Source organism: Electrona antarctica, assembly GCF_951216825.1.
Source record: "Electrona antarctica genome assembly, chromosome: 1".
NCBI classification, from domain to species: Eukaryota; Metazoa; Chordata; class Actinopteri; order Myctophiformes; family Myctophidae; genus Electrona; species Electrona antarctica.
This window is the reverse complement of record NC_136806.1, coordinates 31,818,681-31,890,769: the sequence shown is the minus strand read 5'-3', so window position 1 is coordinate 31,890,769 and position 72,089 is coordinate 31,818,681. Positions and strand designations below refer to the sequence as shown.

Genomic DNA, 72,089 nt, shown 5'->3' with positions numbered 1-72,089 from the left:
AGAGATCCAGTATACGTCATTTTACACTTGGTTGCATGCTGAAAATAGCAGATCTACAAGCTCACAACGCGTAGCAGCGTGAGTGTAAAATCAGCCATTACAACGCCATCAAGGCCCGCCAAAAGTTTAGTCGACTAGATCAACTGTAGATTTAGTCGACTAAAATCTTGTGATATTTAGTCGACTAAAACTAGACTAAAACTAAAACATTCCAAGTGACTAAGACTAAAACTAAATGAAAACTATTCAAGAGACTATGACTAAAACTAAAATCAAAATTTGCTGCCAAAAAATCAACACTGATTGGTTAGACATAGCATACTAACAGTCCAACAGGCATTAGTCCGACAACACCATGGCTCCCGACATGCGTGGCAGGTTAAAACTAACGCGTGGCAGGTTCAAACTAGCCAGTGGCTTCTCTGAGGTTAGGTTTAGGGTTGGGTTTTGGGTAGGGTGTCGGAATAATGCCTGTCGACGTTCTACGTCGGGCCAAACACATGCACCCTCCTTGAGCAAGACACTGGACATTTAGCTGCTCACTCCGGGATATCAGTTGAGAAATGTTTCTAAAAAGAAAAAAGAAAAACAGGAAACATTTGTTAGATTTACTTGTCAACAACACCATAAACATACAGCAGATCTATTTTTTTTCTTTCTCTCGAACAAAGATAAGAGGCCGCCTGTCACTGAGCGGTGATGGTCGCTGAGTGCGGCACCCAACCCGCATTCAGAAACCACAGACTCACTCATTGTGTTCAAGTGACCCTCGAAATGGCCGCTATTCAACACAGCATGACCTTCCACTGCTCTGAAATGTGTATCAGGCTTGACCCCAGGGGACCGAGAATTCACCTCAAATCCCATCTCTCTCCAGCCATCAGCACTGGCCCTATTCCAGGTCAGTACCTTTGGCTTATAATGAACGCACGCATGCATGCACACAGACACACACACACACACACACACACACACACACACACACACACACACACACACACACACACACACACACACACACACACACACACACACACAAACTTGTCTGTCCAATGACATTTTTCCTTTCTCACACTTTCACATTTTCTGTCTTTTGGTCTTTCTTATATTTGCCCCCACCGATGAACTCTGACCGAGTCCCACCCCCCCTCCCCCCCATACACACACACACACACACACACACACACACACACACAGAGCGGCCAAGCAGGCAGGGTTCCAATCTCATTAGCAGGCATGGCAAGGAGCCATGCAGGGAAGAGTGGGTCGATGGTGGGCCAAGAGCTGAGAGACTAGGTGGCCAACTGGCCATAGAGTCTGACTCTGCTTCACAGATGAAGAACTTCTCTCTTGATAAGACAATGTTAGGGCACATTATATATAATTAATACTTCGAGAGGGCAACAGATCAGATGGGCCTATGATTTATACCTGGCTGGATAAAGCCGATTTAGGCTCAAAATGCATCGCAACGCTGTCTTTGTGCGTGACACCGGCGTGCATGTAGAGCTCCTTTCAATTCACAGACAGTGACAGTCACAAAGTGCTTCACAGGTTTAAGAAACACAAAAGCATAATAATAATTATTATTATCCTGTCGAGTGCCTACTTGCGCGTTGCACACAAGTAGTCCATACATGGCCCAGAGATAGAATGCCATTAAATGGGCGTCCGTAGATGAATGCATGTCAAACTGGGGGTCCTTGAAATGAAATGGGTTGAGAATTACTGCTGAAGCCGTAAGAATCTTCTCTTATGGGGAGTCCCTGGCATATCTCCTTAAATGGGGGGTCCGCGGGGCTAATAAGTGTCAATTTGGGGGTCCTTGACATGAAAAAGTTTGGGAACCACTGTCCTACTCTGGCCGGGGCATATGCCCCATCTGGACGTTCCAATGTACAATTAACGTCACACTTGTTATTTCTCAGAATTCTGTGTGAGATTATGTTCAGGCGATATAACACTCCCAGTATTTGTGCAGGTGGAGCGGGCGGTGGAAGGAATTTAGCGTGTACACCAAGTGAGTGACACCAATATCCAAGCCGTACTGACGTTCACGTGAGTGTTGAAAGCTTTGAAGCTTTTCAAGAGTGTAAAATGGAATAATCCCACCAAAACCGTTTATTCGAATAAAGGCTATACTCACTGTCCGTCATGCCAACCATATCTCTCTCAACGGCCACGCATTTGCATTGGCATGTGCTGGGGAACAAAAAAGGTTCCTCAGCCATTTTCTAGCCCACATTATCCATTTACAGGACCCTCCTGTTTTTGCATTGGAAATGGGATAATTCCTGCTTCGTCTCCCTGGATAAAGTTATATCCACACAGTTGCAGGACTGTTCCATATTCAACAGCTACTTTGCAGTTTGCAGATACCGTTCTTAACAAATGGAAAAGTTATGGAATCTCTGGAGAGGAGATGGGGAGAAGGGGAAGGCTGAGCCACTGCCAAAACTGGCAGATGATGGATTGCTTTAATGTTAGACTCGAGGATGTATAGCTTTTTGCTTCCATGGCGGCCGTAGGAGGATTATGTCCTGTTGAATTCATTACAGAGTCTCGTATGAGAATCACTCACACAGCCCACCAGTAGCAAGACCCCGACGACAGATTAACATATAAATAGAACTAGCCTATTACATGGAAGATCCTGCCCCTCATTCCCTGTCTGCTTATTCCCAATGATGTCCATTCAGCAAGGTGATGAATCGGAGATAGCCAGGTGAATGGATATATGTCAAGCTTCTGTATTTTGATGCAGGCAAATGACCTGCTCCAAAAGTGTGTGTTCTCCGAGTCCAACCCCTAGATAAAGGATAGAGGGAGGACCGGAGCGACAGCCCCACCCCCTACTATTCATTGTAATAGAAGTTGCTCAGTGGCGTTTTGAAGCACCCGGAATACTGCCGGAAGTACCATTATAACTCAATGGCTCGAGTGAGTAGAAGAGCAGCCCGGACCTCAAATTTGAGGTCCGGGATTACGCACGTTACGCACATGACAATTTACAATTTAGGCATTTAGCAGACGCTAAGCAATAACAAAAAGCATGGCATACATCACATATATAAAAAGTAGTTATCATGAAACATGCGTAAGCTAAGAACGTAACAGTGGAGTATCTATGTAAACTATACATACTATACTATATTATATATTATACATGTGTACTATAAAGTGCTATGACTACATAAAATGCAATTCTAGTGCTGTCTACGTAACATGCTATAAGTCTGTTTAAAATACTATCTAAGTCTACATAAAATAAAATAAATTAAAATGGACAGACGTCACTGAACGTCTGTCCACCTCCATGAACCTGCTGCAGTTCTACTCTTAGCCAGTAGGTAGTGGCAGCTTCAACGTTGGATAGCCTTACTGGGGGCTTGCGTCCAACCCTATAGCCCAAAGTATCCCAAACAGATTGAATTGGTATACGGTATACACGTTTGTGTAGTTTTTTCATTTATTTTCTTAATTATGGCTTCTGGTTACCTTAAAATTCAGGGAACAATGCCCTGTGGACAATCTTACCAAGTTACAGCGTCCAAGTGCCTCCAAGCTTTACTTGGAAGGAATAAAACAAAGTATCCCATATAGTCCTAATTAACGTACTACATAACTTTCCCTTATATCAAACAGCTTGAGGATCAAACCCTCGACAAAGTTTACACAAAGAAGCAGCTGGTAGTGTTTGTTTTATATTATTGTAAATTCAAGTCTGGCATTTCTCAATATGTATAAATAATACGCGAGCAAACAAGCATACAACACCATGCAGGTCTATGTGATGAAATCAAAGCAACCCTAATTACAGAGCGTTGCTTCCACAGCAGCCTCTGTAACATCACAAACTAACTGTTTGCACACACTCCTAACTGGTCCTCGGCAGTGGTGTAAAGTAACTAAGTACATTTACTTTATTAAGTAGGCTAATGTACTTAAAGCTGCTATAATCAATAATAGGCTATGTCAAAATTTTAATGAACCATTTTTTTTTTTTTTTTAGACATCCGGCAATGGGTAAAACGTTCCCAAAAATAATTTAGTCTCTGTGACACATCTAGGGGCCGCAATCTGTATTCAAAGATTTTCCTAGAAGCTTTGTCATTGGTCGATTTGCCTGTCTACTTCCTGATTGGTTAGTCATTTCGACCAATGACAAAGCTTCTAGGAACATCTTTGAATGCAGATTGTGGCCCCTAGATGTGTCACTAGAGAGGTGCACGTGCATGGGGGCCACTACGGCGGTACGGCGGTGCCCGTTGGGCACTGGCCTACTTGGAATGATGCAAGTTGGAAATGGAAGCCCCACCCAGATATTATGTCTGTGTTCCTTTTAAGCCCGACGTCAGAATGATGTCAGATCTCTTTGTGTCCCTTTACTCCTATAGAGTTCTGTGTCAGCCACTCAGCCATGCCCAAATATGGAGTGTTGGGATGTCAGAACAGGCCAGCTTGTGGAGTTCTGTGTCAGGCATGCCCAAATATGGAGTGTTGTGAGGTCAGAATAGGCCAGCTCCATATATGGACACTGGGCAGGGGCTCGGTCCAGAGCCCGGGCAGAGGCCTTTTTGGGGCGGTTCTGGACAACCGACCGACTCGACACCAGGCACTGCGGTGGTGTGGAACGCGAATTTGAAGTCGGTATAAAATGGTGTATTTATATAAATGGTAAATGGTGTATTTATATAGCGCCTTTATCCAAGGCGCTTTACAGAGATTGTGCATTACATTCACCCATTCACACACACATTCATACACCGATGGCAGCGGAAACCATGCAAGGCACCAACTAGCACATCGGGAGCAATTAGGGGTTCAGACGTACAGAGACTTGGTGCATTTATAGATGATAACTTGTGAAACAGGCCATTCTTCATAATGAGTATTTTACTTTTGGCAATTGATGCCTAATAATTGCCTATACTTTTGTACTTTTATTCAAGTACATTTTGATTACCAGACATTTAGTTTTAACAGAGTGTTTCTACATCCATTGCGCTATTACTGATACTTTATACTTTAAAACATGTGAGTACTTTTCCCCCACTGGTTTAAACCCCATGTGTTCGGTCTCTTCTTCAGAGCGTACAGTGCAATAAACACAACCAAGACATCCCAAGAAATGGCTGCATAATTGTATGTTATGCTTAGATGGTCTTTGCTATTTTAATCTGTGCCTTTGTAAAAGGATACAATGTTTGATGGCTCTACAGCAAATAGTCAAGTAATCCACCGCGGGGGTGGATTACTACATAAAACGCAGTGGCACGTACATTTTATGAATATCCCACACTTTCGTCAAATATAGAGTTTGCCCAAAAGGCTGAAAACATTTGAAGATTCATGCTGTAAACATAAAGAGTCTGTGGTAATTATATAGGTTCTTGGTCCACTGTGTGTGTGGACGCTATTGTTCTGTTTCCATGTTCTTCTCTCCAGCATGTGGTATTTTATTGTTTGGATGTGTGTGCTGTTGTAAACAGCAAACATAGATTCACACTTTACACTATAGTCTATACATGCCAGCCCATAGAGCCCCATTGTGAACCTGAACATGTTGAGTACACTAAGGTTTTATGTTAGAAATGTTGAGTATGGGTCCCCAGCATGTTGAAACTGCCGGATGCTAACTTGCATATGTTCATAATTTTCATAATTGGCATAATATGTGACCATACCATTAACAACCTATAGAAGGCAAAACAAATAAAAAATGTCATCATGCTTTATAGCATGTGATGTGTCAAACTAGGTGGTTTTCATGATGCTGAATCCATTCCAAGCATTAGTTTTGCACAAAAACGTGTCACAGCACATTTGGGCAAGTGACTATATAAGTTTTGGCCAGGTCATTATAGTCAAGGGCTCCATTTTCGTTCGAGCATTCTATTTGGGGATTTAGCAGTATAGTGGAGAAGGGGTGTTCCCCCACTGAAGTTGGTATTTTGGTTACCTAAATCCCTAAAACACCTCCATTACCCGTTACATTATGCATAGGTGTGGTTTGGGCGTTACAATAATTAAACCAATCACTGTGCCACATTCCATTGCCTTTAAGAGATCCCTTATCCGTTGCCCGTTATGCCCAGTGCTATTGCTTCATAGCCTTACGGTTTCCCATAGAAGAGTGATGTGTTGCTTGCCTTGAAGTCTCACTTGTGCAACCCCCCCCCCCCCCCCACGGGTAACGGCGGTGGCGAAAATGGAGCCCTAGATGTGTTAATGTTGTATGGTGTGTGTGTGTGTGTGTGTGTGTGTGTGTGCGTGCGTGCGTGCGTGCGTGCGTGCGTGCGTGCGTGTTAGCAAAAAAATAGCCTGCTTACTAATGCATAGAGTTATAAAGGATATAGTGAGGGCCGGGAGCGACAGCCCCTCCCCCTTCTATTCATTTCAATAGAAGTTGCTCAGTGGCGTTTTGAAGCACCCGGAAGACTGCCGGAACTACCATTATAACTCAACGGCTCGAGTGAGTGGAAGTTGAGAGAGCGGACCTCAAATTTGAGGTCCGTGTTGATGCACATGACGTCACTGAACGTCCGCCCACCTCCATGAACGTGCTGCAGTTCCACTTTTGGCCAGTAGGTAGTGGCAGCTTCAACGTTGGCCAGCCGTTGGTATTAATGGCATGTTCAAAATAAGGACGCCATGTTGAAAGTGTTTAATTAATTTAACACTCTGGATTTGACTGGGTGGAGAGGCTAGCAGTGGCGTATCTACAATAAGGCGAGGCCAGGCGGCCGCCTAGCCAAATCCATTTGAAAACACGACAGAGAAAAAAGAGAGGACAAACACCTGTCCTGAGAACTAGTGGGCAGCAGATTGGCCGTTGTGCGTAGAGCGCGATCCTTAATCACCCATTGGAATGCAAATGAATGCCGTTCAGCCTTTGTAGCCTATATACTCGTCTGGCAGGTATAATATACCTGCCAGACGAGTATATAGGCTCATTATGTCTTTGAAAACCTTTAGTGCTTCTGAATGGGGGGGGGGACGACGACGACAGACATCTTTCCCAAAATGTGATTCCTGGAAACGCTACTGGGCTACCGGTGAATACTGTCCATGGATTATGCTTGTGTGCAGTCTTAAGAGAACCGCATTATGCCAACAAAATATCCATTCTTTGACTTCTCTTGGTCTGTGTGTGGTTTAGGCCAGGGCTTAGGTGGAAATGAAAGTGTGTAATTTCCAAGTCCATTAAGGCAATGTGTTGTCAATCAATCGCAGGGTCTCTCCACTTCAGAAAGAAGACAGATCCTATTATGTTGCTTATAATAGTACACTACACGCTCAATAACGAACACACGGCCAGTAAAGCAACTCGCTGTGTTTCTGATGTTCAAAATAAGGTTTATGTGGGTAAAACCTCGTCGGATTAAATGGATTACATCAATAGAATGGCTTAACGTTAATGACTTTTACAACATTTACCATTGGACACTCTTTTGTATGCAGTTCAATAATAAAGATCCGGCTGAGCAATCAAAATGAGAGCAACTTGGCAGTGGCCTTTAATCTCCAGAATGCTAATAACCTTTTTTTTTTACTTTCTTCAGTATTTACAATTTTCAATACTTTCTACCACACTACATCTCAGAGGAAAGGAAAATATTGTACTTTTACTCACTAATTAAATTATATGAAGTACTGTATATCTACATGGCAGTATTACCGCGTAGATAGATGCTTTATTTGCCCTGCACAAAAAAAAGAAGATATATGGAGATATTGCATTGGTATTTGGAAAGAAAAAAAAGGGTTCTCATTTTCTAGCCCACATTATCGACGAAATGCAGCTTCATCATGCTGTAATTAGAAATGGATCACACTCTCCTCTTCAAACACCAAGCTGATACAGACACTTAACTAGGATTTGATTCTAGGCCAGGCCAACATACACAAGATCTTCTGTAAGCGTCTTAATTGTTATGCCATTTATGGCTATGTATAGACCTGAAATGTGCTAGTCTTAACAGCTTGTTAGATTCTACCATTTGGGCAGAAACCTTGTATCTCCAATTTCCATATATATTTTTCATAAATGAATGCCCTACTTCAATATAGAAGAGTGAGTCGTGAGAATAACACGATACAACACGTTGTGAGCTTGCAGATCGGACATTTGATATATATTGTTTAAATTAATAATACAAACTGAACGGTTTCGGACATACTGTACAAGGTTTCCACCCGACAGCAACGGCTTTCAACAAATATCATCATCAATAAAGACCCTGAGCTTTACAAACGCCAGCATGAAAACACAGCAACAGCTACTTCTTGCCCTCCAATCCCAGTGTTTAATCATTTCTAAGCCGATCAATAACCTCTCGGCGGCTGCTCAAACACTGCACTGCAATGGTTTCCTTATTTCCAACCCCTGTCACACACACACACACACACACACACACACACACACACACACACACACACACACACACACACACACACACACACACATTTCGATTTCTTTATTTGAATCCACAAATTACAATTAATTTTACAAGGAAACAAATATAACGGGGTTGACAGTTCATGTTCACTTAAGGATACACATGGCACCTCCTCCTCAACACAGACAAACTGCCTATAACAGCCGAAACAGAACAGTATTTGGCAAGTTGTTTGGCTTTGCTTTTTGTCATGCCAGCTATTCTTAGGCCACTCATGGTCAGTTTATGCACATGGCCAAGGCTTCCGAATATCAGTATGGCAAATCTACAGCGATACCCCAGGTTTGTTATACTTCCAAGTAATGGTTGATACTTAGAATATTTATCTTGGAATGCCTGGTCCATGTACAAATCAAAGACACAGCCCACCTCCAGAATCAGGACCTCCTTGTGACTGGTGTCAACAAAGACAACATCAGGTGTATTTGGGAAGCAAATACATCGCATGCACAGCTAAACCAATCTGGTAACACTCTTGAATGTTTATACATTGCTGCACTAGATGGCACATACTTTCGAACTGCATCAGACACTAGGTCAACAATCCGGTCGTGGTGAGCAATATACACACACACACACACACACACACACACACACACACACACACACACACACACACACACACACACATTCATTCATTCACCATCCCCATCAGGTCAACAGTGTCCACTGCTGTCCCTTAAGCAGCCAGGAGCTGTAGCATTTTTGAAGCATATCGCCCTTCTGAAAAGAAATGGTTGTGATGCTTAGAAGTATATTTTGGACATTCGAAACAGAATTGGAACCATGCTCTCAACTCTCCAATTGCATGCAGTTATTAGTTTGTAGTTTGGAATAATGAGAGCCTCAGAGCACCTGCTGCGCTGCTTGATTTGATGCCGTATCCAACATGGCAGCCATCTAAACAAACGCACAATGTCATGTACACCTAAATACATTGCTCTCAAGAATGTTTTTGAAAACATTTGAAGCGACAAATTGACGATGCAGTAACTGAAATGTATTCTATTTGATCAACACTTCCTTTTTGGATAATTGTAATGTTTTAAGTTCTTTAAGGCCAGGTCAAATCACAACATTAAAATAGAAATCACATGTCAAATTAAACCGATTGGTTCGATTGAACCGTCTCCTTTCAAGATCTAACACGAGGAACAGAAAGGGTGACATCAAAGGGTCATATCAAAATAGGACAGGGCGTTGCGACGTGACACCCAATTCCACGTGACAGCCCTATAGACACGCCTGCGTCTTGCCATGTGAATGCAAGAAAAAAAATTCAATTTGTCCCATTTCCACCCCGCTGGTCCTTGTTGGAACGTTCCGCATTGATTGTTCAGGAGACATGCAATCTGCAAGGCAATTCCACCCATTTAACCTGTCTCTGTGCATTAGTGTCACATAATATCGGGTCCATCATCATGGTTCATAGACGTTGCACAATATCACACAGCGGCCTTGCCAGTAACCGCTTCTATTTTTGTTGAAGCATTTAGCCTGGCTAGATCAGCATCCGAGACATGACGGTGAGCACATGCCATTGTACGTAATTTATGGAGGTATAGCAGCAGTGCTATTTTAATCAAGCTGTAAATCTGTGCAAGTTGCAACCAGTGAATGTGTGAAGGAGTGAATCCATATATAATGGGGTGTGATGTTGTACTAGTCTGAAGCAGGAACATCGCACTCCACTTAGCGTTGCGCTAGATAAGAATGCCAGCTGATTGCTATCTTTTGTTCAGTATTTCCTTACATCGTTCAAATCAAATCACGTTTATTTATAAAGCACATTTAAAAACAATTTTCATTGTACCAAAGTGCTGTACAGACATTTCATCAACACGACAGATAGTGGGAGCACAGCAAAAACAAAGAAAACACAATTATAAACAGACTAAGGTTATCATGAAAATAAAAATGATAATACTCATATACTGGTTTATACTTCGTTGTGGGCCGTATGTCAATCCATCTCAGAAACAATATGTATCTGCACTGCAGAGCAAGATTGTTTGGGATTTATTTTAAGGCTCCTAGAAGTATATTTTGCGAACGTGATTGGATTTGGCCAAAAAACAACAACAGAAAAGCCATAAAAATGCTAATTGAAAAGCTGTGATGGCAGGAGTGCTCAGGTGCAGTCAAACAGGGGTGTGTAGACACAGACACACCACAGTTAATGGCGCCCTGTGATCAATTGTGGCCACAGCTGAGGGGCGGGGAGGGGACCATACATATTTCATGACAGTGTTTGGATGGGACTGGCCCGGGGAGTATAGGTCCCCTCCCCGGCTGTTTCATCTCCTCCCCTCCCCTCTCCTCTCCTCCCCTCCCCCACTACAGGACCTCAAACCAACTCCTTCTCTCTCTCTCTCTCTCGCCCTGGCCGCCCAGATGAAAAAGAGGCTTGACTTGTTCGCACTCTGCATCAATTAGCTCCCGCTAGCAAGGCAGGTTGACACGGCAGGGGGCAACTTAGCACCCCCCCCCCCTCTCTCTCTCTGTGCGAGGGGTGTTGATCGAGGCCTTGTTCCTGTTAGTCTCTGTGTCTGCGAGCAGTATACGGTGTGCGTATGCTGTGGGTGTACATACATTAGTGATGATATAGGCCCGTGGCGATGTGGAGAAGATCAAGGGGAAAAACCTGCTGTGTGTAGTGTGTTGTATGCTATGCAGGGCTGATTAAAGAGCTGCGGAGGACAGACAATTAAACTATATTCTTTGCATTCATTTGTCCTCTCTGAACAGAACAGAACCGAACAGAATCGCAGTAGGCCTATGCCTGGCAGATAAGAGATAACAGTTAACGTATAGTGTTTAAATAATGATTTCTCCTCTCACAGTCTGCCAGCGTTGTCTCACAGTTATATAGTATTCAGTCTGCCTGGGAAGCACCCGGCCTGTACGTCTGCTGTGATTGTTTGAGATTCTATGGAAGAGGTCAGTCTATTCATCATGGGACATTTTGGACCACAGACACATGATTCCTCTTTTAGACAAACATAAACATTGCTGAAGCATCTATCTATCTATCTATCTATCTATCTATCTATCTATAGTTTTTTTTGTTTGTTTTTTCAACCCCCATTCACACATATAAGCTGACTAAAATCATTGTGGAATTCATTTTGGTTGAAGTGTGCTTGGGTCCGGCAATTATGGTGGGGGGTTGGGGAGCCACATGGCTGGCAGTCGATTACTAATGCTTTGTAGTTGGGATCCTCCCAATCCCTTTGGCTTTGAATCACACGCTTGAAAGAAAGAACCTCCTTTATTGTCATTTGTTGAATATGTTTTGGTATGTTTTCTTAATTGTACTTTATTGTTTATGGCAGCAGAGTGATGAAATAAAAGCATATACTTAGCACACAAAACCTTTATAGGAAAGGCAACATTGCTCTACGGTAGGCCTTTATATCTGAGAGTCAAATAGAATGAAAGAATATAATGAAATTACTGCTATTGGGATTTCACATGATTAAGGGTTAAGAGTTTTATGTAAATTACTAAATTGCACATTTTAGTGTAAAGTAATATGGTAAACAATGGCATACTTAATACCACAGGAATGCACAGGCAAACCATCCCAAATAAACATAATCGGCCCTATTTCAACAGCCTGATGACTACAGGGTACGTGGTCAGCCTATTCTCTCATCACACGCTGGGACGGTTACACCCTTCTGATGCAGCATTCTGGCCACATCGATGAGGATTTATTGCCAATATTGAACTGCAAAACAACTGATTGCTATGCCATAAATCACAACGAAACTCACCACAACATTCCATGAGCCGAATGTCACAAACTCCACAGATAAGTGACTAACCTTTGAAATATACGGTATGTTAATATAGCGCTACCTTATAATCAATCAAAAGGGGGAACCCATCTGCAAAAGCAATCTTCTAGCAAGTCTTCCACGTCCCTTTCACAGCAATGCAATAGATGTGATGGGTGATCTGGTGCCATAGTGCGCAAACTACATGACTACCCTTTTATTTCTGTCTTTTCACTATCAAATCAAAAACATTGTGTACAGTACACATCATACAGTAATACATCATACATATTTCAAGCTTTCAACATACCTTGCCTGTATGTTACACACTTCAATGAATGACATAATAATAATCTTTATTGTCCCGAAGGATATTTGTCTTCACAGTCTGTTCAAACACCCACATCAAAAACAACACATAGCACATAACACCAGTAAGACGCCTGAGGACGAGAAGTGACCTCGAGGTCGCGTGTACGCATCCACCTTGTTGACGGCAGACTGCTGGGCGAGCGCTGGCGCTTTGGCATGGGGGGTCAGATCAACATGGAATGAATTCTGTACTGGCTATATAAGGAGCATGTCTTGAGTGTACAGGGTTTGATGAGGTCAGATCAACATATGGGATGTCAGAACAGGTCAGCTCCATACAGTATATGGAGATCTAAGGGTGGTAGCGGGGACATTCTCTTGAGTTTACAGGGTTTGATGAGGGCCCAGGTAGGGCCGGGCCTTAATTTCGGGCCTGTTGAGAACTCTAGTTTTCGCCGGCTGCCAGGTGCGGCTGCACTAATAACTTTGGGGCAGGCCCGTCTAGAGTTTGAAATTTGAATGGACAGGTATATGTCAAAAGGGCGACATCGAAGAGGAAGGATGGATGGGGAAGGATCAACATATGGAATGTCAGAACAGGTTCTGAAATATATCCATATAGATCTAAGGGTTTGAGGTTTGAGGTCAGATGTAGAGTTGCTGGCCAATAGTGATGACATCAGGGATCTCCATATATGGGCTTAACTGCGACAGCAGGTCACATTTACTATGACATCAGGGTCTCCACATCTCCATCTCCACATCCCTGATGATGTCACGAGACCTGGGCACCACACACTAACTGACGGGAAAGTCTCGATTCCATAGTTAACTGCGACCTTCGGTCGCAACCAAGACAAAACAAAAACATGATGCCCCTGGCCTACTGTATACAGAACCATCCTATCGGCGGGGCAGTTTGTTTAATGCCGTGATGGCTGAGGGGACAAAACTCCTACTAAAACTGATGTTTTTCCATGGAAATAAGGTTATGTATCTTTGTCCAGATGGCATGAGGTTAAAAAAAGCGATAGATGATGATCAGTGTCATTTGATATTGAAAGTGCTAGCCGTGTGATGGCCTTATTGTTCATTTCAGAAAGTGTGGGAAGCAATACGGACCGTAATACTGAAAAGTTTCTGTTAGGCATGGACAGTATGGTGTAGAGACAATTTGTTGCCTCTAAATAAAGTAAGTCTCAGAGCTCTAGAAACTAGTGTGCGGATGTTCTTTCTCTTCCAGTATGGTGTAGAAGGTTGAATAATGCTGAGTCTATCAGCGTGGTTTGATTTGTTCATTTTACTAGATGTTCTGCAACAAGAATTTAACACAAACAATGCATTAAGACACGTTTCTGTTCAGCCTGCATCATCATTCACAATACAGGATGTAATGGCTTCCTCGTGGACTGACAGAATCCTGTATCCTGGGAAGCATTCCTTTTCGAGTTTATGATCCCGTCAGGAGAGTAACTTACGTCATGTTGTAGTCACTGATTTGTAGTCATCAGGCAGGAAATCACAAAGCGGAATCAGAAAAGGAGACCTACCCAAAATACAGAACGATATCGTAATTTTAGGGCCTACCCAATAAAAACCTGACCTGATTGAAGAAGCTTGCTTCACTCGTTTCACAAACTACTTCCATCTGGGATCACTGTAGCCCAATCGCTGAAGAAGGCCGTCCCTTTTTCTCAAGCTACTTGACAGGTGATTGGAAGATCCCGCTCGTAGCTGCCGCTGATTGGTCGGGTCGGTTCATCGTAAGTCCCTGATCGAGCCCAGATGGTGGCTGTGTTGTGAACTTGTGAATCAATACGGCCCCATCTGGCCGAGTCAGGTTAATAAAAGTCTTGATGCGGTGTATAAATCCGACAATTTTCTTCAAGTACGTCTTGGAATAGTTTGTTTGGTCTATCCATACTCGTAGCGACTGGCGAGAGCCAGAAACCACAAACGGGAATGAGAGGTTTTTTTTTTTTTTTACCATCCAGTCCAGACCGGATCACACAGCGATTTAGAAACACAGACCTTTCCTCCGAGGTGGAAAGCCTGGCGACGCAAGGTTACAGAATCCTGTAGCGCTCGCTGGAGTGTAATGCCCCCTTGTGGTGCTGTGGAGCTACTATATAGCTCGCATGTGATGTCTTTAGGGAACACAGTGGCTATTTTAGTAGAAAAGACAACATTACATAGAATATGACAAAATGAAATAGACTTATGCATGAACTTTTTGCTTTTTAACTATATAACTTGTAGTCCCATGAACTCTACTATGAACTTGATTAGGAATTCATTATAATGGAATAAACAACACAAAATATATGGGGTGGCTTAGGCTTATACAGTACATAAACATTTCAGTGCACATTAAGTGGAAACACATTTCCTTTTAACATATGATATCAAAAGTAGATATTGGCTATTTAGTGAACCCCATTCATCACCAGTGGCTGTCCCAAAGCTAGTGTTGAAAATGAGTCATCATCTTTCATTACAGAAGCCGTGAATTATCTTTCCATCTGTCATTCTTTTCATCCTCATAATGTCATGCATGCTCATCCTTTTTTATGCCAGTTGTGGAGTTATTCAGCTGTTTTAATCACAGCACCCCCCAAGGTTCCTGCGTGCGCCAGGCATCGACCTTTATTCAGAAACAGCCCACAATGATTACGTAGGATACTCTAATACGTGGTGGGGACATTTTCTGACAAAAGGTTACTGGGACACTGGGGCATTTTGGCAGCACTTGGCCTACAGAAGGAGCTTCTTCATTATTGTTGGGAGGAAATGGTCCCGATGTATTCCTTGGCTTGGACTCATCCCAAGGACACATGCTTTCAACATGGTACATGGACGTCTATTCAGAATCAATAATCTGCGTTATGTAACAAACATTTCCTGACCATTGTGTTGTTATCTAGTTAAGTATGCCTCAGGTCAGGAGGAAATTCACTTAGGGACAAATTATTTCAAAATGACAGATTGCAATGCATGAATGTTATTGAAAGTATTGATAGCACGAGGGGGAAATACATTTGTATGCTATGTTGATGAATTGAATACGTAGGATCACAATGGAATCAAGTCCGGGCCAGGACTATTTTGTATTATGCTTTTAGCTTTAATGTCTTACTGTACCACGTGCTGTTTACATTACTGACTAATATTCAGTAAAAAGTAAAAAAGGAAATATGCATACAATGCAATAATACACCACAAATAGTATTTGAGCACAAGATAGCTCAAAGTATAATGGTTTAATTGAGGTACAGATATTTTACTATATTTGAATTACAAAGATCTGCAGAAGGGAGCAGTGTGGGTTTTGTCACATAAGACATGGTCATAATCTGCTTTGTTTGCATGCATTTGTGTGATAAAATAGTGGCTTTGAGAGCAGTTTCACTGTGAAATATGAAGTCAATGGGGAGGGTATTTTGTATGATCTGACCAATATTTGTTACTGTATATCATGGGTATTAAGGTAATTAAACAACCCAAACCTCTACCAAAGTGTACAGTAGCCTATGAGTGGGTTTTAAAAGAAAGCTAATCTAGCAACAGTGTTCTGTACAATTTGGAGTGTTTTTTAGCTTACATCTTCTTTAATCACCATTGCAATACCTCAAGCCATGGAGAAACAACATATATGATGATTTGGGTGTCAATACAATCTCAAAATTGATCTGATCCTGGATATATTCCTGAGATGATAAAAACAAGTTTTTTTAATGTGTCTCTCAAAGTTTAGGCTGGGGTCAAATAAGACTTCAAAGTTTTTGGCAACAGACCTGATATTGGTGGACAAAGGAGTGCTTTATTATGGTTGATGAATTATAGTGTTGAGTTGACATACCCCCCCCCCCACACACACACACACACACACTTATAGAAACCTACATTTTTGATTTGATATAAACTTCATAGTGATGTTTGGAATACTGTATGTACTGGCATCTAGATCATGTCACAATCTTTCAGTTTCAACAGCATTGTGAGAAAACACATGGCATTAATTCAAAAGACTTCTCGACTCAAATTCATTAAGATAATTAACAACTTCAAATAATTGTTTGATGAGGTCCTTTGGGACAAATTAGATGCTGAATCTGCATCTAAAGCTTTCTCCAAACAAGTCAAGCGCTTTTAACAAATCTTTCCCAGTGATTTCAGAAATGTAACGGGTCCATTTGGTTCCTTCTGGTTCCTTCTCAGTTAAATTAACATTGACTTTACAATATAAATTGGGCTCCCAGAGATAGAAATGTTATTAAATGGGGGTCCGTACTCTGTAGACTAATGCATGTCAAACTGGGGGGGTCCTTGAAATTAAATAGGTTGAGAATCACTGCCAGTCGTAAAGATCTTCACTTTGGGGGTCCCTGGCATATCTTTTGACCAATTAGTGTCAATTTGGGGGTCCTCGACATGAAAAGGTTTGGGAACCACTGATGTATGATGACGGCAATAGTAACTGTGCTGCTACCGACTACAGACACTCCCCAGGGTTAATCAGTGTTTTGTGAGCTTGTAGATCGGTTATTTTCAAAAGATTATTTTATACATGCAATAACTTGCATAATGAGTACTTTTACTGTTGGTACTGTAAGTATATTTTGATGCCAATGCTTTTGTATTTTACTCAAGGTAAAGTTTGATTACTGGACGTTCACTTGTAACTTGTAGTGTTTCTACATTGCAGTATTGATACTTTAAATGTGATGCGAGTAGTTTTCCCACCACTGCATATGTAGATCCCAGTCGGCCAATTTTCTTTTACTAAAAAAAGACTGACAATTACCCGAGAATTACAATAATGCATGCATCACATATTTCCCCATAAAATATGCGATTTAATTTCAGTGCGAGTCTGAGAGACCTTTTAAATGCATAGTTCTCAATCTAGAAATTCCTCGGCTCAAAATGACATCATACATGGCAGACCAACATTGTTACATTTCAATCTAGGGCTCAGATGAACCGAGTGAACCGGGGAAGAGAGGGGGAGTTGAGCGTATTGGCACCATCCTCCGTTCCACTTCAATTTGATCCAAGAGCTGTGATGCATGCAGTGTCCCGGTTTGGCCATCTACCATCAAACGGCCAAGCAGCAGAGGAAAGACTGAGCGCAGCCTGCAGTTATGTAGACCTAACAAAGGATTCGGGTGGTGGGGGGACTCCCTGTTGGAAAAATGGGATGACTGCCTCTGGATTCAAGCCAAAAGTCTGTCCACTAGGCTACAGTATTTGATGTGAATTGACCTCTGCTTGGTCTTAAAAGAGAAATAAATGATTGCTGTCAATTTAGATCTGAGAGGGAGCTGACTAACATTCTCTACTAGCACTCACAAAAGACACCAACAAAAAAAGACAAACATGCAAGCTTATCTAAGCACTGTCACTACACTTGTATACTGTAGAATCCACCTCTAAATCCAATGTCCCCAGTGCACGAATAAAGCAGCAAAAGACTTGAGCATTTTCCAGCGGTAAAGCAAATATGTTTATTAAGCACTTTAATATACATCAGAAAATTCCACTTCATATAATACAGGAATTATTTGAACTGAACGTTTAATGTACAAGTTAAGCTATTTACAATCCAATTTGTTGACAAGTGAAACGTGACAAGACAAAAACACAAGCAAAACAAACTGCACCAAGACAGCTATGATCATTTCCAACACGTCGTCTAGAATCCAATCAAAACCTTCAGACGAACCTTAAAGCCAATCGTCGCTGTGCGGGTGGAAACCTCAAATGGCCAAAAACGGTTACTTTTCAGGATTCAAATTCAATAATAGTAAAGATCTGCAAGCTCAAAACGTGTCGCATCGTGGCACATTTTGAGCTTGTAGAATTTGTTGTGGGACACAGTAGTACGACGAAGCAGGGCATTCATTTGCCGGGGGACGACGACATAAAAGGTTGAAATATGGAGATAAGAGGTTTGTCCCCGGACAGCAACGCCATACACACCGAGCTGCTGTTGCACTGAGGGAGCTAAGAGCTTTGACAAGGGCTTTAAGTGTTTGTGCATGCCATTGCTTTCCGTCTCCCCTCCACTCGCTCCCTGCAGAAAATAGCCCACTGTTAACATTAAGAAAAGCCTGCAAAAATATGACACAGCCTGTAAATGCTAACGCAGCTCCACACAGTTCATGAGAAACAGATGTTTCTGATGTTCTAGCGAGCGTCATATAGTCAAGCCCCGCCCCCCACCACATACACAGTTCTTAAGCGAGGTTTACTGTAGGTTCCATTGAACTGCCATATGCAGTCAGCTACCCAGAAATGGGGAGGGGGGTGGGGGCAGTGGGATACAACTTTGGCTCGACTCGACAAGGACACATTTTAAGACAATGCTTTCAAATGACGATATTGAAGCCTTCAACGCCTCAGTTATACTTGGTTGTGGTGCCGGTGTCGTGCTCAATGAATGGCAGATCTACAAGCTCCCAATGTGTCACGAATGTCACACGTTGTGAGCTTGTATATCTGCTATTTACGGCATGCAACACTGATGTGCCAACCAAGTACAAATCAGGTTTAAGTTGTCTCAATGGCTGAGACCGGCGGAAAATAAAACATACTGCCCACATGACACTAATAAGGGAAACAAAGGTTTGAATTTTGTTTCTTGCATTGTTTGTGATAGGTTAATATGTAACTGACAGCAAATACATTTTGTTTAATCACTGCGCTCATTTGAAAAGACTGCATTTAGCACCAAACTCCATTGCAGACAGCACACGATGGGTTATTTAAATATATATATTAAAACAGAAATAATAATAAAACACGCACACAAAATAAAAAATAAAAAAACAGCTGGAAAAGAAATCCCATAGGGACAAAATGAAATCACGGGTTTATAACATTTTCAATGTACTGCCCCCTCACTCATATATCTGCAATAACACACAATGCACATAGTGATAACAAAAATTAAGAATCCATAAGAATAACTGCAGGCAACCTTTGAACACAGCACCATGGTAGAGCGTACAACACAAAGTAGCAAAAAAAAAAAAAGTGGCTTCTTTTCCAAAAAAATAAATATGCTTGTATGTAATTGTATACAGTATATACGTAGCCTATATACTGTTGTGCACACACACACACACACACACACACACACACACACACACACACACACACACACACACACACACACACACACACACACACACACACACACACACACACACACACACACACACACACACACACACACACACACACACCAGTAAATTGCCATAGCTACTAACATATTACACACAACATTATGTTTAGCACACTGATCAAGGTTAGACACAGATAATTTGGAGTCTCTAGAAAGGCAGAGTATCATCAATGCAACGCATGTTTACATAACGGTGCGTATAGCACGGTGTCAGTCACCTTCTTGACGTCTTCTGGTCTTTAATGCGACAATGTACCTAGTGGTGCATTGCTGTCAGTGTGGACACACAAAAACGACTGCAAAACAAAACAAACAGCACATGTAATATTTTAAAAAAAATAGCAAAATAAAAAAAAACAAGCATTGGTTTCTTTTGAATAAAACAAAGGGTGGGGAATGGGGGGGGGGGGGGGGAGTGGTATGGAGCAAACGGTACAAATGCATGTCTGTTTTTTGTTTTTCTCTCTCTTTACAAAGTGCATACACTGTTTCATTAAATATCAATACATTAAATTAAAAATGATAGTGTGCATGAGAAGGCTGTAACAGATGTAGGCACATCAAAGTATCAGTTCCTTTTAAGCCTTATTATGCAGCAATTGACAATCTTCCCTAGGGTTTGTTTTGTTTTTCTATCTGAGGTGTCCCACCGGCGTGTGGAAAAAGAAGTTATTTCTTTTACTATGCAGATGAAAATAGTCACTTTGGCACATTCCCTCCAATGTCTGCATGACGAATGGCATTCAAGACGTCTGAAATGGTATAGGAATGGTTTAGATTAATGCTTGGTTGAAAAACTGTTCTCTTGGCCAGATTGAGGCATTCCTCCAAATGCATCCATCATGCGCAAGTCTGGTGATATCCAATAGATGACAGCTCTCTCTTGACTAAGTCGAATCCCTTAGCTCTGCATATTTATCAGTGTAAATGAACAGAAAGGCGAAAGAATCGCTTTATGTTGTCGCGCCGATCACAACATGGCTGTCGAGACGAATACTGAGTGTAGGATGCATTTCAATGAGAGCATAATAGTTTGAAAGTCTATGCATCATTACCGGCTATAATGGAGTCTCTTTTTTGTAGTTAAACCCAGCGTCTGATCCTTCAATCTGCAATTTAAGGGCTTGTTTAAGGCTTAGTTCCGTCTCCCCGATGGGATAGTTCTCGAGAACGTCCTGGTGGCCTCGGTTCTGGACGGCCCGAGGCACAGAGACCCTTCCCAGGAACACCTGATTGCCCAGGTGGTAATTGGGGTTGGTCATGATACCGTTCCTCTTCTTCTCGGCGCAGCTCTGCTGCTGGATGAAGAGCTCGTGGCCCGGCCCCCCCTCCTGCTGGGTGGCCGAACCGCCGATCACGATTTTACAGTGAGGATCCTTCGCTGCGATGTTCGCGACCGCCTTGTTGAGGGCGATCCTCTTGTCGAACTGGGTCATTTCGTACTCCAACACTTGACCCTGGCTCGATCCGCTGTTGTTCTTGAGCCTTTTCTTGTCTCCCGACGACGTCCCGTTGCCGACCTTGCTTCCCTTCGTGGACTTGAGACTGGGCTTTAACTGGGTCCAGTCAAAGTCGCTAGAGGGAGACGCCGGCGGCAGCTGGCCGACGGACTTGGTGGTGGAGGAGGGCGACACGATGGACTGCCTGCTGCGGCTGCGTGGAAGAGAGTGCTGCTGGATCTGCTCCGTGAAGGTCATGCCGTGGAAGCTGTCTATGGGCACGGTCTGTGCCGTGGCCGTGGACGAGGTGGTCCGCAGCGACGAGTTCTTTGAGCTTTTGAGGGAAGTGTTGGAGAGGGAGGATTTGTGTCGGTCCACCGTAGAGTCGGGGGACTCCGACGGGGAGCTGAAAGCGTGGACTGGTCCGTTGGGCTGGCCACCGCGTCCGGACGACTGCAAGTCTCCGGCTCCCGTGCTGCCGGAGCTGTTCGATTTGATGGTCAGAGACTGCATTTTGCCCGTCACGGACAGTGGCGTTTTCTCCTCCAGGGTGTGAACAGGGGACGGGTTACAGCCATTCAGAGTCGAGGCCCCGTATTTCTCGAGGAGTTTTATGATCGTAGAGTGTCCACCTTTCGCCGCCACTCGCATCGCGGTGCGCCCAAACTGGTCGGCGTGGTTGGGGTCGGCGCCTTGCTCCAGGAGCAACTGGACGACGTCGATGTGACCCTCCTGAGCTGCTATGCCCAGTGCCGTCGCACCCTGGTTGCACGTGTGGTCCACGCGCGTGCCGTTGTCTATCAAGAACTGGACGACTTTCGTGTGGCCTTGCCAGGCGGCGGACTGGAGAGCCGAGCGCTTCTCATTGTCACAGGAGTTGACATCGGCGTGGTAGTTTATCAGCAGTCGGACCATTTCGACGTGCCCCTGCCAGCAGGACACGTGAAGGGCCGTCCTGCCCTCTGTGTCGCTGGCCTCCACGTTCGCCCCGTTTTCCAGGAAGTACTCCGCCATTGCCAGCTGGTTTTCAAGTGCCAATATGTAGAGCGTCGGTCGCCCGTCCGCGTCTTTGTGGTCTATGTCAGCCCCGTGACTTAGTAACAGTTCCACAATGTCCCGGTGGCCTTCCAACGCGGCCACCCGGATGGCATTCCTCCCGTCGTATCCCCTCTGGTCGATGCAAGACTTGTTCTCCAGGAGAATGTGAACGCAGTCGTAATGTCCCTCCTGCGCCGACAAGATCACAGGTATCCTGCCGTCGTTGTCCACCTCGGAGCAGCGAGCTCCTTGCTCAAGGAGGGCGTCGCACACCTGCCGGTGGCCCTCGAACGAGGCCATGTGCAGCGGCGTCCAGCCTGCGTCGTCCCTGTGGTTCTCGTCCAGGCCCCTGTCCAGCAGGGTGCGCACCACCTCCACGTTGCCCTGGGCCGAGGCGATGCTCAGCACGGTCCTCCCCTCGCTGTCGATGCTGTCGACGGCGGCGCCCCAGAAGAGCAGCGTGTTGACCACCGAGGCGTGGCCCATGGAGGCGGCCGCCAGGAGAGGCGTGCGGCCGTTGTTGTCCGTGTGGTCCACGTCGGCGCCGCCCTCCAGCAGCAGGTCCACCACGTCCACGTGGCCCTCGTAGCCGGCCACCAGCAGCGGCGTCATGCAGTCCTTGTCGCAGTGGTCCACCTCGGCACCGCGGTCGATCAGGAGGCTCACCACCGACGCGTGGCCCTTGCTGGCCGGCACGCAGAGGGCGGCGACCGACAGGGCTGTGCGCCCGTCCACGTCCTCGTGGTTGACCTCGGCGCCGTGGTCCAGGAGGTGCTCCACGATCTCCCGGTGGCCCATGTAGGCCGCCGCGATGAGCGCCGTCCGCCCCTCGTTGTCCGCCTTGTTGACCTCAGCACCGTGCTGCAGCAGGTTCAGCACAATGTCCTCGTGGCCGCCCCACGCCGCCGCCCGCAGGGCCGTGCGGCTGTCTGCGTCGGCGCAGTCCACCTTGCCGCCGGCGTAGAGCAGCGCCGACACCACCTCCGAGTGTCCGCCCCACGCCGCCGAGCGCAGGGCCGTCCAGCCGTCGTGGTCTGTGTGGTTTATGTCGGCCTCGCAGCCGATGAGGCAGTTGACCACCTTGGTGTGGCCCTGCCTCGCCGCAAGAGTGAGCGCCGTCTGTCCGTGGTTGTCCTCAAGCTCCATGTTTGCCCCCCTCGAGATGAGCAGGTTTACCACGTCGAGGTTTCCACTGTAGGCAGCGTTGGCCAACAGGGTTCTCCCATTAGAGTCGCACTGGTTAACGGAGGCCCCGTTATCGAGTAATGTCCGAATGGAGTCCTCCCTCTCCAACGCCTGCTGTACGATACAAGACGCGTGGTCGTCCTCATTGTTCACGTGAGCGCCAGCTTTGACCAGAAGCTGAAGCACCTCCTGCTCTTTTGGTATAGAGGTGCTTAGAGAGTCCTTGGCCGGGGTTCCGTTCCATACCATCCAAAGAGCTAGATTAAACGGCTCAATCTGCAAATTGGAGTTGACAAGATGCAGGGCAAATTCCTGCACTTCCAGCGGTTTGAGCTGCTTGGCCCGGCAAGTGTAACTCATCGCCAGCATCCTGTGGCCCTCCGCCCTGTTGCATAGGTACTTCTGCGTGCAGTGCTTGACGTCCAGCAGCCACTCCGCGAAGCTGTAGTGAAAGAGGATCTTTGTGCTTCCGAGGCCGTCCACCAACAGCTTGGAGAGGATGTCCATCTTCTTCTGAAACTCCTCCACGGTGAGCGCCATGTTCCGGGTCCAGACAGCGTGGTAGAGCTCCTTGACGCCGAGCGGCCGGCAGGCGGCCAGCATCACGTTGAGGATGGGCTGCACCTTGGCGAACTGCTTGCGGACAAACAGCCGCTGGCAGAGCCACAGGTAGAGGCCATTGAGCGTGCCGGGGATGTCACGGATCTCGCGCAGCATGATGAAGCTCTCCACCACGCCGTCCAGCACACGCTCCAGGTAGAGGAAGCAGCCGCTGCTCTTAATGTGCAGCTGGTTGAGCATCTCGGCCGTCTCCTTGGTGAGGTGCTGCCGCAGTGCCTCCTCCTGGTCCAGCCGGTGCAGGATGTACTGCTGCACGTCCTTGACGATGTAGGCCTTGCGCAGGTCGTCCAGGCTGATCTTGCGGAAACCTGGGGGGGAAAAGAGCGAAGAGAAAAAGGTGTTAGGGGCTGGGGTTACATTATAGGTCCGTCGCGATTGCACATTCGAGTTGACGATTAAGTGTCACGCTAATAATGATGCGATTGACGATTTAATTGTGTTTTTGGCATTGGAACTTGACAAACAAAATTGGACATTTTGGAGTAAAGAATACATTTCCGTTTGCCTGGTTATTAAAAAATGCACAGGGTAGATATGACGAATAACTGGAATATACAATAATTTTTATACTTGAATTTTTTTTTGGAAATAGCTGGTCTACAAGCTTACAATGCAATGTTGTAGATCTGCTATTTCAGCTTCTTTTTATTTGCGAACATTTTTCAACATAATCATTAAGGAGAGACAGTTGTTCCCTCTACAACGCCTTAGAATGGGAATAATACTGTAACCAATTTAGACCTGAGAACTGATTCTACAAATGTCTTCTAAATCATGACAGTTTTCAGAAAAAAACACGTTTCTATATCAGTGGTTCTTAAACTATTTCATGTCAAGGACCCCCGAAATGCATTTGCATTTGGCCGCCGACCCCCATCTGAAAATATGTTCAGGGACCCCCCAGAAGCAAAGATTTGAGTTGAAAATGTTCTGTGAAAGAGTATGTATTCAAAGATTTGCACACATTTTTACGATTTTTCTAAATTGGCAGATCTACAAGCTCGTAGCGCGGCACTCGGTGCTGTGTGATCTTGAACCAATCAAAACGTTGCGTCCCTCCAGGCTATGGTACGTAGCTCCGCATGCACGCACATGCAGATCTGTCTGTAAACAAAGTCACAGAGAGACGGGCAGCAAAGCTCATGGATTATTCTACCCTATAATGTTTTCAGATACATATTTTAGCCTGCTGCTGAAGCTGCTGAGTAATACACTGTCTGGATGTCATCTTGAATGGGATTAAAAATGGAGGATTTCTGTAATCAAAACCACCTGTGTTTGGAGGACGACACAGCAATGGGAATCAAAGGTGAATTTAATCAAGATTCATTTATATTCATGTGAGCCTCTACACGTCATCACGCAGCACGTTTTCGTTCAAAGGAAGTAATTCATATTTTCTCTTTATGATATAAAAGTACACACAAATGTAAAATTTCTATTTTTTTGGCATCCATTGTTAGAAGTATGCCCATATGATGACCACGGATATGGTCTAAAAGTGTGAAAAACGTATTTTTTATTTCACTAGGTCTTTAACCCATTTTGAGCGGGAACCCCTTTTGGTGTTATACATTGTTATAATTTAGCTATTGAAAAATAGCAGATCTACAAGCTCATAGCGTGCCACTCGTAGGTCTGCTATTTTTGAAAAATCGTTAAAATGTGCCTCAAATCTTTCCGAAAATTGTCATGATTTAGAAAACATTTTTTTTATATTTCGACGTCAGGCCTGAATGGGTTAATCCATTGAGACCTGGAACGCATCCATGTCACGTTAGCGTTTAACCACATTAACCATTAACCCATTTTGGGCGGGAACCCCTTTTGGTGTTTTAAACATTGTTATAATTTAGCTATTGAAAAATAGCAGATCTACAAGCTCATAGCGCGCCACTCGGTGGCGCGCTATGAGCTTGTAGATCTGCTATTTTTGAAAAATCGTTAAAATGTGCCTCAAATCTTTCCGAAAATTGTCATGATTTAGAAAACTTTTTTTTTTATATTTCGACGTCAGGCCTGAATGGGTTACGGAACACAGGCAGCGCTGCAGAGCGCACCAATCAAGCCGAAGTGGGAACAGGGGAGCCATGACTTCCATGCTTGTAAGCACATCAATGGCCTGTAAAAAGATCTCTCAAATGCCTCACTCGTTATGAGACTACTTGCTCCCAGCGTAGACCTTTATAAATATTGTTTGGTGTGTGTGTGTTGGGGGGGGGGGGGGGGGGGGGATAGTAATACCTCCATGGGTCTTAAATCGTTAATGTTGGATTCCTCTCCCAGGCAGAGGAGAAATGGCCATCTTAATGGCCTCTTTTCCACTAATAGGCAGAGAAAGGGGCCTTTCTCCATGCTGACACAATTTGCTCATGGTTTGCATGGGCTGTGTGGACCCCAGGGCACGGGGAGTGTTTTTGCATACTTTTACTTCAAGTTCCCATGGCTCTCAGGCTCAGGAAAGATTAAAAAAAACGAGGAGGAAGTCCATGCAAGACTCCCGTGATGTTATTGACATATTTCTCAATGGCTAACAGGTGTCCAGCTGTGGGAAAATTTGTCGTTACCGTGCTTTCTTATCTCATCTTATCTCATCTCACACTTTAACCTGTGAAGACCTGAGGCCGAAATCCTGACAGTTTTCTATAAAACTTATATCAATTTTGCTTAAAGTTTTCATGTCAAGGACCCCTAAAGATGATATGTATTTGGCCGCCGACCCCCATCTCAAAATATTTTGTTCCATGGACCCCCAGAAGCAAAGATTGGAGTTAAAAATTATTTGGATTTGAATGATGAAGGATTTGAATGGGTTAAAACCTGTTTTCCAGGAAAGAATAATTATGGTCTGTGTTCACATCGCCAAAGCCTAAAAGTAGTCGACATGCATTCGACATCAAGACACCCCTTGGACTCAACCGTTGGCAGTGAAACGTACTGTGGGCACATCAAGACACCCCTTGGACTCAACCGTTGGAAGTGAAACGTACTGTGGGCACATCAAGACACCCCTTGGACTCAACCGTTGGCAGTGAAACGTACTGTGGGCACATCAAGACACCCCTTGGACTCAACCGTTGGCAGTGAAACGTACTGTGGGCACATCAAGACACCCCTTGGACTCAACCGTTGGCAGTGAAACGTACTGTGGGCACATCAAGACACCCTTTGGACTCAACCGTTGGCAGTGAAACGTACTGTGGGCACATCAAGACACCCTTTGGACTCAACCGTTGGCAGTGAAACGTACTGTGGGCACATCAAGACACCCCTTGGACTCAACCGTTGGCAGTGAAACGTACTGTGGGCACATCAAGACACCCCTTGGACTCAACCGTTGGCAGTGAAACGTACTGTGGGCACATCAAGACACCCCTTGGACTCAACCGTTGGCAGTGAAACGTACTGTGGGCACATCAAGACACCCCTTGGACTCAACCGTTGGCAGTGAAACGTACTGTGGGCACATCAAGACACCCCTTGGACTCAACCGTTGGCAGTGAAACGTACTGTGGGCACATCAAGACACCCCTTGGACTCAACCGTTGGCAGTGAAACGTACTGTGGGCACATCAAGACACCCCTTGGACTCAACCGTTGGCAGTGAAACGTACTGTGGGCACATGAATCACAGCATAAAAACATCCATCTTTGAGAGAAACCTTAACCCATTTAGACCTGAGGACGTGTCTGTGTCACCTTATAGCTTTTAACCACTTTAACCATCATTTCAAACTTCATCTGTTGGAAAATAGCAAAAGTGTCTGCAAATCTTTGAATATATACTCTTTCACAGTGAATGTTTTTAACTCAAATATTTGCTTCTGGGACAATATTTGCTTCTGTAACATATTTTGAGATGGGGTCCACGGCCAATTACATATAATTCTGGGGGTCCTTGACATGAAATAGTTTGAGAACCACTGATATAGAAACATTGGTTTTTCCAGAAGACATTTTGTAGAATCAGTTCTCAGGTCTAAATGGATTATGATTGCATGAATTATATAACACCGTTTGGCTCCGCAGACTATGAATCACACATCGTCACTATGCCTTAAGGCGCAGTTCTCTCCGTTCAACTTATATTGTGTCGGTAAAAGAAAAAAGAAGGCGGCTGTGAAATGGTATTCCAATGCGAGGGAATATGGGAACCACCACACCTGCAGGGAAATGAGAAACATCCCCCAATCTATTGTGTGGTTCCTTAACCCTTTACAACCGGCAAAGCATCCGTGTTTCTATTAAAACATTTTCAGAACCTCACGGCACGTCAACACATGTAGATCTGCTATTTTGGGAAAAATGTTGAAAGTTTGTGCAAATCTTTGAATACCGGTATATTATTTTATTTAAACTCAAATCTTTGCTTCCGTGGGTCCCTGGAACTGAATATTTTGAGGTGGGGGTCCACAGCCACATTTTGGGGGTCCTTGACATGAAAAAAGAGCACCACTGATATAACAAAATATGTTTATTTATTTATGCATTTTTTTATTCTGAAAACTGACTGGTATTAAAAGGCATTTGTAGAACGGGACTCAGGTCTTGACGGGTAAAAATACAACCTGTGAGATTCCAGGCAGGTTCTGACAGCTTAGATAACAGACAGGGAGAAACAGGTGCAGTGGTTTCATGTCTGTCTCACAAGATCAATGGAGCACATCAGATCTCTACTACTCAGTCCAACCCCCGCCCACAATACGTGCCACGAATATGTCCAAAAAACCCACAATCACACAAAGGGTTATATTAAGAACACGGAAATTATCCCATTTAGGCCTGACGTCGAAATTTAAAAAAATGCCTTCTAAATCCTGACAGTTTTCTGAAATACCTTATGTTTCTGTATCAGTGGTGCTCAATATTTCATGTCAAGGACCCCAAAAATTATATGTAATATGCCTCTGCCCCCCCATCTGAAAATATGTTGTTCCAGGGACCTCACCAGAAGCAAAGATTTGAGTTAAAATGTTCACTCTATATTCAAAGATGTAAGGCACATTTTCACGACTTTTCAAAAATAGCAGACCTACAAGCTCGTAGCGCGCCACTCGGTGGCGAGCTATGAGCGTGTAGATCTGCTATTTTTCAATAGCTAAAGTATATAACATAATGCTTAAAACACCAAAAGGGGTTCCCGTTCTGAATGGGTTATATAATGGTATTCATATCTTGCACAATGTTTTTTTTAATTTCTTTTTACAAATGATCGCAATGCCGAAATGAAATGCCTTGCCGCAGGCGTAATTGCGGTGTTGTGTAAAATCATTCCAGTTGCATATCTAATTAAATGGTTCATTCCTAGTAGCCGTGACACTGTCTTGGAAATGCACATGGTCGTTCAATCACCACTAAGACGTTGCAATGCACATGGTCGTTCAATCACCACTAAGACGTTGCAATGCACATGGTCGTTCAATCACCACTAAGACGTTGCAATGCACATGGTCGTTCAATCACCACTAAGACTTTGCAATGCACATGGTCGTTCAATCACCACTAAGACTTTGCAATGCACATGGTCGTTCAATCACCACTAAGACGTTGCAATGCACATGGTCGTTCAATCACCACTAAGACGTTGCAATGCACATGGTCGTTCAATCACCACTAAGACTTTGCAATGCACATGGTCGTTCAATCACCACTAAGACTTTGCAATGCACATGGTCGTTAAATCACCACTAAGACGTTGCAATGCACATGGTCGTTCAATCACCACTAAGACGTTGCAATGCACATGGTCGTTCAATCACCACTAAGACGTTGCAATGCACATGGTCGTTCAATCACCACTAAGACGTTGCAATGCACATGGTCGTTCAATCACCACTAAGACGTTGCAATGCACATGGTCGTTCAATCACCACTAAGACGTTGCAATGCACATGGTCGTTCAATCATCACTAAGAATGGCTTTGATTCTGTATTTAATAGTGCATTATCGAGGTAAAGCGCAGGAAACAGATTCACAGAGTCAATATGTTCAAACCATGAGAGAATTTAAAACACTGAAGTTTTAATTCATCCTTGTGAGACAGACCTTGCCGTAGCACTTGCCCTAGCCTCGACGACCTTGCAGGCATATGATATGCAAGGCTAAAATATGTAATGTAGATTATATTATGTAGACATAGCATTCTATAGTGTATACTTTGTGGCGATCCGTTTGGAGCCACCATAATTTCTAACAGCAATCTTGAACCGGTCAGTTAAACTTCACACGCACACCCATACACACACCTCTCTGTTGTCTCAACCACTGAGAAACACTTGCACACTCACGGCAAGCGACGCACGGAGCGTCGTTACGTTTTTATGAATGGAGGCGCAGTGTGGAGGGAGAGAGGAGAGAAGGAGGAAGCGGGGACTCACGGCTGAAGCAGTGGAGAATGGTGTTGCGCGGAGGATCGGCTGTTTTCATTCAGAGGTCTATTCCCAACAAGGTCTATTCCCAACAAGGTCTGTTCCCAACAAGGTCTAATCCCAACAAGGTATATTCCCAACAAGGTCTGTTCCCAAAAAGGTCTGTTCCCAACAAGGTCCATTCCCAACCAGGTCTATTTTCCCAACAAGGTCTATTTTCCCAACAAGGTCTATTTTCCCAACAAGGTCTATTTTCCCAACAAGGTCTATTTTCCCAACAAGGTCTATTCCCAACAAGGTCCGTTCCCAACAAGGTCCGTTCCCAACAAGGTCCGTTCCCAACAAGGTCTATTCCCAACAAGGTCTATTCCCAACAAGGTCTATTCCCAACAAGGTCTATTCTCAACAAGGTCTAATCCCAACAAGGTCTATTCCCAACAAGGTCTATTCCCAACAAGGTCTATTCCCAACAAGGTCTAATCCCAACAAGGTCTATTCCCAACAAGGTCTATTCCCAACAAGGTCTATTGCCAACAAGGTCTATTCCCAACAAGCGCAACAAGACAATAGTCTGACAATAGTTTCATTGTACGGATATTCTACTGTTGGATGGATGTTAGGTTTTCAGTCTACTTATGATCCTAGAAGACTATTACTACTTTGATGTATTACATTGTGTTGTGCTGTATGCCTACGTTGTGTATTGTGTCCCTGGTGCCATTAAGTCTTTTTCTTTTTTGTTGTTGTTGTGGATTAATGTTAATTTGTTTAACCCCTTCAGGATGGGAATGCTTTTTGGTGTTTTAAGCATTATGTTATACTTTAGCCATTGAAAAATAGCAGATCTACAAGCTCATAGTGCCGCGCTACGAGCTTGTAGATCTGCTATTCTTTTTTAAATCGTGAAAATGTGTCTTTGAATATATATTCTTTCAGAGCGAACGTTTTTAACTCAAATCTTTGCTTCTGGGGGGGTCCCTGGAACAACATATTTTCAGATGAGGCCAAATACAGATAATTCTGGGGGTCCATGACATGACAAAGGTTGAGCATAGGTTTTTCAGAAAACTGTTAGGATTTAGAGGCCATTTTTTAAAGAATGGGCCTCAGGTCTAAATATGGGTTAGAGCTGCAGTGTTGGTTTTCCACTTCCCCTCCTGCTCCCAGACCCACCTCCAGGTGCAGTGAAACTAGAGGAGGCGCTGACATCATGGGAATTAGACACAGGGATAAGACACTGACATCATGGGAATTAGACACAGGGATAAGACACGCACTGTGGAAATTGAAAGTAATTAAGCCCATTTAGACCCGAGACCAGGTTTTAAAAAAGTATTCTAAATCATGACTGTTTTCTGTCAGTGGTGCTCAAACAATTTCATGTCAAGGACCCCCAAAAAAAATTATTTGGCCGCCGACCCTCATCAAAATATGTTGTTCCAGGCCCCCCCCCCCCCAGAAGCAGTTAAAAAACGTTTGCTGTGAAATAATATATATATATATATTCAAAGATTTGCCTGAGTTTTCACGATTAAAATAAATAGCAGATCTACAAGCTCGTAGTGTGCCACACGATGAGCTTGTAGACATGCAATGTTTCAACAGCTAAAATTTTAAAATAATGATTAAAGTGGTTAAAAGCTATAAAGGTGATACAGAAGCGTCCTCAGGTCTAAATGTCTTCAGATGGGCAAAAACGGGAATGGAACACTACTAATGTTGAGTTTTGTGCAAGTCAGCAAAGTACAAGATAGACTAATCACACGTCTATGTATATTCCAAAACCTTTTGGTACCTCTTGGACGCTGGGATCAATACTTTGTGAAGGCTGTGACTAATGTAATATGATGCCAGTCAGAGCTCGCTCTGTTCTCAGATTATGCTGCTATGGGAAAAGAGCTATGAGGAAGCACTTATAAATTGCCCAAGTAAAAACATAAAAGTGAAGGCATAAAAATAATACTAATAATAATAAAGTACAGTATTCCATCAGAGACTCTTCCTCGCTGACTGTTCCCAGACCTTCCTTGGGAATTCTGGAATAGTTCCAGCTGGGACAGGAAATACATGCACAGGGGGGGGGGGGGGGGAAGAGGCCACTAAGACGGGGGGAAAGGGTGCATAACAACTTTGGAAGAACAGCCATATTCGCCCAGCAGCAAGTGACTTTGACACAGCATGACATTTCACTTTTCAAAGTTTGTCAATTTAGATTTGTCTGATGCTCAGGGGGGAGTCTGAAAAGCAGCATGGACATCACAGAGCACTAACACTGTTAAGAATACGGTGTTTGTGTGTGTGTGTGTGTGTGTGGGGGGGGGGGGGGGGGGGGGGAGTGTACTTTTATGATCACGCTTTCTTCTGAATTCCACAGCTGCTGACATGCCAATTATGAAGACAGTGACTAGGAAATCTAGGAGGCAGAAGGGAGACAGATTTGACTGGAGCCATCACAAAATGAAGAGTATGGTTGAGGGGGGAGATTTTTTTTTTAAAAAGAGAAAGAATAAAGTTTTTGAATCAATCAATTCATGGGGCCAGGAGAAAGTCAAAAGCAAGAACTGCATAAGGAATTAGAGCGTCCAATCTGAATAAGCCGGGAAAAGGACTACTTCTTTCAATTATAGTGAATGGATGGAGATGACCTACAATTTCCACTTGAGTCATCGCAGGCATCACTTCATAAGGCTTGGATCTCAGTCGTGCAGCCTTTGCATTATTGCTCCCATTGTAGTGGGAGGGAGTGCAGCGAAATCCCTGCAACAGCTGTGGGGCAAAGGCAACCAGGAGTATCGTTCTATAGCTGAGGGGACTACACATAAATAAGTCTTACTAACCAAGAAGGTTCTTCTGAATGATGCACTCTCTAACTGAAAACCCAACACTCGCACAGCAAAATCTTTAACCTTTTTTTACACAGGATGCACAACTACAAGGGCAGAATAAGTGGAATGGAAGAACTTTTGCTCAGCTTTGTGAGCATGCGCATATCTGTGTGTTGTGTTATGTGAATGCATGAATGGCCGAATAGGCTGTATAAAGTGACTTGCTAAACAAGCAACAAATGACACATTCATCAGGCCGAGGGATGCAGGCCTCTGAGCCAGCTGCTGCTCGTTATGGAACTGGACACCAGCCATGAGAGACAGAGCACCAGTGCACAAAGAGGGACTGTTAGCCTTCTAGATTAATTTCTAGATGACAAAACGAAGCATGGGTGTGCGTGTGCGCATGTGTGCATGCATAGCAACTGGACTGAGGGCGTTTTACTACAGGTTCACTGGCTGATGGAGCAGGGCTTTTTTAAGGAACCGGCAGTGCCTCAACCTCGCCCGCCGCCACGTTCTTTGAGAGACACCGTCTTTAAGTCACGAGATCCAAAAAGAAAACAGAAACCCAAGCCTTGTTCCCATCTCTCTCCTCGGGCCCTCGGCGCTCAGCGAACGTCTGCTCGACAGCTGCAGAGGTCCCAGCTCCAAAACACAAAGAGCGCCAACCTCCTTCCCTAAACACAAGCGCTGGTGGACGAGATTCAACTCCAATGTTTCTACAGCAGTCATTTCTTAAGGCTTTACTACTTTCATAATTTTGGAAAATAACATAACGTCATATTTGACAGCGACACGTCACACTCCTCGTTTGATTATGTCCATAATTAAGAATAGTAGCACGTTGCATTTCACCGTTGACAAATGGGGTTCATCAAACATTTTCGACACACATTCCAACCAAGCCACTCTTTCAACTAACAGGCAGCTTTTGCAAGTGAAACAAGTATTATTATTATTATTATTATTCTTTTACATTGGCAGCTAGATTTTCGGGTCAATCTTTGTCCCTGTAACACTGCCTGACGAGTGACGAGACGCTGAAAAACAATTACTTACGAATCAACTTGGGTTTCTACCGTAGACAATGACACATGGATGGAAACATCACTTGCCCCAACGTGCCTTACGTGACGAAATTTCAAACGGCTTCGCCGAGTCTTTTCCAGTTGGACCTGTTGTGGTCTTAACTGAACACAGACAGTGGCGGCCCCCTCTCAGCTCTGCTGGGATTGGTGTGCAATCTAATAGTCTTATCAAAAACCACCTGCAGCAGACAGGAGGAGAGGTCTCGCAGGGGAATGCATCCATCAGACAGGTGATTTATGCGAAACATCGCGGAGCTCCAGGGCAGATGATGAGTGTTTTATTAAACCATTAAGACCCGAGGTCGACTCGGGTTTTCTGAAAAACCTAGGTTTTTCTATATCAGTGGTTCTCAAACTATGTCATGTGAAGGACCCCAAAAACGTGTTGTTCCAGCCCCCCCATCCCAGAAGCAATGATTTGAGTTAAAAACGTTTGCTGTGAAAGAATATATATTCAAAAGAATTGCACACATTTTCACAATTTAAAAAAAGAATAGCAGATCTACAAGTTCAGCACTCGGTGCCACGCTATGAGCTTGTAGATCTGCTATTTTTCAACAGCTAAAGTTTAGAATAATGGTTAAAGTGGTTAAAAGCCAAGGCGACACAGATGCGTCCTCAGGTCTAAATGGGTTAAACAGCCAATGAAACCAGATTTTGCTGCGCTTGGGATGCACTTCTGCTCCGAACGAAGATAGTTCTGACATGAGATTAACCCATTTTGGGCGGGAACCCCTGTTGGTGTTTCAAGCATTATGTTATACTTTAGCTATTGAAAAATAGCTAAAGTATTAGCTATCATATTAGCTATCATAGCGCGCCACCGAGTGGCGCGCTATGAGCTTGTAGGTCTGCTATTTTTGAAAAATCGTAAAAATGCGGTACAAATCTTTGAATAGGAATATATTCTTTCAGAGCGAACGTTTTTTTTATTTCGACGTCAGGCCTAAATGGATTAAGTCGCGAGGCACACCTGACCACACCTGGCCGTGCCGTGTGCGAGGCACACCTGACCACACCTGGCCGTGCCGTGTGCGTGCGCTTCCACTTATCCTCCCAACCATCCAGGGCTATTCTAAGCTAGCCGTCCCAATATATCACGGCGGTTCTTGATCGAGTGCAGCTGTGCACAGACGATGGGAAATTTCATCCGAGCGGAGAAATTCCCAATACGAATCTACAGCTGCAGTGAAAGAGTGATGACATTCCTTCAGCCAGTTCAACAGTATACAAATCAAATAGAACCCACAAAATATAAATATTACGGGAGTGCATACATTTAATTGTATGAACTTTATCCAATCCAAAAGTATCTATTCACCAGTATATATATTTTTGAGCGGTGCCTCCGCTCTAATATGCAGCTACCGGTATGTGTGTCTGTAATTGTATATGCAGTTTCACAGCAAATAGCCTGGGCAATATCAATCTTTGTTTAAGTTTCATATGAGATAGTATTTTTTTGCCACACACACACACACACACACACACACACACACACACACACACACACACACACACACACACACACACACACACACACACACACACACACACACACACACACACACACACACACACACACACACACACACACACACACACACACACACACACACGTGTATGTGCAAACCAAACTATTTTGTCAATTGTCAATTCTAAATGTTTTCTTTTGAGTTCTTGAAGCGTTGACTAATGTAACCGTCTATTTTCTCTCAACAATAGTTTGCTCTCCCTCTCTGTAGTTTGTCAGATCAGTGAATAATTCAAAAACTATTTTCATAATTTTGCCACAAACCTTCTGGTTTTCAGTTGGGGGTCCGCACGGCCAAATACATATCAATTCCTTGACGTGAAAATGTTTTGAGAAGCACTGCTCCAGCCTTCCTGACTTCACCTAAAGTTTCTTGTCTGCCATTACGTCAGCTGGCCTCTCGGCGACCTCACTTGGCCGTATCACCAGCACATGCTTCTGTTCACCTACGCAGTAAATGCACTCAGTCTAGCGTTACCAATCATGTTTTATTTGCCACAGAGTCACTTCAAATAAACCCCATTATCTGCTACCGGCACAACGTGTACAGAAAATGTCTGGAACCATTTACATTTGCCAGAATGTCCAGACAACAGATTTCTTTAGGAAAAAGAAAAAAAAAAAGGGAAAAAAAAGTTTCAGCTCTGTGGAATGCTCTGCAAGTTTTGCTGTAAAAGCGAGGTACTTGCAAAATTATCCGTGGCATACCAGTTGAGGGTAAAGTGTGGGATAGGACACTGGTTCTCAAAGTGGGGTACGGGGATGCCCGGGGGTCCTTCCAGGGGGGTCCCCATGGGGTCCCCAGCAAAATGAGGAAAAGTATAACCGCTTGAACCCTATTTTATACAGAGAGAGAGAGATTTGATAATTGCAGATCTGCAAGCTCACAACGATCTGCTATTTTCAAAACATTTGCAAATATCTGGAATGGTTCTGAACATTTGTAACACAAATCTTCTCTTATGGGGGCTCATGGCACACAATATTTTCAGATGGGGGTCCAGGGACAAATAGATGGATTTGGGGGTTCTTGGAATGTAAAGGTTTGAGAATGGCTGGGAGAAGAAACCCAAATGCACTGTATAGTCCTACATACAACAGCAGACGCAGGCCAACGAATCCCACATACTCAATTTGACCTCAAATGAGCCCCTCAATTAAAGCAGCACGCTGACAAGTGAAGTCTCACTCCAAGCTAGAGCAGGTTCTTAACGTTTTGGGTTGGGGACCCCCGGAAAAAAAAGTTTTTTTGCTTTTTAAAAAATAAATAATTTGGGGACCTCCAAAATCATTTTGGAACCCCCCCCCCCCCCCCCCGAGGGGTCGCGACCCCCAGGTTTAGAACCCCTGAGCTAGAGCACCAGCACCACCAATTTGCGCTCCGAAAAACCGTAGTAGGGGCATGCCGCGTAGCAAGGGGCATCACCTACTGCTTCATATATACTCTGTTGCACGTCGAATATATCAGATCTACCAGGTCACAACGAGTCACGATGCGATACGTTGTGCACTTGTAACATCGTCTATTTTCAGTGCCCCTTAACACCCGACAACTCAGACAACAACGGAGCATATAAATTACGCTTCAGAAGTCGGGGGGCAGCGGGTGCGAAAGTGGCCAGCCAGGTTTCTCCTCCAGTGTCATATTGCTGCAGAGCAGCACCTTAAGGTGTTATAGATACAGACACTGTAGACCTGTAATTTGCCTGGCTTGTCAGACTGCACCGCAGTCAATTACAGTGTTCAGCCCAGGATTAGGCTCTCCGGCGCATCTCAAAAGAGAAGCCCAACAACGTACAAGCATGCAGACAACGAAACGGTATACATGAATACCGAGCCAACACAAACGTGCTTGTCTGTCTCCAAGCCCTTCTTTATTTTTTACCAAGGGGTGACGAGATAACAAAATTAATTATCCGTCCTTTGGCCTGCTGACTGACAAGACGACGTTTACAGAGTTTGATATGAAAATATAAATGTTTATTCACACGCATATAAAATGATTATATATGTAAACACAGTGTGTGCGCGCACACACACACACACACACACACACACACACACACACACACACACACACACACACACACACACACACACACACACACACACACACACACACACACACACACACACACACACACACACACACACACACACACACACACACACACACACACACACACACACACACACACACACACACACGGTACCGTGCATCATTTTAAACCTGCAGCCTTCACACACCTACAAAGAAAGCCCTGTGGATGACATTACTGAATGTCATCTGCGGTGGTTGCTACAGTAGCTACAAGAGTTTGTGTTCAGGGGGAACATTCCACCGTTGGCTCAGAAAGAAATACAGCGTCCTCCTCATTTCTGCATGGCTGTGTTTGTGTTGTCAGCCAGTCAGAATGACTTGTGGTCCCCTGACTGAGTGCGTCGCCTTGCCCTGCAGCCCCAAAGAAAGAACACACAAAATTTCCAGGGACGCGTTAACAGCTCCATTGACCTTTTGTGTGTGTGTGGGGGGGGGGTCTTCTCAAAAGGGTTGTAACCCAGGCCAGTGGGCAAAATAAGGGCTGGGGTCCTGAGAGGCTGGACTAGCAGGGAGTGAAGAGCACCTACTTCAAACAAGGCTGCTATTACATTTGTGATCAGCGGTGGTAAATCAACTCTGTCACTCTGGCCACTGGGCAATGAAAGCCCCATTCATGGCCCGAGCAAGGGGAGGAAAGCGGCGGTTGAGGCTCCTTGCTGGGGTGGGCTACGCTGTGAGCACAGCCCACTTCTCCAAACAAGAAGCGGTAGCAGGGAGCTAAAAACACAGTTCCAGTCCCCGGCCAACCAGGCAGAGAGAATGTCCAGAAAACTCTCGCTTTCTTTAGACAATAGCTAGCTACACTAGGGCAGTGGTACTCAACCTGTGGGTCGATCAAAAGTAATGAACAAACGATACTTTCCTATAAACAATAGAGGCGAGCAAACTTGTAGATAGGCTATTTTCAGGCTATTTTCACAATATACATCGGTCGAACAATTCCTACAATTCCAAGTGTGTGTCAGAGTGAGGGGTCCCCAGTTCAAATATGATGATTTCGGGGGGTCCCCAGTTCAAATATGATGATAGTTCTAATATGATGATTTTGAGGGGTCCCCAGTTCTAATATGATGATTTTGAGGGGTCCCCAGTTCAAATTATGTATATTTTAGAGGGTGAAAATGTTGACAAACACTGAGGTTTGATTGATTGATTAATTTGAAATATTTATTAACAGTTTGCAGAATTGCAGTACATTTCAAGCACAACTCAATACAAAGACTGTTAACTGTGAGTGGACGACCTAATAAAGCATTACACTTGTTTACAAGAGGGTCCACCTTGTTCAATTCATCCAAACATTTAGAGACGTACAAATAGACACTTCTATATAGCCAAAGAACAGAACAGGAATTCATCATAAAGGAGGTAAAAAGGGAAAAGAAACATATACAGTGAAGGGAAAAAGGGGTGGGGGGGGGGGGGGGTCCGATTTTACGGGGGCCAGTTTCGAATTGCAGCCGTCCGTAGGTGCCCTTTGAGAGTGGTTTTGAAGGAGTCAAGGGAGTTGCATGTCTTAATGACTGTTGGTAGGGCGTTCCACATTTTGGTGGCATAGGAGCGAAAAGAATTTAGTCCCTTGTTTGTGCCAAATCTGGGTTGTACATGGTTTGTTGCACTCCCTCTGGTGTTGTGGGTGTGGACTTCGTTAACATTAAGGAAGTATTTAGACAGGTACATGGGTATCTTGGTGGTGTATCGAATCTTGTGGACTAGACCCATTGCAAGATGCTGTACTCTGTCGTCGACCCTAAGCCATTCCAGCCTGTCAAAGTGGGCAGGGGTGAGGTGGGTTCGGGGGGTGAGGCCAAGTAGGAGCCTGACCAGTTTGTTTTGGGAGGTCTGGAGCCTTGTTTTAAGGGCCTTTGAGGTGCTGTGGTACCAAGAGGTGCATGCATAGTCGAAGAAACCATGTACGAGGGCTCCTGTTAACGTCTTCAAGGTGTTTTTGTTGACCAGTGAGGAGATCCTGTAAAGGAATCTTGTTCTTTGATTGACTTTTGATTACGTTGGTGGCCATTTTATCACCAGAAAGATTAGCCTCAAGGATGGAACCTAGGTAGGTAATTTCATCTTTTCGTGTGATAATATTGTCACCCACTCTAACCAAGAAGCCATCTGCCTTGCTGAGATTACTATTTGATCAAGTTTTTCCCAGGTGTAAGGATAGTTTGTTATCAGCGAACCATGTGCAGATTCTACCGAGTTCAGAGCTGAGGGTCTTTTCAACCTGCAGTTTGTTCCTGTCGAGACCAGCAGTGCTGAGTCATCTGCGAACAGGAACAAGATGCAGTCACAAGCTGATGTCATGTCGTTTACATATATTAGGAACAGTAAACGCCCTAGTATGCTTCCCTGTGGAACGCCACAGCTCACTGGGAGGGGGGGGGGGGGCAGTGTTCCGTTCACCTCCACCATCTGTTCTCTCCCCTCCAGGTAGGATTGCATCCAGCTCACTGATGTGCTATCAAAACCAATTGCTTTTAGCTTGTTAATCAGTATGGAGTGGTTCACGGTGTCAAAAGCCTTTTGGCTTTTTGCATGACCATGCCGCAGTATTTGCCAGCATCCACCTCGTGTTTGATGTGGTCGCTCAAATAGAGGAGGCATGTGTCAGTGGAGTGGGATGTTCTGAAAGGTAGGGTATAAATGAGCTCTCTTCAAAAGGGTGTGGTATGTGAGTAAACCTAATAGTAATTTGGGCAGAAAAAGTACTCTTCTAGGAATGTGTCCGAATGTGTCATGTGCAGAAGGAAATGAGTAAACCGCATTAAAATGGCACCTAGCCCTCTCCACTACCATTAAGACCCAACCTGAAATATGTTTAGACTAAATATCTCAAAACATTTTTAGCTACTTTGTAACAAAGTATTTTTCCTTTTTTACTTAGATAAGAGACAGTTCAGCAGAGGAGAACTTCATGAACTAATATAATATACAATGCATGGAACCCATTTAGACCTGAGCTCGGATTCTACAAAAGGTTTTCTGAAAAACCTGTTTCTATGTCAGTGGTGCTCAAACTATTTCATGTCAAGGACCCCAAAAATGATATGTATTTGGCCTCCGACCCCATCTCAAAATATGTTTGTTGTCCCAGAAGCAAAGATTGGAGTTAAAAATGTTCGCTCTGAAAGAATATATATTCCAAATTTGCGACACATTTTCACGATTTTTCAAAAAATAGCAGATCTACAAGCTCATAGCGCGTCACCGAGTGCTGGGTCCTTGACATGAAAAAGTGTGAGAACCACTGGTTTAGAAAGCAGTGGTTCCCAAACTTTTCCATGTCAAGGACCCCCAAATTGACACTAATTAGCCCCGCGGACCCCCATTTGAAAAGATATGCCAGGGACCCCCATAAGAAAAGATTTTTGCGGCTCTAGCAGTGATTCTAAACCCGTTTAATTTCAAGGACCCCCAGTTTGACATGCATATTAGTCTACAGACCCCTCATTTAATGGCATTTCTATCTCTGGGACCCCAATTTATATTGTAAAATCAATGTTAATTTAACTCTGAGAGTGTACAAATGGAACCAAATGGACCCGTTAGGGTTCATTTTGTTCCATTTGTACACTCTCAGAGTTACAGACCCATAAGGGTCCATTTGGTTCCAAACTATCATTTAGCTGGGGACCCCCTGGAACTCCCTCAAGGTCCCCTGGGGGTCCCCAGACCCCACTTTGGGAACTACTGTGTTAGACCACTGTTTGGATGTGTTCCATTTCAAGGAATTTGTGTTGGCTCATGTTGCAGTGACAGCCCAACAGATGCAACAGATTTTCTATCATACAGACTAATTTATGTTGGCGCATTTATGGTAATGTATAGTTTCTGTCGGGTGGAAGCCTGTGTTAAACCGTGAAGGTAACAATAATAACAACAAAAGGTTTTCTGAAAAACCTGTTTCTATGTCAGTGGTGCTCAAACTATTTCATGTCAAGGACCCCAAAAATGATATGTATTTGGCCTCCGACCCCATCTCAAAATATGTTTGTTGTCCCAGAAGCAAAGATTGGAGTTAAAAATGTTCGCTCTGAAAGAATATATATTCCAAATTTGCGACACATTTTCACGATTTTTCAAAAAATAGCAGATCTACAAGCTCATAGCGCGTCACCGAGTGCTGGGTCCTTGACATGAAAAAGTGTGAGAACCACTGGTTTAGAAAGCAGTGGTTCCCAAACTTTTCCATGTCAAGGACCCCCAAATTGACACTAATTAGCCCCGCGGACCCCCATTTGAAAAGATATGCCAGGGACCCCCATAAGAAAAGATTTTTGCGGCTCTAGCAGTGATTCTAAACCCGTTTAATTTCAAGGACCCCCAGTTTGACATGCATATTAGTCTACAGACCCCTCATTTAATGGCATTTCTATCTCTGGGACCCCAATTTATATTGTAAAATCAATGTTAATTTAACTCTGAGAGTGTACAAATGGAACCAAATGGACCCGTTAGGGTTCATTTTGTTCCATTTGTACACTCTCAGAGTTACAGACCCATAAGGGTCCATTTGGTTCCAAACTATCATTTAGCTGGGGACCCCCTGGAACTCCCTCAAGGTCCCCTGGGGGTCCCCAGACCCCACTTTGGGAACTACTGTGTTAGACCACTGTTTGGATGTGTTCCATTTCAAGGAATTTGTGTTGGCTCATGTTGCAGTGACAGCCCAACAGATGCAACAGATTTTCTATCATACAGACTAATTTATGTTGGCGCATTTATGGAAATGTATAGTTTGTGTCGGGTGGAAGCCTGTGTTAAATGTATAGTTTGTGTCGGGTGGAAGCCTGTGTTAAATGTATAGTTTGTGTCGGGTGGAAGCCTGTGTTAAATGTATAGTTTCTGTCGGGTGGAAGCCTGTGTTAAACCGTGAAGGTAAATGTATAGTTTCTGTCGGGTGGAAGCCTGTGTTAAACCGTGAAGGTAACAATAATGGTTCCTACGTATCCTGTTTTCATTGGTTCAATACTTCGAAAACCCACAGACAGACTTAACCCCTTTCAACCGGCCGTCTCTATTTTAGGCATGTCATTATATAGGTTTTCAAAAATCAGAAATTGTGAAAAATAGCAGATCTACAAGTACACAATGCATTGGATAATGACGCGCCGGGAGCTTGTAGATCGAACTTTTACTATTTTTGTGCGACACTGTCAAAGTATAAAAAGGGTTTCAGAACGTTTTTTAACTAACTAAAAAAGTTTAAGGAAAAAGAAAAGGAAAAAAAGATGAATATGGGACACAAGGTTTATGCCTGACAGCGGGCATATTTTTGAATGCCAAAACCAAAATGTCAATAGTAGTGTGTGCCTATATTCCAAAGTAATAAATTCCAAAATATCCCTCTTGTAGTGGTCCAAGCAGCCCTGGTTACAGTAACAGGCCTATGCATCCCCACAGCAGTTTGAGAAATAGCAACTATGACATGCCCGCACCACAAAGGATATTGGGCAGATGGCAGCCATTACAGTCCAATGATTCTTCTACTCCGATACGGAGATCACGCTCTCACACACACACACACACACACACACACACACACACACACACACACACACACACACACACACACACACACACACACACACACACACACACACACACACACACACACACACACACACACACACACACACACACACACACACACACACACACACACACACACACACACACACACACACACACACACACACACACACACAGGGCTGTATAAAATACTACCAGCAGCTTATTAGGCTTATTACTCAAGTCCTTTTCAATGAGAGACTAAATGATTCAGCGTTTGAATTATATTACAGAGCAGAGGGGATTCTCTTTGCTTCACAGCAAAAGGAGAAAATAGAAAAATCTAAAAAGTCATCCGTGTCGACTCGAGTCAAAGCCTCTCTACGTTTTCAGGGATTTCAAAGGAAGGCACGGGATCTATAAAACAAGAGGCACGCTGTGAGAAACGGTGTCTGTCAAGTACAAGCTGTACTGCAAGAGGAATTACAGATGGACAGCAGACAAATGAAAGAGAGAGAAAGAAAAACATGAGTGGCCGTTTATATTTATGTAAACCGTATTTAAGCCAACAGTTTACAACTCTGCCCTCACACCCATTTTGCTTGCTTTCCCTCTTCGGCTTCTCTTCAATTAGTGCGGTAGTACACAAATGAAATGCCCATGCCTAAACAAAGCACTTCCCTCTGATGGCCATACAGTAACAGAGAACACTGGATTGGGAGATTTGGGTCTTTTCACCAGGATTTGGGCAACTTTAAAAAGGGGCCATGACGGTGGCCTGGCCCGTTTAGCCCATCTACTATGATGACTCATGGTAAACTTGACACTACCGCCGACCATTTTCCAAAGCATACCACCATTGGTTTGTTTGAGTTTCAAGAGAGCCTTAGGATTCTGTTCATTCCAGTACGGTATGAAAATCAACTTGCAGAGACTTGAAACTTGAGGCTGAGATTGGTGATCCAACCCATGAAATATAATTGTGTGGTGGGGTTTATTACCATTATATTATTAATAACAGTTATGTTGTCATTGTTCTTTCATGAATTTTATAGTGCTGATTGATTAAAACTATGGCCTGAAATAGTCCCTGGAGAAAAGATAGCGTTTAAACCATCCATGACTTATTAAAATCAAGTTTAGCGAACATTAACTCTAATTATGCAGGCAAGTTTGATAGTGACATAATGACTTAATGAGGAGAAAATGTAAACGAATGAGTACAAAATCTAAAAATAAAGCCATTAAAAGGAAAACCTATTGCCGAAGCAATAACAACTTGTATTCACACTGTGGTCCTTTAACCACGTATACCCTAGCCTCCCTATTCTGGGCCCTGTTCACAATACGTCAACGTTGGGCAATGTGATGGTGACCATTCAGCAAAAAACAATGCAGCGTTGTGAGCTTGTAGATCTGCCATTTTTGGCAAAGAGATTTGGTGTTTTGAGGGGGGGGGGGGGGGGGGGGGGGGCAAGGGTGCCAGGATAGACCCCTGGGGTACGTGATGGTGGGAATATAAAGTTGTCCAATCATTATACCAATTTACCGTGACGAAGAAAACGTGGAGGGAATACGTAGGAAATGGAGTGATAATGTTGATGCGATGGCAGACAGAGGGATGATGATGATGATGCTCTGGTAGAAATGATTTAAGTTCTTTTTTTTTTACCGTAAGTTTTTATCCCACGATTTTGCAACCCATTTTTTCACCCAGTGTCAATTATCTAATGTAATCCTGGGCGCTACACTTCCTCTGCCAACCTGGGGGGGCAGTGGACTGACCTCATGCTTTATTCTATGCATGAGGAGTCCATGCTGCTTATTTTCACCTGACATGGGAGAGTTTCCCCGGCCAGACCTTCCAGCTGTGAGGCGACAGCACTACCGACTGTGCCACCATGCCCCCACCGAAATGATTTAAGTTATTTCTACTTCTCCCTCACTACAAGCACAGAAACATAACAGAACATTCTTTGTTTGCGAGGCATTGGCCAGAGGATGCGAGTGAGGCATTCTGTTGGAAGGAGTCAGAATATAATGCCTCCTCCCTCTTCCTGCTCAGGGTCTCAGAGGTGTTGAAAACTTCCCAAAGCACATTCCAGCTCCAAGACCGACACAAGGAATAACAGTTGAGCAAGGAAAAAGGAATTCACGAGAGTGTGACTCCTGGGGTACAGAACTCTATCCTTGGAACAGAAATGCGTTACACCCCCCCCAAGTGATTTCAGCTTGCATATCTATGGCAACAGTAATGATTCAGCTAGCGGATGAAATCCTCCAAATTCCTTCAGATTTATTTTGTTTTGAGCTTTTGGACGACGGGCACTCTACTCTAGTCCGCTGTACTTTTCAGAAAAAAATCCCTTTTGGTCAGAAGTCGTTTCTGAAAGTTTATCGGCACTATATTCACGGAACCACATCGTTCCATATCGCTGCAGAACACAGGGTGTACTGGCTGGGAAACCCACACAACCTCCACCCCAGGCAAAATAGGCCGTTCTCGTAAAAATAAAGAGTTTGCTTTGCACAGAGCATGAAAAGTGTTTTGGCGGGCCAATGCCACCTCTAACTTGTAAACAATATGGTGGGTATTTTTAGCAGATACTTGGCCTCAATGTGATGCTCTGAAGTCCTCCCGTCTATTTTAGGTCTGGGGCGGCATGAATAAGGAGTGTTCACATGGCTGTCATAATAGGGCCAATGGGAGATGCGGAGAGTGAGTGTGTAAGTGTGCACACGCCTGTCATGTGCCTGTGAAGATGAGAAAGCAGGCCTTGCAGAAAATGTCTCAATAGTTGAGCTACAAGCGGAAGACAGAGTCTAGACAAAACAAAGGCTGTGCTGAAAACGCATCAGCTGAAGAGAACTGCCAGGGCCGATTAGAAGCCTGCTGGAGCATCTCGCTGCTCTCTCTCTCACACACTCACACACTCACACACTCACACACACACAACGGGACACAACCTAGTGCTACCCCGAGCATCATAAACTCTACCTTGTTACAGTAAATAACACTTAGCCGAATACATTGTCTCGTGTCATGCTGCTTCGGCTGTCCCCTTTTCAATGGCCCGGCGACGACCCCATCGTTTCGCATCCATAATCACTGGTGGTCGTGTTTCAAGAGCAAATCGTCGCTGTCGGGCTGAATCTCCATATTCTAACTTTGTGGGTAGGTACCTTGTACAAGGTACAAGGTTTCACACAACGTGCTGCTGTATGGCACAGGCCAACACATTTCTCAGGAAAGTTAGATCTCAGAGGGAAAACTTTCATTTAGTTAACTATCTAGGCCAGGCTTTAGTAACCACTCCGCATATTTTGTTAATCAACATGTTTTGCAGTTAAGTGTCACAACAACTACATTTGACATTGTGCGGCCGTAACTGAAAGTGGAAAGGTAATGGAACATAATGGAAACCTATACTGTACCATCATGTGCAGTGGAATTTACAGTGTGAACTTGAATAGCTTCATTCATTAACACCTAGCTAGCTACGTGTGTATCTTCTCTGTCGGGTGGAAAGCACCAAATGCCTTGATAGGAGCTTCCTCTACTCAATATGGAACAGCCTTCCCCCTGCAGTTGTTGGAGACATTACACCAGTAGTGTCCATACATTCAAGAAGAGACTGAACAAGGGAAAGGAACTGGTCGGAATAACGTGTTCCTTCCACGCGATGTCCGGCCGGGGAATCTCCCCCCTGTCAGGTGAAAAGAAGCCGCTTGGACTCCTCATACATAGAAGGAAGCATGAGGTCAGTCCGCTGCCCTCCCCAGGTTGGCAGAGGAAGTGTAGCGCCCAGGATTACATTCGATAATTGAGACTGGGTGAAAACAATGGGTTGCAAAATCGTGGGATAAGAATTAGAAGAAGAAGAAAAAAGAAGAGGCTGAACAAACACCTCCTCAATTACAGTATGTGACTGTAATCCTATAAAGATCAAGGACTTTTAATCATCCAACATTCAGTTTCTATTTACCCCTGACTGAGTAGCTGCAGATCACTGATAGGCTCTTTGAATATTTTTCTCAAAGCCTGTACCTGACAAAGCGCAATAAAAAACAAGCTACAAGCTCAAAACGTGTCGCTTGTGGATCGGCTACTTGTGTGGCGCTGTAGTATGATCGAGTAGGGCGTAGGGTTTCTAGCCCGACAGCAACAACATAGACTTGCAGAGTATGGAACAAAACAGAAAGGATCACATCAATTGGAATATATTACATAACCATGCAAAGTGTCAAGTGCGGAGGGAACAGAAAGGCTGTTTGTGGAAAGGTAGATGGATGCTCAGCACTGTGCAGCCTGCAGGAAGGACCTTCCTCCCACACGGCCTTGTGGCCCTTGATTAATGTTGTTGCTGCTCGTCACCGCTGCGTAGGCCGCTGTCCTGACAACTAGATAGGCCTAATCAGACATGCAACGTGGAGAATGGCCCTCATGTTCACCGTTTCAGAACAGCCTTAAAAGAAGGGTAAGTCTGGCAGTTTTAGAGACCTATATACTTTGACTTTTACAGACCTGTAGTCGCTCGGACCCACAGAATTATTATATACTTCCAGAGTCCGTTGTCAGTAGAAATGGTGAGCTCCTGTTTATAGGAGCATTTCATTTTAAAAAAGGGTGATGTGAAACTATCTCCAAAATGCCATCCAGAAGGGAGGGCGAGAAAACCAAAATGCCAAGTACGTAAATTAAAATGAGCTGCAATTTCATTTATGATATCACGCACAATTTCACTACTCAGGAAATCACTGAAATATTGTTCTTTACCAAAGCTCCTGCTACGTGGGTGGTAGAATCTAGTTTTGTGGCATGCTGCTGCTTTCTTAGCTGTGAAGGTAAAGACAGCAGTTGGTCACGAATCACGATAACACTTTCACAAGCTGGATGTTTCCTTTCTTTTTTGCCCATGCGGTTTGGAATGCTTGTTAGCAGCAAGAGGCTAGGAACAGGAGTGTGACGTTTATACTGACCACTGACTCTGGAAGTCATTTATCGTTGTCGCCGAGCAGTAACCTCTTATCTCCATATTTTAACTTTTTGTGGCATTTTTTGTTGCTTTTTTCGTAAACTAATGCTCTACTACTTGATCACACTACAGTACAGCGTCACACAAAAGTATCAAAAGCAGCAGATTTGCGTTGCGCTTCGAGCTTGTAGATCTGCTACTTTTGCCATTTTAGAATATGAATCCGGAAAAGGTCACTGTTCGGGACGTGTGAAGTTTTCCACCCGACAGAAACGATATGGAGCACCCAAAATTTGATTTGAATGACCACAGGTGACAAAAGCATTCAGAACATTCTAATAAAAAGGATTTTGATGGCTTCGCCTCTTCGCCAAACCTTAATGCCAATGCCAAGGTGAAAAAGCTGTCACATACTGAATTTAAAACGTGTGACTCGTGCGTTTCATTTAGAAAATATAGATAGATAGATAGATAGATAGATAGATAGATAGATAGATAGATAGATAGATAGATAGATAGATAGATAGATAGATAGATAGATAGATAGATAGATAGATAGATAGAAATATTTGAAACCTGCTCTTGCAAATGGATGGTACAAATGTTAAGCAAATAATGGTAGCTTAGAAACAAGAAACCATGTGGTAACTCAAGTTCTCGGCTGACAATATAAAAAGAACTATACAGACTGGATGCTCTATATTTAGCTCAGCCAGGCCAGGAGGCCATGGACGGAGATTAGATCTGTGGCCCAAGATGCACACAAGGAAGTACCACGGAAGTGAAGGAAGTACCTCCACCCCAAGTCTTTCTATAGGACTCATGGTGGCACTACACCAGCTTGCATTATGTTCTGGCCTATATATGGCCTGTAGATGGTACAATCATTATGTTCTGGCCTATATATCGCCTGTAGATGGTACAATCATTACGTTCTGGCCTATATATGGCCTGTAGATGGTACAATCATTATGTTCTGGCCTATATATCACCTGTAGATGGTACAATCATTATGTTCTGGCCTATATATCACCTGTAGATGGTACAATCATTATGTTCTGGCCTATATATCACCTGTAGATGGTACAATCATTATGTTCTGGCCTATATATCACCTGTAGATGGTACAATCATTATGTTCTGGCCTATATATCACCTGAAGATGGTACAATCATTATGTTCTGGCCTATATATCACCTGAAGATGGTACAATCATTATGTTCTGGCCTATATATCACCTGTAGATGGTACAATCATTATGTTCTGGCCTATATATCACCTGAAGATGGTACAATCATTATGTTCTGGCCTATATATCACCTGAAGATGGTACAATCATTATGTTCTGGCCTATATATCACCTGTAGATGGTACAATCATTATGTTCTGGCCTATATATCACCTGAAGATGGTACAATCATTATGTTCTGGCCTATATATCACCTGTAGATGGTACAATCATTATGTTCTGGCCTATAGACCAATTATTTGTTTACAAACATTGGGACTGGGCGCACGGGTGACTGTTTCATGTAATCAATTCCCAACAGACCTCCAAACCTGTTGTTTTGGGGAGCGCTGGTTTCAGTCCATTCAACCTCCTCTTTGAGTTGGCTAGTGAGATGCACCCTAGGAGACATTTATACTTCAAAGCCCAACAGTATTGCGCACAGAGAACAGCTGATATACAAGCTCACATCGCAGATGCGACTGTTGTGAGCGTAGAGGTCTGCGTGCGCGACACCATCGCGGGACGAAGCATAAATTATACTTGGACTGCAGGTGCGCGTGCAGCCGTGCACAAATAGGCTCTGCTGCCGTGTTCATGAGCGCACCTCCCGTTCTTATGACAGCGCTGGAGGTGTGGTTTTGAGCACAACTGTTTTGAATTGCTATTATTGTTCAAACACAACAGAAACCAAGGATTATATATTTCAAGGGTGAGAGATCACAATAAAAATCCTAATCATTCTTCCTCCACACTGGGAGAAAAAAAGCACCTGAAAGTTTGATGGGGCATTTTTTACACGTGAGTGCAGTTAGAACTTTTCCATTGCATCTTATGAGAGGACCAGTTCTTCTGCTGCCTTTATGCACGCGCATGCCGTTTCTTATCAGTGTGACGTCGTCTGATAAGGCGTCTATATATCGCCTGTAGATGGTACAATCATTATGTTCTGGCCTATATATCACCTGTAGATGGTACAATCATTATGTTCTGGCCTATATATCACCTGAATGGTACAATCAAAACTTTCCGCCATATATAGCATTTTCTTTAAAAGACACTTTCTCAAAAACATTTTTCAAATGTCTTCACTAAAGAGGGCTGTTGCACAAGAGGTTAGAAACGCAATCCTGGCTCAAACAGTGAATACTGAAACACATGGTCACGACGAGGGTCCGTTTAAAGACTGTGAGCTCATCCATCTTCTCTGCCCCACCCTGACTCTAACCTACATTTTCAGATTTTTTTTAAAATAAAAAATAAAAAATTAAATGGTGCTATAATATACATAGCAACACTAACAGCCCCATATCCTGCCTAAGTATCCTTGAGCAAGACACTGAAACCCAAACCTGCTCACTCATCATCAAGTCATTCTGCATGAGTCAGCAAAAATGCCCCGCAAAAGCACAGAAATATCAGGTTCAAATCCTGCTGCATTTATTATGTCCTGCCGAAGTATATTTGACTCCAACACTGGTAGTACAATCTGTGTACTCCTGTGTCAAGCCACACAGCCTGAAATAGAATATCCCTGTCACTTATAGAAATATATCTCTCTGAAATAACTAACCTGTGTATATTCATTTGCCTGAATATGCACTCAGTATAGTGTACACTCCATACAACCTAGTCTCGCGTAGCCAGTCAACTATTCCACAATCAACAGAGTCTGGAACTACACATCCCGAAATCCGAGTAATGAAGCTGCCATTTCCATTCACGAAAATATATTTTAAAATATCTTTAGAGCTTATTTTTGATTTCCATTTCTTCTAAGTAGCAAGCTATATAATTATGCTTAGATTTAAATTAGGATAGATTTGCACGACTGTAAAGACAAAATGGAAGTGGGGAGGAGGCTCCACTTGCTCTTTATATTTTACTCGAGTCATGATAGAACTTCCGTTCTATTGCGAGAGGCAACAGTCTGGCAATGCGAGACTACATACAACCTGTCACATACTTTACAGATCCTGTACTATATATTTTTGCTAGTGCTTTTAACTGTGTTTTGTATTAACTGTTTTTATCTTGTTGTACGGCGACCTTGAGTGCCCTGAAAGGCGCCTTATAAATAAAATGTATTATTATTATTATTAAATAGCCGATCTACAAGCTCACAACGTATCGCAACGCGACGCATTGTGAGCTTGTAGATCACTCACACGACGTAAACCTCATCTCATCGTTGGTTTTACCTGTGAACAGTTTGGTGATGGCCTTGTTCTGCCGGCGCGCTGAGCAGATGAGCAGCAACCAGGGGGGCAGGAACTCGTGGTGCGCCGCCAGGAGCTCGGCGATGGTCCTGGGGGAGCTGGGCGGGGACGACCTCTGCTCCCCGCCCCCATGGCCACCACCCTCCACAGGCAGGCAGCCCTCGTCCACGGAGTCCACCAGCAGGAAGAGGGACTGCTGCGGAGGCTTGACACTCAACAGGGGCAGGAGGACGCATCTGTGGACACACACACACACACACACACACACACACACACACACAGCGTTGAGAAGAGCAGCGTGAGACAGGAGGGATGGGGACAGACAGGAGGGATGGGGACAGACACATAAAGGAGACAGGAGGGATGGGGACAGACACATAAAGGAGACAGGAGGGATGGGGACAGACACATAAAGCAGTGAGACAGGAGGGATGGGGACAGACACATAAAGCAGTGAGACAGGAGGGATGGGGACAGACACATAAAGCAGTGAGACAGGAGGGATGGGGACAGACACATAAAGACAGGAGGGATGGGGACAGACACATAAAGACAGGAGGGATGGGGACAGACACATAAAGCAGTGCTTCCCAAACTTTTTCATGTTTGAAAAGATATGCCAGGGACGGCTCTAGCAGTGATTCTCAACCAGTTTAATTTCAAGGACCCCCAGTTTGACATGCATTAGTCTACGGAGTACGGACCCTCATTTAATGGCATTTCTAGCTCTGGGACCCCCCAATTTATATAGTAAAATCAATGTTGATTTAACTCTGAGAGTGTACAAATGGTCCATTTGGTTCCATTTGTACACTCTCTGAGTTACAGACCCATAAGGGTCCATTTGGTTCCCAACTATCATTTTGCTGGGGACCCCCTGGAACTGGACCCCACTTTGGGAACCACTGACATAAAGCACTGTCTGTCACGGTCGGGACCCGTTCCTGGGTCGTGGTGGACACATTGTTATGGTCCCCTTGTTTTTGGTTTCCTGAATTTGGTTTTTAATCATTATTATTAGTTCAAAACATTCCCAAAAAAAGCTAAACTTTTCATGAATTAAACCAAAATGCAAAGATTTTTTTCAGGAACTTCAAAGAAAAATCTAAGAAATTCGATAAATTAGAAGAAATTAGCCGATCTACAAGCTCACAACACTGCGCGAAGCGTTGCATTGTGAGCTTGTAGATCTGCTATTTTCACTAGTTTGGGTCCTGGGAGAGTGTGTGACGGGCAAAAAGGCTTGGGAACCACCAACATAAAGGACAAGCGGACTAGAGCAGAATGTTCAACTCCATACCCGTCATCTACTTGTCACAGAATGCTTTTCTCTGAAATAAACAAGTTGCCAACATGATTTTCTGTTGTGACAGCAGCACCGCTGCTGCTGTAATAAGAGTGAACTGAGCCATTTTATTGATGGGCACTATATCTGAACAGTCTATCACTTCAGAGTTGAGAGCAGTGTTGATTTCGTCGACTAATACTATGACCAAAAATGTTTGCCGACTACCTTTTTTCACTGGTGAAAAAACTAAATGGAAACTAAATGAAAACTAAGCTATGATGACTAAAACTAACACTAAAATATTGACAATTCCATCAACAAATAAAAACTAGACTAAAATGTTAGGAAGGGACTAGTGGACAAGAGTATAAGTCATACACTCTTGGTTGCATGCTGAAAATAGCAAATCAATTTTCAGCAAGTGTAAAATGACGGCATCAAGGCCCGCCAAAATACCTTTTACTAGACTAACACTGAAACATTCCAGGTGACTAAAATGTGACTAAAACTAAATGAAAACTATTCAATAGACTTCAAGAGACTACATTTGCTGTCAAAATCAACACTGGTTGATAGTAAGGAAAAGGGCATTTCCATATCTCCCCATTCAGTAGGGTGTCACAATTCTCCAAATCCATGATTCAATTTGCCTTTTGATTATAAAGACACAATGTAATCATATTTTCAATGTAAATATAATATTTACGCAAAAAAGAAAGATAATTATTTATATTCTAATCGTGGTGGCTTTGTGCAGTGAGGAAACGGAAGCAATTGTAAACTTCTGCCATGTAGGGACTCTAATTTTAACTGTGAGTGTGTGGTGTGCACTTCACATCAAGATTCAAGCTCTTCAAAGCAATTTGAGGTCACGGATTAGATCCGATCCTTGCTCATTGTGATTGATTTTTGTGACACACTGTCCCCTAGTACCAGGCACAAGCCACATAATATATCTTGTAGGCCCAATGTGGAAGACTTGGAAGAAGGGAAACATGCTGTGCAGTTATCTTCATCTACACTTCATTATGCTGTAGTTTTCTATGATTCATCTATGCTAAATGTCCGTTCGTTGTGATGTCAGAATAAATACATAATAATAATAATTTGCAAACATGCTAAATTATTTCCAAATGCATCTCTCTGCTTCATTAAATGCATTAAAAGAGTACATGCTGCTCAATGTCTTTCCCTACTCACTATGCACTTCCTGTCTCTCTCTTCCACTTGTCTGTCAAATAAAAGACTTAAACTGGTGATAAGTGATGCAGGTTGGAGGTGTAGTATGGTTTTGTGTTTTTTGTTTTGTTAGTATTTGTTTCTAGCTTGCGCTTGCAATGGCAAGAATTTCAATCCACTTTCATCCCTGCTTAATGAGTTGAGTGTGAATGCAGGACAACGTGATGAGACTGTCAGCAAGAACAAGAGCAACTAATCAGAGAAGTGTATCATAGCAGGGTTGCAGTTGCACAAAGCCATCATTCATTACAAAGACAAATGCACACACCAAGAGTTCAGTCGTTCAAAAACCCATGGGCAGTGGTGATAGAGAGATGCGGAAAAAAGTGAGATGGACAGAGGATTCCTCCTTGACCATACATACGCACGCACGCGCGCGCGCGCGCACGCACGCACGCACGCACACGCACGCACGCACGCACGCACGCACGCACGCACGCACGCACACACGCACGCACGCACACACACACACACACACACACACACACACACACACACACACACACACACACACACACACACACACACACACACACACACACACACACACACACACACACACACACACACACACACACACACACACACACACACACACACACACACACACACACACACACACACACACCATGGTGTATATCAGACTACCACATCAATTCTCAGCTGAGCTCATAAACCCAGAGTTTAAATGCCACATTAACCTTTAAACAACACAGAACCACATGCCGTAGGAAGAAGGCGAGGAGTCCGTTTGCTCCAGTGCTAATGTGTAGTGCAATTTCATGCACAGATTCCACTCCAGTAAGATAGCTTACAACTGTACTTTTCTTGTTTGTTTTTTCTTGTTTGGGTGGTATGTGTGTGCTGGCGAGATCCCAGTCCTAGTGTAACCGCCACCAACAGTTACGACGAAATTCAAAAGGCTTTCTCTGTTACTATTATTATCCATTCCCAGAACCGGTGTAACTGCTTTTAGTTCAAGCGTGACCCTGTTCCCATGTCAAGACATAAAAGAACCTTTGTATATTGCACTAAGTAAATAAATCGATGCTAATGCTCGATCATTTCTAACTTCCTGTTCTGGAATTGTTCAGTATCCTGAGTTCCTGACATGTCAGTCTTTGTTTGTACGCATTTCACAGTCTCATGGAACACACATTTATGCAGGGCAGACAGGAGATAGAGATAGCCTTGCCAATGCAAACTACTAATAATGTTACGAAATTAAATGCAATGGACACTCTTTCTGCAAGTATTATAAGCCAATGTCTGATGTGAGTGAATTCAATGCATTACAAACAAGTCTCTGTTGGGTGGAATGTCCACAACTGTTTCAGGATCCAAGATCAAAAATGGCAAAAGTAGCAGTAGTTGTTGTCGCTTCGTGCTTTTCGGGCTTGTGCATCTGCTACTTTTGATGTTTTTGTGTGGCGCTGTAGTATGATCAACACAAGGCGATAATTTACAAAAGAAAATACAAAAGTTAGAATATGGATATAAGAGGATTTTTGCCCGACAGCACAGCAACATAAAGAAATACACTCTTGCCGTTTTCCATATAAATAACACATTCTACAACGACGTCCCCAGGTGACCCACCAGGTGTCTTCTTATGCTCATTTTCTCCGCTCAGAGAAAAGATGAGGGTGGCACGGAGACACTGGTGAACCGGTAGATCTCTCTTCCATTATCAGCACTGCTCTCACTGAGAAACACATGATCAAATCACTCTGATTCACTCTGGGTCTCTGATGGATGCAGTGTGCATGGATCCTGCACTGCCATGTGGGACTGGGAAAGTACCCGTGCCCCCCTGGCCCGTGCCCCCCTGCGGCAGGATGTGAACTCCAAGAAAATGAGCACTCCTTTTTCAATCCGACTGGTTTTTCCAATCGTGCTGTATTAACTGTAACATATATTGTCAATGAAACAGTGTGCATTCCCACACGCCGAGCTACAGTCTAGATTAGATTTCTTTATTAATCATTATTGGAGAACGTTTCGATGCATCGAAATGTTCTGATAATGATAAAGAAAGAAATGTAGATCCTTTTCATGTGAATTAACCCGACGCAAAGGCTGAAGTGATCATGTTCTACACTTAACCCAGCACCTGTTGCACTGCACTGTTGGATGTGCGTGTAGTTAATCCTTCACTATGAGGACCAAAAAGCTATTATCTTCTCATAAATCAGCTGCCTTCCCTTTAAGAATCAAGCATAAGGACTAATCATGGCAAGTAGCAATACGACTGAATGGAGAACATTCACACAGAAACCCCAGTTTTGAGAAAACCCAGTATGTGATCGGCACACACTAACAAACATGATTCCTGAACCAAACAAATAAATATCACATGCCGTGCTCAGCCAATCAACATCATCACTATGGGGTTCACAGTCACAGTCTCACACACACACACGCGCACACACACACGCACGCACGCACGCACGCACGCACGCACGCACGCACGCACGCACGCACGCACGCACGCACGCACGCACGCATATCTTTTCTACGTCCGAGCATAGACATGGTAACGCCCCGCCTGCCTCTGATTGGCCTACCGACACTGCCCGTCTTGCCTGTCCTCCGAGATGCAAGGGTACTCCGTGGTGGGAAATAATACAAGTACGCGAGAATGGCAACACGCGACAGTAACTTGTAACTTTATTTTTTTGTAGAAGAGGAAAACTAATATTGTTTGTGCCGTTTGCTTTGATTGAATAATTGATTGAACACGTATGTACTATGATTTGATTTGGCTGTGTTCTAAATTAAAGTGTTAGTGTTGATTATCGTGTATCAATCTAAACTAATACTGTTATACTAAAAAAAGATAAAGATCAGGGGAAAAGAGGCCCTTTTACAGTACAATAATGTTTCAAGTTTACACATGTATACAAATAAACAGGCCAACGGCATAAACAATATTTGTTTGCCTCTTCTACTAAGATATACGCGCCACACACACACACAATTTACGACCACAAATTATTCTTTAGTTTAGGGTCCGAGTAGGCTAAATCTCATCAGGAGTCCGAGTAGGCTAAATCTCATCAGATGGTGGTCCATCCGTGGCTTAAATGCTGAATAAATAATGGGCCTTGATATGAGAAGGGCTGAAAACCACTGCTGTAAGCAACTCCTTGGGTGCCCTCTCTGCATGTAAGCAACTCCTTGGGTGCCCTCGCTGCATGTAAGCAACTCCTTGGGTGCCCTCTCAGCATGTAAGCAACTCATTGGGTGCCCTCGCTGCATGTAAGCAACTCCTTGAGTGCTCTCTCTGCATGTAAGCAACTCCATGGGTGCTCTCTCTGCATGTAAGCAACTCCTTGGGTGCCCTCTCTGCATGTAAGCAACTCCTTGGGTGCCCTCTCTGCATGTAAGCAACTCCTTGGGTGCTCTCTCTGCATGTAAGCAACTCCTTGGGTGCCCTCTCTGCATGTAAGCAACTCCTTGGGTGCCCTCTCTGCATGTAAGCAACTCCTTGGGTGCCCTCTCTGCATGTAAGCAACTCCTTGAGTGCTCTCTCTGCATGTAAGCAACTCCTTGAGTGCTCTCTCTGCATGTAAGCAACTCCTTGAGTGCCCTCTCTGCATGTAAGCAACTCCTTGGGTGCCCTCTCTGCATGTAAGCAACTCCTTGGGTGCCCTCTCTGCATGTAAGCAACTCCTTGAGTGCTCTCTCGGCATACGTATGCCCGAGGTGATGAATGTGATCATCATTTGAGACGAGAAACGTGCACGGCCAGGTTTCTCAAGGAAACGTGAAACGCTGTCTAAAGCCATCGACCATCCATCATTGCCGCGGGTTATGTTGTGTCGTGTGCATGCTAGTGGCCAATCACAGCTGCCGCCGATACGCCATGTGCTGCAAAGCACTGATGTAAAGCAACAAAGTACATTTACTTAAGTACTGTACTCAAGTGCAATTTGGAGGTATTTGTACTTTAGTTGAGTATTTCCAATTGCCAATACTTTTACTTCTACTCTACTACATCTCAGAGGCAAATATTGTACTTTTACCCCACTAAATTTATTTGAAAACATTACGTTACTAGTTACTTTGTAGATTTTGATTATTATTACAAAAAAAGACATTAACCAGTTCAGCTCTATATACATTTTGTTCATTTGAAAACAGCCGATGTACAAGCTCACAATGTGTCGCAATTATACATTTGACAACTTGAAATGGGACATTCTGCACAATGAGTACTTTTACACATTTTGATGCCAATACTTTTGTACTTTTACCCAAGTACATTTTTACCCTTTGACTTCTAAACACAAGTTGCTCGAGTTAATTAATTGTAGAACACTATACCTGCGATTCGAGATGCGTTTTGATGACGTATTGTTTACAATGGAGGGGGTGGAACGGTGCAGAGCGCTTCCTACTCCGTTCTGTTGTTGTGGTCACCACTTTGGAATACTTTTCAACACTACAACAAGCGATTACACCGGTCTCAGCGGTCGGTGCAGTGGATGTTCAAAGGTAACTTTAAACATAGGCAGTCTAGCCTGAAAGACGGCCGTAAATGGTCCGCAGTCAACCTGTTAAGAGATCTTTTTTTGGCTTTTTGCCTTTATTGATTGATTTTTACAGTATTATGACAGGAAAGGGGGAGAGAGATGGGGGGGAAGACATGCGGCAAAGTTCGTCGGGATCGGGACTCGAACCCGCAACAGGCCATACCGCTCGACCCTGTACATTTTTAATTCATGACTTATACTTTTACTCTGTAAGTTCTGAATTGCCATATTGATACTTTTACTTAAGTAACACTTTTTAGTACTTTTTCCACAATTGCTGCAAAGCCTCCAATCACAGGCCTCTCCGCTACGCGATGTGCTGCAAAGCCTCCAATCACAGACCTCGCTGCTACGCGATGTACTGCGAAGGAGACTTTCACCCACAAAAAAACATAGTGAAGATGTCAGGGCCGGTGACATCAAAGGGGAGTGGGGGGGCACTGTGCTGGGAACTCTGCCACTGCTTTACAAATGTACACAAGTCATTTTATGGATTGGGCACTGAGCCCGACATCCCTTTCCTTCCCTTCCTCCCTCCTAAACAACACACACACACACACACACACACACACACACACACACACACACACACACACACACACACACACACACACACACACACACACACACACACACACACACACACACACACACACACACACACACACACACACACACACACACACACACACACACACACACACACCTACCTTAAGTATCAATATTGGAATATGAAAATACTCTGTTACTCTGTAGTAACGGAGCCAGTGCCAGAGAAATGTGCGAAAAACCATATTAGAAGAAGAACCCCCTGACCAACAAGGAAGTGTATCCCTCTACAGCTGTAGTGTAGCCTTGCTCTAGGAGGGGGACGATCTCGTGGGAGCAGCAGCATCATTAGCTTAGCTTGTTTTAATGTTTTATAAGCTCCTAAAGTTTCTCATTTTGAGCAGAAAAAGGACTAATAAGTAATAAGCGTGCGCACGGTCACGAGCACATCGGATTCGGATGTAGGCTGGAGTTTTACCATCTGAGTAACAAAAATATTATTTTTAATGCTGGATTAATGCATATTAATCAAAGCTCGTAAACTCGTTTTGGCACAGGAGGATTAAATAGCGATTCTCGAGATTATCTCGTTATTATTCAAATCTAGAAAGTACCTAACTGGTAACTAGTTTTCCAAAAATTGTAGTGGAGTAAAAGGACAATATTTGCGAGATGTAGTGGAGTAGAAGTGAAAGAAATTTGGAAAGTAGTAAGTAAAAACACCTGAACATTTTACTTGTACCTAGTAATTTTTCACCACTGAACATGCACAAGCAAACATGTGCACAAACTTGTATACAGTATAATACTCACTCAATGGAGGAGAACAAGTGGTACACAGTGTCTGAGGGATGTCAAACAGCCTTGACACAATTCTATCAGCTAACAGAAGAAGAGCAGTGAACAAGGCTTTGTAAACTCCAGACAGAGAAGAAATACCGATAAAACTGTCAATCTTGTCTGGCAGGGGGGGGGGGGGACAAATTTATGGAGACTAGGGCTGGGACTTAAATTAATTTAGATTAATTAGTTACAGAAAAAAGATTATGATATTAAAACAATTAACTCAAAAAGGTAGAGGGCACTCAGGGCACTCTCTTGAGAAAGGAGGGTGCAGGCACCAAATCACCAAATAAAATGACGGGGAGTAACAGCGCTTTGCTTCAGCCTCTCTCTCAATATATACATGCAACACCCAGGATTCAAACTCGGGTCTCCCCAAGCCCCCAGTAAGGCTATCCAACGTTGAAGCTGCCACTACCTACTGGCGAAAAGTGGAACTACAGCACGTTCATGGAGGAGGACGGACGTTCAGCGACGTCATGTGCGTAACGTGCGTCATCCCAGACGTCAAATGTGATGTCCGGGCTGCTCTTCCGCTCGCTCAAGCCATTGAGTTATAATGGTATTTCCGGCTGCTAGTGCTACACGTTTGTGTTCCAAAAAAACAATGATTCTGGAAAACATAAATCTACCTGAAAATTTCCAGTGGTGTAGGGAATTAGATGTAGTTCCTATCTTTAAAAAAGTCCCAATTTAGCAGCAGGATAGCCGAACTAGGTTGAGAAACTATATTGTTCGTGAAAGGACCATGTCCATGTTCAATCCCCATATAATTAGCTACTGAATTTGTGTCCATGTCCATCACCAACCATGTACTCCTCCTGTGCACTGTCCTTTATCAAGACACTGAACCACCCTAGCAAATCATCTAAAAGAAAACTAACATAGCATGATGGCTTAACTTACAAAACAACAATCATTTAAAACGTTGTACTGTATATGTCATTTTGGAAATCAAACCCTTCATTGTAGAGGCTACTCTTGTGTTGCGGAACATACAAAATGGGGACGTTCTGATCCAGCTCATTGTGAGTCGAGCTTTCTATGAATCAAGGAGTGGATAAAGACGGGTTGCTCACATAGAGGCAAAACTGTATTTTATACGGCCTAAGTCCTTGACAGACGTATTTACATGATCTTGTCTACATAGCCATTCATTAGACAGATAATACTCTGAGCACAAGTTAAGGAACGGCAGGGTGGTTAGAGTGACAACAACAACAACAGAAAAAGATGTAATCGTCACAACAGCCGCAATGACAGTCATTGAGTGAGAGATACTGAACCTGTTCCAACTCAGGATTAGGGCTGTCACGATTACACATTTAAGTTGACGATTAATTGTCTAAATAAAATAATTGCGATTAACAATTTAATTGTATTTTTGGCATTGGAAATTGGAACGTTATGAATAGAAATTACAATGAATTCAGTTTAAAAAGTGCACAGGGTAGATATGACAAATAACTGGCGTTATTATTATAGATTGTATACTTTCAAAAAAACAAAATAGATAAATAGTAAAAATAGTGGAAATAGCTGATCTTACAACACGTAATAACACAAAATACAAAATACAAAATAAATGTAGGCTTAACGTCTGCCGATGCAACTTTGTTCCTTAATCCATTCTGAGCGGGAACCCCTGTGTTTTAAGCATTATGTTATACGTTAGCTATTGAAAAATAGCAGATCTACAAGCTCATAGCGCGGCACCAAGTGCCACGCTATGAGCTTGTAGATCTGACATTTTTTAATTTCGACCTCAGGCCTAAATGGGTTAACAGATGCATTGCAAAGAAACCCATCACTTGAACAACCAACACCATCAAACAATACAATACAACAGGGGTTCTCAACCCGTGGGTCGCGACCCCTCGGGGGGGTCGCCAAAATATTTTAGGGGGTCCCCAAATTATTTAAAAAAAAGAAAAAAAAAAAAGATTTTTTTTAAATTTTATTTTCACGATTTTTCAAAAATAGCAGACCTACAAGCTCGTAGCGCGCCACTCGGTGGCGTGCTATGAGCTTGTAGATCTGCTATTTTTCAATAGCTAAATTATAACAATGCTTAAAACACCAAAAGGGGTTCCCGCCCAATATGGTTTAAGGTTATTGTAGCTGTCAATTTATATTGGGGGTCGGGAGGGGGCGGGGCGGGGGTCCCGAGACATTGCCAAAGCATTTCCGGGGGTCCCCGGCCAAAAACGTTGAGAACCCCTGCAATACAATACAAATATGCAACACAGCGACACAACGCCACCAGTAAAGAAACAATAATGAATCAGTCATAACTGCCAGGTGCAGCAAGCAGTGGCCATTGTTGTCAACATACCACAGACATACAAAATGAGTGGACAATATTATTACCAGAAACACTAATAGATAGCCCTGAATAACAGGTATGTAACTCTGAGTGTTCAAATGGAACCTTACGGGTCCATTTGGTTCCATTTGAACACTCTCAGAGTTACAGGGGTCATTGCAAATAAAACATTTGAGAACCACTAGTACTAGTTGGGACTTCTAATGTGCCATAGTGTCATAATAAATAATTGTCATACATATTCTGAAGAAAACCTGGAGATTGGCATACAGTAATTGGGTCTTATGATCAAAATAAGAACATTATAATGGTGTGTGAAACAGAAAATCAAAACATTTGTCACGGACACGGACAAGACCAAATCTTTGCCACGGACACATTTGTCCGTATACGGACATGTTGGTGACCCCTGGCAGCACGGCTTCACGTTGTGGCGTTCTTCAGAGTATGGGTTTTATGCCGTTCAGACTATGGGCTTTATGCGTAAGTCTCCCATTGGCTTAGCGGCAACCTAGAGGCAGGCAGGCAGCCAATCATGAAAACGTGTCTACTACGGTTGCTAGTAGAGAGGTAGCAAATGTAGTCCAGGCTGCTTTCAAATTTCAAGCACCTGGCAAAAACAACAAAATTATACCCCAAGATCCGATCCATGCACTGCCACAACTGTTCTACACACAAGGCCCCTGTGGGCAGGAAACCATTTCAGAGACATTTTCTGATAAGACAACAGAGTTTATCAAGATCTCTCCTAGCATAACGCTATTTGGCCTACGTTTCATATCTCCAAGATGTTTTTATTTTCTACACACCCTGGAGCTGTAAAGAATAAGGCACTGGTCGACTGAGTTTGGTCAATTTGTGTCCTTTATGAAGACATTTTTATTTCTTAAAAGTCACTGACTGACCTAGTACAGTAGTCATAAAATGTTAAAATAAAAAGGAATTTTAAATGCCAGTGTAAATGTTGTTACATTTCCGTCCCTGGACCACTGAACCCGCAAACTTCTTTCCTAGCCCAGAGGAGGTGTGCATTCCTGGGTATTCAATCCTGACAGAGCAATATGAAATTTCACCCCCTTTCCACCCCCTCAGCTCTGTTGCCTCTGGGACATGATCCTCAGATATATGCGTTATATGTGGGATAGACCGTCTATATATTCATCAATTCAACACACATCCACTGCACACACCAACCAACGTACACACATATATCCACATGCTTGGCTTACTTACAGGAGTAGGTACACACATAACTGTACATACTACTCCATCCATGCACACACCGTTAACACAGATGGGGAAAATATCCAGGCAACAACCTATGCCAGTCAGAAAAAGCATGATGTGCTGCCTCCCCTCCCCTCCCCCGCCTCCCATCCCAGTGGAAACACAGGCAGCAGTGATGTGTGGTGGTCTGGTCTCGCCTGGCAGCATGTCTCCAGGGAACCTTGATCAACCTCCCACCTCTGCACCGCTGCCAGAGCATTATGTTCATTCACACTTATAGATCCAATGCTAATCCCCATTTTATAGAGTCACGATCACCTAATTGATCACTGATATTTTTAACCGATATATTATCATAAAAATAATAAAATAAATACATTGAAACACCTAGCTTTGATTCATTAAAGCTTATATTTGAGACAGCAAACAAATACAAATACAGAGATTACTTTTTGATAGATAAAAGAAATGTATACTTATATGAGAACATAACTTGAATTATACAATGAAATGAAAAGTCAAATCTAAAATACACAAACTGAACTTCATTTATTTAACCACTTATGCTATGGCCATATATATATATATATATATATATATATATATATATATATACACACACACACACACACACACAGCTGTGATCAGCTGCATAAGTCAAATATGATATTTCTTGGTCAAACCGTTATATCGGTCACAGTCAGGCTCCAGTTCTATCCTCATGTACAGTATATGCATGCAGAGTGGAGAGCGTCGAATGGCTTCTGATTGAAATTATGGCAATTACATATGCCCAAGCATACACACGCACCCACACAGACAAATGCACAACGTGGAGGGGGGGAACATTGACCTCAGATTGCTGAGTCACCGTCGTCTGTCCAAATGGAGTTGATAGAGTTCACCGTGGGATGCTTTTCTCCGTCTCTAATCTGCAGCATGCTTTCCAAAGCCATACACCACATGAAAGGATCAAGATGAGCGCTGCTTAGGCTACTTTTTTATTTTTATTAGTGTCCCTTCAGCCCACTCCACGACTGCTCCGCGTACAACATTCAGATCCCCCCTCGCCTACGATCACACCAGCGAACACATACAATTTGAAATTGCTTTGAAGCCGAGGTCAGAAACAGAAATCACACAAAAGGCCAACATGCCATATTTGACACTACAACAGTTTCTATAAAGTGTGTTTCACACTTTTACAATTTCCTTGAATACTGAAAGAGGGGATCCGATGGTAATTCCGAAGGAGCATTAGTCCGACATGCGGGAACAACGGTCGGACTAGCGCTCGAACATGGGCTGCTCCCGTGCTTGCGGTTATGGTTAGGTTAGGGTTTGAGGTAGGTTGTTTGTCTAATGACTGTCGGACCAATAATAGTGTCGGAACTAAAGCCTGTACCCCTGAAAGAGCAGCTGTCTAAACCAAGTTGTACCAACTCAATGACACTCTTTACAGCCAAGCAAAAGTGAAAGCTTTGAACACGTTTTATTCATGCAGCTTAGTTAATCCACTCCCACTGTACTGTATTTTATACACACACACACACACACACACACACACACACACACACACACACACACACACACACACACACACACACACACACACACACACACACACACACACACACACACACACACACACACACACACACACACACACACACACACACACACACACACACACACACACACACACACACACACACACACACACCTTTAAACATGTAGCTAGGTGTAATGTTAGAGACCACAGAAGTGAAACTTTCAGGCCTGTTTTCTCAACTCGCCGTTTTCTGCAAGACATTACTCTAAAAGTCATATCTCTAAAACTGGTGGGTCAAACTGAACAACCAATGTCAATTTGAAGCTATACGATTCCCTGCTTTGAAATGACGTGAAAAAATGAAAATGTCAATGAATTAGCCTCGGTCAGAATCGGTCACTGTGTGTGTGTGTGTGTGTGTGTGTGTGTGTGTGTGTGTGTGTGTGTGTGTGTGTGTGTGTGTGTATTATTTGTGTTAGCTGCTAACATTAGATAGTAACTACTAGCAGCAATATTAATAACCAGTATTCTTTTTTTAAGTACTTGAAATCATGTATTATTCAGCCTTGCAGAAAAACATCAGATCTTGTTCACAAATCCAAGCCATGGACCAGTCATTCATCATTTCTGAAATGTGTGCCCTTTATTACCACACAGAAAAACTCGCCTGGCTGGAAGTCAAACTCCTGTGCATGCTCGGTGGAGGAATGCCCCACAACACAGAGGCCAAAAAAGGCAACTTGCTCATTCAGCAAAAAGAAGAAAAGAGAAAAAAACATTGCCTTTAGACTGACCCACATGACTGGGTTAATTCCACCTGTTTGATGTGTGCTCTTTTGTCCTAAAGGGGTTGAAAAAAAAGAGGTATGAGGGGGAGGAGGCGGCCGACTGGTTCAGTATAGCACGGCCAAATTCATTCACATTGTAGGAAAATCAGTCAAAACATGCTGAATGGCCTTGCATTTACAGTAAGGGCACTGTGATGTGGAGGGGAAACAGTTTGTGTGTGTGTGTGTTCACCTATCTGTTGTTAAATATCAACAGGTGCTGGACAAGATTTGCAGAATAAGGTTATGAGGACTCACAACGAAAGATGGCTGAGGACCTTTTGTGTTTGTTTACATTATCAAGAGTTATCAAGCCAAAAGGCGTTTCTGGTTTCATCCTATTAGCAGACCTTGTATTGTACTGTTCTTCCCTGTGCCTGTCCTTGCAAACTGTTTCAAAAGTATTCAATCAAACAAATCAATCACATCGGGTTCAGCATTCTACACTTTGACAAGAAACACTGCTGCATGCAAACGTGGGACGATTCTGGTACAGGACAGTCACTCTAGCAACATCCTGTAATGACCAGGTTGTAAGGGTGAGACGTAACCCACGTACCAGTCTTTTAATGTATTAACACACCACTGGTGATTAACATCACCAAACAAAGCTGTTTGTCTTTGACCAGCCTAAAGAATTTGGCACGCCTTCCCCCACAATCCCATACGAGCTGTGTTTATAACATCACAGCTGAGAGGGTCAAAGACTGTCCCAAAAACAGTCATGTTCAACAAGATCCTCAACAAAATGAATGTCACATAAGTTTTATTTTTATTGAAAGAATTATGGCCATGAATAAATTCACCCAAAAATGAATTACTCATACCGTCAACCCCACACTAGCTGTGAATTTTTATCACAGATAATAAATTAGAGGGATCATAATTTTTGGAGCAATAATAAACTTTTACATCCTCCCTTTACTGTGGGTATTTTTTTCTCTCTCACTCTCTCGCTTTCTATATGCCACTGCCAGATGGAGACAGGAGTCTTGGCTACAGTTCCTTACACGTTCAGCCTTTCTGAAATGTGATAGCATCTGAAACGGCTGGAGAGGCCTGTGAAATTATTTGTGTACCACAGTGCTCTGTGACGCTTTTACACCTGAGATGGCGATAAGGTATTCTCTAAAGTGCATATTTACCGCACAAACAAAACAGACTTCCGTGATAAGATCTGTGTGTGTCTCTTGTCTGTCTGTTTTGCACAGGACAGGGCCCTTCAGCAAGAAGGGAATATTTGTTTCACATGCCAGATTTAGGAACTGGGTCCGTCCCTCTCAACATGCAACTGACATGGTGCAGAGCTGGACTAAAGCTGTGCCTTATGCCGGCTGGATTCAATCTCTGTTCAAATCTCTTCGATAACCAGCCTTCTATCTACTTAGGTCAAACCGAAGTCGAGCACTGTTTCAAGGCCAAATTATAATTAATATCATGATTACTACGAGCAGATGAGCGCGACGGTGGTCACTGAACTTTGAGCTTCCTTGGGAAAAGTGTGAAAAAAAGTGCAGGTTGAATCAATGACTTTGTTGACCGTTTAAAAAATGATTTACCTTGCTGAACGTTTGACCTATTTTCCCCCTGCCGTGTGTGATGTTGAGTTAGCGGTAAGCGTCACCAGATGGCCAGACAAGAGCATGTGTGTATGTTCAGCTCTGCATTCCAGCCGGTGCTGCAGAGACTGCCCGACCTATTCAGTGTCGACAAGTTGTGCGTGCCCCCCACCCCCTCAAACCCACCCACCCCACACAACACACGTGCACAAAGTTTAAAAGGCAGCGCCTTTTAAAAGCCTCTGCTTACAATAACAGTCCGTCTTGATCGTGTTACATGCCCGGACAGGACCCTGTAAGGCCGTCACCGTACTGTACTGTACTTCAGTTTCACATGTCCCACAGTGACTCCCATCTTTTTAGCATGCAGTCACTCCAGGCAATGGCATGGAGTCCAGCACACTTCCCTGTGGGCCGTGGGCCACCTGAGCTTGGATGCAACTTAAAAATATCTGAACATTTTCTGTCAGGCCGGCTCCAAGCAGAAACAAAACACCACACTCACGCGCACGCAGCATGCCACACCATGGGGCAAAACCAACAAAAACATGACTTCAAATGAGCATTGAGGCTGCTGCTGGCGAGGAGGGGCCAAATGCTAGTGTGTGTGTGTGTAGTAAAAAGAGGGGGAGGGGTACATGAGGGTCAGGAGGTGGAGAGGAAAGACAAGGAGAAGGAGGGGGAGTGGTTGGCTATGCATTTACATTCAGGCACACTTTGCATTCCCTACATCACCAACATTAGCAGCAAACCAATGGCAAGGGTTACGACTCCTGCCTGCCTAACACAGTGCCCCAGACAACAGATGTTGGTTAACATCCTAGCCGAAAATAGCTGATCTACAAGCTAACGTGTCGTGACGCATTGTGAGCTCGTAGATCTGCTATTTTCACTGAATGTCCTCCCCCAGAATAGGGACACTAGTGTTCACTGTTACCATCAGTCAAAGCCACAGAAGGCATAACAAGCCTTCCTGTTCCTCAAGAATGCTCAGGCGCTGACTGTATGCCAAAGAAGTACTAGGTAATGCAAATATGGATTTCAGGAAGGCATGTTTTGCTCATACACCTACCTCTTGAAAGCCTCCGTGGGGTTCCTCTCACACTCTCCGGGCTGCAGGGAACACTGCACGGCGGGCTCGCGAACCTTCTCCTCGTACCCCGGCACCAGGCCTCCGCGACAGATCTGTGCCACCAAGCCCCGGATGAAGCCCCCCATGCACATCGTGTCCGAGTCCTCCGCCCGGCAGAAATGGAAGGCCAGGCCCTGCTGGTGGAGGCCCCGGTGGGCTGCCTGGGCATGGGCACTCTGGTTGGGCCACAGCAACTCTGTGCACAGTGCTGTTTTACCACTACCCGGGCCCCCCACCAGCAACACCCCCCAGGCTGTGGTAGCCGCACCTGTACCTGCCTTGGTGGGGCCCGGTGTGGGGTTGCCCCCGCCACCGGGGACGCAGGGGGGCTGCTTGCCGGGAGTGCTGGCAACCCCACTCAGGCCATTGGTCTTCTCCTGAAGGCAGTGCTGGATCTTGTGGAAGACCCACTCCCTGCAGTAAAAGCGCTTCCCCTGCAGCAAACTGGTTTGGGCCATTTTGATCTTTGTTGCTGCTCTCCCAGCTGTTCCTCCTCATAGGGCACCCCTCAATCTGCCCCTGACGCTTGCAAGTCCAACAAAACGCCAGCTATGAAGTCGAACATCCATTTTTTCGGGGCGTCCAAAACGTAGCTCTCAAAACAAGCGAAAGGTTTAGCCGTCCTTGTTTTTGTCGTTAAGATGCCTCAGTGCAACTTAAGACTTGCACCAAGAGACAGTGAGACAAAGATTCCAAAAAGGAAAAGCAAAGCAGCTGAGCACAGTGCTTGCAGAATATCTAGGTCAAAATAAAAAAAGTAAAAGAAATCAAAATTGAGGCTAAAACCATAAATTTTCCACCAACTTTTTCCACAGCTCTCTCATTGGTTGAATCGACTGCTCCTTGTTATTATGAGTGTGTGTGTTTAGCATGGCGTTGGGCATGGCAGGGCACCCGGCTCTGAGTGCATCCGCTGGCTGCAAAACTTCAAACCACCGCCTGATACCATTAGCCGTGCGCCTTGGACGTGGCGATATATTTCCGTGGATGCATTTCCGATGCTAAATGGGGCGATCGGAGCCCATTTCCATTACATTACAGTAGTCTGCAGTCAGTGTCTCCAATAACACCGCCAGTCTGCCTCTCCCCCTGGAAAATAGAGAAAAACATGACATAAAAGGTCAGATTGGGGGGAAAAAAGAATCAGGTTCAACTGATACAATCGCCTATAAAAAAATGCGCCATTCGTCGACTATAGCATCGCTATATTCTCAGTTCTTACTGGAATACAATACAGCCCTTTCCAAGTCTTGGTAGAGGCTCTTCCAGTTGAGTCTACCACCCACGCCCCCCTTCCCCTATGTGGCTTTAAATTGCAAACAGTCCACATCCGTCCTCCTGAACAGTCAGCGAGGAGAGATGAGTCCAAATGAGAGGACCCTCTTCTTCTCCATTCTTTCGCCTACGTGATCATGTGTGTGTCTGTGTCAAAAAAGCAGCATTGGACAAAATGAAATATGCCTCCACGAGTCTTCTTTTGTGCCCCTAAACAAATTAACCCGGTCTGCCTGCTGCCACACCGTTGACTGCATTGCATGGTAACGTTATTAATACACTCAGGGCTGCTTTCACCTTCCTTACGAGATGAGCGCTCACCTACCGACCAACAACACTAGTCACACACATCCTCCGATCAATCTCTGCCTTCGACACACGATCCCAAAATGAAAATACAAGATACTGACACAGTGACACTAAACCATGGCTATGTGTGTTAGTTAAGATTGAACCTCTTATTAACGTTAAGCGACAGATAAACACAACAAGCGACAAGGCTGCAGTACTAGTAAGGACGGGTCTTTTTATATATATATATATTAACCCCCCAAAATCCCTCCTCACCCATTTCAGACGGGAGAGAATTCACACCTTCGGGTGTTTAGATGCTGCAGGCTAGACAGACAATCCGTTAATAATATTGGCTTGCCGAAAACAAAAATCGAACCCATAGCATAGATAGTACGCTGACTGGATGAGGTCGGTCATGCTGTTGCAGGCAGCTCTCTTTCAATCATGACACACACACACTATTCCGTAAACTTCAATAGCGGCGGAGCGTTGGTTTCTCTCTATTTTTCCTTCCATACACTTTCAAATGTCTCTTCTTCTTAGCAGCCCACGGCTTTCTCTCTCTCTCTCTCTCTCTCTCTCTCTGTGTGTCTCTCTCTCTCTCTCTCTCTCACCTCTCTGTAACGATCATTCCCGTTTGCCTCCTCGCTCCTGCATGATCCGTGGCTCCTCAAACAGTTGCAAAAGAAAAAGAAAACCTTTGTACGAAACGAACCATGCTGCGATCATCATATCCAGCGCGTTTTAAGAAGCCGAAAAATCACTACATTTGGACAGCATCCACCACGATTCCACAAGCCTTCTCTTTGTAATGTAATTCTCTTTCGTTTCGTTCCCTCCGGGGCTGGCTCCTCCTGCCATCCGAAACACACACAGCTCAAAAACTGAACCCTTCCAGTGTTGCCACATTGTGTGAGAGAAACAAGCAACCAGGTCCATGAAAACAAGCCCCCAAAAAAAGAAACCTGACTAGGCTATTTGAAAATAGCAGATCTACAAGCTCACAACGCGTCGCGTTGAGAGCTTGTGGATCTGCTATTTTCAAAACAATCATGGAAAAATGTGACATTTTTAACAACACAAATCGTGTTGTTCCTGGCACTTTTTTTTTAAAATGTAGGGTCCTTAAAGTTGGACAAATACATTAATCTGGAGGTCCTTGACAGGGAGATGTGTGAGAATCACTGGTTTAAAGCCCAGATAAGTGACTCGTGACTACACTTTTAGAAACAAGCCCCAAAAAACGCAACCCAACACAACTACCTGCCAAGCCCAAAGTCGCTTATAATAAGCGGACATGGCAACACTGAAGCCTTCGCTACTCCGACCGACCGCCTCCAAACAGTCAAAAAAAGGTAGAGTAGGCCTACAGACAGATCCCATAGCTCGCGGGATGGTCCATCGCGCGGTGATTGGCTAGTTGGTTGTCGGGGCAACCGCTTTTGAAAGATGTGTCACAGAGGGAAAAAATACTATTATATCAAACTGTCTCTCAATGTAGTTACTGCCCACGGCGTGTATTTATAACTGTTTCCTCGCCAGTGGTTGCCTG

At 43.9% G+C, this 72,089-nt stretch overlaps 1 protein-coding gene across 2 annotated transcripts; it reads right to left on the bottom strand.

Moving 5' to 3' along the window:
• Positions 1-19,981: 19,981 nt before the first annotated feature.
• Positions 19,982-71,438, bottom strand: ankrd50 (ankyrin repeat domain 50). 2 transcript variants are annotated; one of them, XM_079508212.1, is made up of 4 exons: positions 71,152-71,438; positions 68,909-70,057; positions 51,871-52,124; positions 19,982-24,336 (listed from the first exon to the last, which is right to left on the bottom strand). In XM_079508212.1, exons 2-4 carry the CDS (start codon positions 69,424-69,426, stop codon positions 20,804-20,806), a joined length of 4,305 nt encoding a protein of 1,434 aa, XP_079364338.1. In that variant the 5' UTR covers positions 69,427-70,057; positions 71,152-71,438; the 3' UTR covers positions 19,982-20,803. The 2 variants fall into 2 exon arrangements, with proteins under 2 accessions (XP_079364338.1, XP_079364339.1); XM_079508213.1 differs by lacking the exon at positions 71,152-71,438 and adding an exon at positions 70,811-71,140.
• Between the last annotated feature and the right edge of the window lie 651 nt (positions 71,439-72,089).

Coding starts and splice junctions, on each gene's coding strand:
- ankrd50 (XM_079508212.1), bottom strand. CDS start 69,426: ATGGCCCAAACCAGTTTGCTGCAGGGGAAGCGCTTTTACTGCAGGGAG. Junction 52,125..68,908: donor CCCACGGAGGCTTTCAAGAG/GTAGGTGTATGA, acceptor GTGTGTCCACAG/ATGCGTCCTCCTGCCCCTGT. Junction 24,337..51,870: donor CATCACCAAACTGTTCACAG/GTAAAACCAACG, acceptor TTTCCCCCCCAG/GTTTCCGCAAGATCAGCCTG.